Raw genomic sequence first — 71,532 nt, forward strand, 5'->3', positions numbered from 1 at the left:
CTAAAGCACATTTTCATCATGAAGTATTAATAACAATTTCTATGCATTTCCTTCACAGTGGTTGTTACATAAAAATATTTACAATACATATGAAAGACAAAATGAGAGTTTTAAAATTTTTGATTTTATTACTGTTTAGATATAAGGCGATAGTCTTATGTTTTTACCTGTTTTCCATTGGAACACATTTTCATCATACATTTTAACAAACACAATTCTATGAATTTCTTTCACAGTGGTTTTGCATAAAATATTTCAGATATGTCCAAAAAGCTTTTGAATTCTAATTTAGACTTTCAGGTATAAGACAATAGTCTGATATTTCTTGTTTTTGCACACACATTTTTTATCAAATTATTTCTATTCATTTATTTCACCATGGTTTTATGTTAACACAATGCTCTCTCCATCTGAATAAAAAAAGAAATTTACAATTTTATTTTTCAAAGCAGACCAAAACACATGAAAAAAAAGCAAACTAACATTCTCTATTCTTAAAATACAGCTGACTAAATTGTGTTTGTGGCCTTTCTAAAATCCCAGGAAAATCCTTTTCATTAAAAGGTGATTTTTTTGGTCACAATTTTCCAGTTCAACTATTTCACAAAAAAACAAACAAAAGAAAAACTCATAACATTTTTACCAATCCAAGTCAATAGAGCAGTGGTCTCCAACCCTGGTCCTGGAGAGCTACAGGATATGCTGGTTTTTGTTTTCACCCTAAAATCAGCACCCAGTTAAGACCCAACACACCAGGTGAGTTGAGTTAACTGTGTAATCAGCTGCTCTAAATGATTCATGAAGTGCAGAGGCACTATAAAAACCAGCAGACCCTGTAGCTTTCCAGGACCAGGGTTGGAGACCACTGCAATAGAGAGAATAGAGCAGGGGTGGCCAACCCTGGTCCTGGGGAGCCGCAGGGTCTGCTGGTTTTTGTTTTCACCATAAATACACCAACCGCTTAGACTGAAGAAACCAGGTGAGGTGAGTTAACTGTGTAATTAACTGCTTTATTGATCAATTAAGTGCCGAGTAAAAACAAAAACCAGCAGACCCTGTGACTCCCCAGGACCTGGGTTGGCCACCCCTGGAATAGGGCTTTATATGCAATGGTCCTCAATATGGCTTTGAAACCAAAGTGTGCCTGTGCAAGCTGGAAATCACAGGAAATATTCACATGTTCAGGACAATTTGTAATGAAGAAAAAGTGCAGAATAAATAAATAAAGGAAGCAGCAGCAGCAGCAGCAGCAGCAGTCGTCAGAGCTCATCGTGCCTCGGCAGCTGAACGCTGGTCTTGATGAACACGCCCTCCATGGCTTTCCAGTAGCTGTTGTGATTGGCGGTGTGCATGCCGTGGACCTCGCGCTGGCCTCTGATTGGATGACCGTACTGTTCTCCAGTGATGCTGAGGAACACATTGGTTCCCGGGTGTTTGAAGCACACCGCCTCGCCCCGCCCCCAGTGAGTCCCGCTGCACTGCACCGTCCACACGTCCAGGTCGTCTCCTTCCCCGTTCTCCCCGAACGCACTCACTTCCTGCGAGGGGGAAACGCAGCCAATCAAAGTCACAGGAGCAAATGAGATTCCTGAGAGGTCGGTTTCATCCCTTGACTGGATTCATCATTCATTTTGAGCTAATAATAATAATAATAATAATAGCCATATTGACAATACATTGTATTTATATTGTGATTTTCAGACTCAAGAGTTTGTCAATGACAAATAGTTGCACCATTTAGTCATTTTTCTTTTTTTGGTGGCAAGACTATAATCTTATGAATTATGTAACCTTAACCCTAACCCTATCCTTGGGCCCAGAACAGGCGGAATGGTGAGTTAGTCCGATAGTGGGTGCAGGGATGTTATGTGTTACCTGGTTGCAACGCGTTACCTGGTTGCCTGACAGGGGAGACACAAAGTGGTGTGTGTGGAGGTTGCGCCCGGTGTTGGCGTGGGTGATCCGGATGGCTTGCCCGCACTGCACGGGCACTCCCCGCTGGCAGATCTCCCCAGACCGTGCCCCGATGCGCCAGTAACTGTTGGCATCATCTGCACTCTCCACTCCAGTGACCGACTGCTGCCCACTCCCTGGGGGGGGTGGGGGTGGGTGACAACTGTCATTTTACCCTGCATCAAACTTTACTTAAAAAGGCTTTTTAACCAAACCAGAGAGCTCTTAAAACAACCTCAAACACTAACAATATTATGAAAATATACTGATATAGGACTATATATATATATATATATAGACTGTCATGCAAAAAAAAAAAAACCATTTATACGTTTTCACTTCATTATATTTCTTTTATGTAAAGTTTACTTTTATGATCTAAAAGTATGCTTTACATAATCTTGCACCCTCTTGCAACAGAAGCACTCCACAAATAGTTCTATTTTTAGGTATTTATTTATTATTAGTTTGTGTAATATTTTGACTAATTCATATGTGTTATTCAACACTATGCGCAGCAAATGTCTCATAACTAAACCAATGTAGTCGGTGCAAAATCACGTGATTTAACCATAACGCAAGTAAATATATAATATTGTTTTTGTCGAGATGCAAAGTTTCTCCAGGGACACTGGCAATAAGAAAGTTTAATGACAATCACAGACATTTAGGTCCATCTCGTCCTTTTATTTTAGCTGCAGTGCAGTCTGTCTTGCACTGTATCAGTCGCTGGGAACGTGTAGGGCATCTGGACAATGCACCAACATAGAACTATCATTTCCAATGAATGCCAAAATTGAAATTAATTTTAATTTCTAGAAATATAGGCTACACTCGATACGAAAGCCTACCTGTCAATGAACCTATCGAGTCCCAATACATCTTAGTATACATAAAGACTAGCCTGCATGACAGGGCAAGATACTTCTGCACTTTCATACTTCTGAGCCGGTCTATGATACAAGCGATATTAGCCTAACCAACACGATGCCTTACGCAACAACAGATGGATGGTATGCTCACGTTTAATTCTCCGATATTTCAAAAAACTCGCGCACCTCTTACTTCTTAACTGCGATGTAGGCTAAATACAAACGTAAACAGAGTTCTCATAATAGGAGAGCACGAAACTTGCCTGAGCCGTATTTGACATCATGGGAGTGGAGTCTAACGTTGTGCCGTGTGTTGAGTAATTTCAATAAGGAACCGCAGGTGACATAGTTGAATTCAGTTTCTCGACAATCGCATTGTAATGCAATACAGATCACCATGAACAATCTTATAAAGATGTGCATGCGGAGCGGGTTTATTAAATGCATTGTTCAGCCACGGAGTTTATTTTATTGGTTCCAGACAGAGCGGATATGTTTCAAATAAAACGGCCACTTTCATGGATGCCGACCAACCACAACTTGACAGGTACAGAGTAACAAGTGTCCACATGGGGTTTCGCGATTGGCCGGTGAGCTGCCGGAATTAAATAAAACGAGGATCTCAATGGTTCCGTTTTGAATCCCTCCTGGTGATTGGCTGCTCGATGTTCCACTGTACGTCAGCCCGGAAAAACCACAAAGATGAGTTAGCTTTACATTGCCTACTTACACATAGTAGTGCATAATCAAGTGCATTTGCAGATTTTAAAATTAATGATCAAGAGATTCGGGGGCTATATGTTTATGATGCTCAATACGTCCCAATCTAATGCCACGCTCGTGTTTTGGACTTTTAGCAAGCGCTAAACATTGAATATTTAACTAAACATTTGAAATACGAATTAATTATGTATTGGAAGCATTTTGGGAAAATGTCTTTACATCTTCAAACGAAAACATTTAGCATAAAAAGTATTATGCATAAAGATTTTGCATAATATATCCCGTATAAGTCAACTGTATTTAAGACTGTAGCTATTGACTGAGGATAGCCAGCTCCCTCGCTAATAAATGTTCCAAAAGTCTCATTTCTTGGCTGTTACACTTGGTCACGTGATGTCGTCCCAATTGTCCCCACTGTCTCGTTCAATTGAGTTTGGGGATCGAGCGGAAGTACAGGAAGTATGTGGCCACCATCTTATTCATGTCTCGGTAGACAGCAGCTACAATTCACGAACACATTTCACTTAAGTGTGACCGAGATGATACATTATTGGAATGTATTTGGTTGCCACTTGCTTTAATAGTCCGTATCGGTATTGACGTAGGTTGTTCAAGAAGGCAGGATGTCAGGACTCCGCTGGAAGACTGCGGTCACGCCTTCCGCACCAAAATATACTTGCACGGTCTTCATTGCTCTTTACGGTAACCCGATTGTGACGCAATCTACCGCGGATAAAGTTACTACTTGCGCTTTCAATAGTCCAACAAAGAAATAAAGAGAACTGAATACATAAATAAAATAAAACAAAATAAATAAATAAAATGGAGTATTAAATACTCGAAAATGGGAATTAGGTTAAATTCATGCCGTTTTAAAAAAAATCCATAAAATAATCTAATCAAATAGTCAACTAGATTTTTAAAGTCCTGCTTCCCAGGTATTCGTGCAAAGGTGTTTGTGTATTTTTACTGTAGGAATCTGGAATTATGGGATGGCAAAATCCTCAAATATTGGTCATTAAATTCTATACATACCATTTTTAAAAATTCAATAAACTTATGAAATCAAACTGTAACTGCGAAGTCCAATATATTCTTGAACAACACCTTCCCAGGTATTCATGCAACAGAATCCACGCATTTATACTGTAAGAATTTGGAATTATGGGATGGCAAAATTCTACAAAATGCCTGCAATTCTATAGATGGTGCTTATTAAAAATTCTATAAAATAATAAAATTAAACTGTTTTCTGCAAACTCCAATATATTCTTGAAGATCACCTTCCCAGATATTCACACCATGGATTCTGTGCATTTTTACTGTAGGAATTTGTAATTATGGTATGGCAAATTCCTCCAAAATGGCTATTAAATTCTATAGATGGTGCTTATTAAAAATTCAATAAAATAATTTAATGAAATTGTTTTCTGCAAAGTCCATTGCATTCTCGAAGACCACCTTCCCAGATATTCATGCCATGGATTTCGTGCTTTTTTACTGTAGCAATTTGGAATTATGGGATGGCAAAATCATCCAAAATGCCCATTAAATTGGATAGATGGTGCTTATTAAAAAATCCATAAAATAATTATCCCAAACTGTTTTCAGCAAACTCCAATATATTCTTGAAGACCACCTTCCCAGGTATCTATGCCATGGATTCTGTGCATTTTCACTCTACCAATTTGGAATTATGGGATGGGCAAAGTCCCCCAAAATGGCCATTCAATCCTATACATGCTGCCCCTAAAAAAATTAATAAAATATTTAAATCAAACTGTTCTCAGCAAAGTCAAATACATCCAGTGGCGAACCACAAGAAGGAAAGCGTTAGCCACAGTGTACGGGTCACATTCCCACATTCCCTATTCCTTCCCTAGGCCATCATAGGGAACTATGACCTTAATCGACTTCCCTGGTAAACTTTTAATAAACACATAAAGCATTTGAGTGAGGTCTCGTTAGATGAAATATTTCTTTTTTCTTTTCACAGGTTAAAGCAACAGATTCAGTAGAGATGACTGAAAACACGGACATGGGTGTGCGGGAGCGTGCTCAATGGCCTTCTCACTCCTCACTCTGGGTGTGCGGGAGCGTGCTCACTGGCTCCTCGCTCTGGGTGTGCGGGAGCGTGCTCAATGGCTCCTCACTCTGGGTGTGCGGGAGCGTGCTCAATGGCCTTCTCACTCCTCACTCTGGGTGTGCAGGAGCGTGCTCACTGGCCTTCTCACTCCTCACTCTGGGTGTGCGGGAGCGTGCTCAATGGCTCCTCACTCTGGGTGTGCGGGAGCATGCTCACTGGCCTCCTCACTCTGGGTGTGCGGGAGCGTGCTCACTGGCTCCTCGCTCTGGGTGTGCGGGAGCGTGCTCACTGGCCTCCTCACTCCTCACTCTGGGTGTGCGGGAGCGTGCTCACTGGCTCCTTGCTCTGGGTGTGCGGGAGCGTGCTCAATGGCTCCTCACTCTGGGTGTGCGGGAGCGTGCTCACTGGCTCCTCGCTCTGGGTGTGCGGGAGCGTGCTCACTGGCTCCTCGCTCTGGGTGTGCGGGAGCGTGCTCACTGGCCTCCTCACTCTGGGTGTGCGGGAGCGTGCTCAATGGCTCCTCACTCTGGGTGTGCGGGAGCGTGCTCACTGGCCTCCTCACTCTGGGTGTGCGGGAGCGTGCTCAATGGCTCCTCACTCTGGGTGTGCGGGAGCGTGCTCACTGGCTCCTCGCTCAAGGTGTGCGGGAGCGTGCTCACTGGCCTCCTCACTCCTCACTCTGGGTGTGTGGGAGCGTGCTCACTGGCCTCCTCACTCCTCACTCTGGGTGTGCAGGAGCGTGCTCACTGGCCATCTCACTCCTCACTCTGGGTGTGCGGGAGCGTGCTCAATGGCTCCTCACTCTGGGTGTGCGGGAGCGTGCTCACTGGCCTCCTCACTCCTCACTCTGGGTGTGCGGGAGCGTGCTCACTGGCTCCTCACTCTGGGTGTGCGGGAGCGTGCTCACTGGCTCCTCACTCTGGGTGTGCGGGAGCATGCTCACTGTCCTTCCTCAATTGGGCATGGTACAACTTACACTGCTTCAGAACACACTATGTCACGTGAAAAGGGACAATATTATTCTCATATCAGACTCATATATCACTGTCTACAGAACTCACAAATGGTAGCAAACATGATTATTCATGTGCAGTAGTTTGCAGTATTTGCAGAAGTTGGAATGCTGTGTATTTGCTTTCAGATAAAATGTTATGCTGCATTTAAGTGCAATAAAGAGGACTTTTAAGTGACTGGGAAAACAGCCTCTTAGCCTGTAGCAAGGTCGAGCGATAATTCACAGGATTTACCAACAGTCATTAAGCCACTGACTGAGCTGCAGAGAATTAAGTTTTTTCAAGAAAACAATTTACTCAAGTGCCTAACCGTAGCTAAAGTCCGCCAATACCGATTAACAAACCCAACATGAATCATTAAGGATGTAGATCTAGTAGGCGCATTATCAGTACGTTTCAAAAATGCCATTTTCATTTCCGACCCTGATCTGTTTGAGGAACAGTACTGTGGCTAAGCGGTAGTCTATGTTTGAGGAACAGTACTGTGGCTAAGCGGTAGTCTATGTTTGAGGAACAGTACTGTGGCTAAGCGGTAGTCTATGTTTGAGGAACAGTACTGTGGCTAAGTGGTAGTCTATGTTTGAGGAACAGTACTGTGGCTAAGCGGTAGTCTATGTTTGAGGAACAGTACTGTGGCTAAGCGGTAGTCTATGTTTGAGGAACAGTACTGTGGCTAAGCGGTAGTCTATGTTTGAGGAACAGTACTGTGGCTAAGCGGTAGTCTATGTTTGAGGAACAGTACTGTGGCTAAGCGGTAGTCTATGTTTGAGGAACAGTACTGTGGCTAAGCGGTAGCCTATGTTTGAGGAACAGTACTGTGGCTAAGCGGTAGTCTATGTTTGAGGAACAGTACTGTGGCTAAGCGGTAGTCTATGTTTGAGGAACAGTACTGTGGCTAAGCGGTAGTCTATGTTTGAGGAACAGTACTGTGGCTAAGCGGTAGTCTATGTTTGAGGAACAGTACTGTGGCTAAGCGGTAGTCTATGTTTGTTTTGACTGTCAGTATCTGCCGTATCGGGCTCTCATTTCCATGTTTCAGAATGAATTATCTGAAGCGCAGGTCAAACCAAAAATTCGCAACTCAGTGCAACTGGCGGCTGTCCCGCTCTGAAACTCCCCACATGGGAATAGACTGAATGGCCTGCTGCCCCTCCTCCCAGTAACATTCTCAAATGGGTTCATTGTGAATATTTGGCCTGAACTGAGCTTTAGAGAATTCAATTCACAAACAATTAATTTCCTTTATATACAGCCGTACACTGCTCAATTTAACGAGCCACTCAAAGTGCTAATTACTTTTAGTGTTACAAACAACCCTGTATTCACTTAGTCAGACTTTTTAACTGGCTGAAGATTTCACGTTGCCCCAAGCAATCAGCAATTGAGTGGGGTACCCCACCCGTGGTAGGTATATGTAATTACAATCTGGATGCACACTCCAGCTGTCCACAGGAAATGCATGCTGGGATAGGGTAAATGTTCACGTGCACACACCTCACTAATTCCACAAAATAGATTCAAAAAAACACTTCACAATGGCTGCAACCAATGACTATATGCAATGATGTGGAAAGCCATTTTAAGCAGTGGTTGGACAATACGGTATAGCTTGTTTGTGGTCAGCAGGTCTGCCTTACCGGTGTTTGAGGTTCACACAGGTGGGGAGGATGAGGATGCTGAAGAGAACCCTTAAACCCCGAGACGCACTCCCGAAAGGCGGGTCGCTCTCTCCCTCTGCCGACCACAGCGTTGAACATTTCCTTCTACACTCAGCGCATGCGTTTAAGCGTTTTAAAAAGTCTTTTAATCTTTCACATTTTCTTTTCTTTAGTCTGGTCCGCACAAGCTGCCTTTGTTGGAGACTGCATGGCCACAAGGCTACATGCGTTTGACTGTACTGTAAGCATCCGAGATGGCATCCCCACCAGAGTCAGAGGCCTCATATTTAATTTACTGCAGGGAAATCAAACCTGGTCCTCAGTGCCCTACTGCACATGCTCACATTTGGTTTCCAGTGAAATTTAAAAAGCTGTTTGTTCATAACTACATATTATGCCAAAATAACTGCCCGCCATATCAAATAATTGCCTCACATCCCATGACTTTTTAATCAGATTAACTTTGGCTTTCATTTTGTTTTGTGCTATGTGGCAAATTATTCTTTTAGACAGGTAACATTTTTAAAACAGGCCCTAATTGCTGAAAGTGTGGACAGCGGGTCAGTAAAACTGAACCATTTGTGGAGAAAGAAAATGAGAGCATATAAAGTTGACTGCAGCACTATTAGCTGCTTTAAATGATCAGTTTAGTGCTGAGTAACGGATGCACTGGGCAGCGACACGGCTCTCAGACACCAGGAGCACAGGCCCTGCACTGACCAACTGACCAATCAATAAGGATCCTCCAATCGCATTGCCCCTCGTTTACGATCCTCCAATCACATTGCCCCTCGTTTACCGATCAGGGATTACGAATAAATGTTCATAAACTGCGAATCTGAGTGGCTTTCACAAGTACTGATGTATATCAATTTTATTCAAAAGTACTCACAAGTACATGTCAATAAAACATTTTAACTAGTGACAGACTGAGAATTATAAAGTGGCGTTTGACTTCCCATTGGACCAAATTACACACAGTATGAGCATCTCTGATGGAATAACCAACTACACAATGTACACAATTCCCCCACAAGACAAAGAGAAACTGAAAACTATGTTTATTATACTGAACTATATATCAAACACTTGCACTAACAAAGAGTCACAAGATGGCGAAACACATTTCAGCGAGTTTAGCTTTTGGACTAAAACTGGTGATGGAAAGTCTCACAGTAACGGCTGTCTCTGCAGCCCCGCACTGAGCTGCTCCAGCGATACCCAGCGCCTCACCAGAGCAAAATGGCCATGTGGGCATGCTGCTTCACTCAAGCAGAGAGAAAGGCACTTGGCTGACACTGCTGCAGAATAAACCTCCACTTCAACACCTCGCTCACTTTCCCCACTACATAAGCAATATAAAATAAAAAAGTATTTTCATAATCAAGTTTTTAGTGTCTAGTTGTTTTTCAGCATAGGGATATTCCTTAAACTGACGTCTAGCACACACTGACACTGTATTACTAATGTGTCCATACAAACAATTACTCTGATTAATTTGTGGCAACTGAAACCTGCTTTAGAGTTTCACGGTTAATTGAGGAGCACCATTTTTGCTTTCATCCAATAATCCTTCAAATTCATTCAAGGCTCTTCCGTGTGCAGTACCCATGAGTAGCTTTAGTTTATTAATCCAGCTGGGCAGCGTGATAACATGGTGGTAAGAGAACAGGACTTCCTCAGGGTCGGTACCTGGCTGGGCTCTGCCTCAGGGTCGGTACCCGGCTGGGCTCTGCCTCAGGGTCGGTACCCGGCTGGGCTCTGCCTCAGGGTCGGTACCCGGCTGGGCACTGCCTCAGGGTCGGTACCCGGCTGGGCACTGCCTCAGGGTCGGTACCCGGCTGGGCACTGCCTCAGGGTCGGTACCCGGCTGGGCACTGCCTCAGGGTCGGTACCCGGCTGGGCTCTGCCTCAGGGTCAGTATCCCAGTACAGGGTGCTTAACTTCAGCTGTATGACTTAATTTCCTATAAAGAATGTAAACTAAGTTGCTCTAGATATTTTCTGCTAAATACCTCAAACGTAAATGTAATTTTTTGCCAACATCAAACCCTGGAATTTAATATTGTGGTGAGCTGAAGTTTTGTACTGTTCTTGTTAAGCAAGCTGGGAGCAGGTTGGGGAGAGAAAAAGAACCATACTTTTATACAATTTATGTCTGCTGTAATGGGTGTCCATGTACACGTCATCCACACCTGAAACCTGCGGGTGCTGTGTAAGCATTAGACACGCTTTTCATACGACTACCCCAACGGATCCAGTGACTTAACTGCAGGTCCGCATCACCATTTTTAACCTTTACAAACGACTAGTTAAAAACTGTTTAAAACACATTATCTCTTAAATGGCCACAGTTATCAGAGGTAATTAATTTGTCACCTTTCACACAAGGGGCTATGCAGGACTTGAGACAAATGGTTGATATATGTGCACATATGTTTTTCAAATGATTAAGTGTGCATATGTACAAGCACAAATAGGTCATGATATTGTGAAAAGCCAACCCTAAACTTCAAATATGGGTGTGATGAAAATGAAAAATTATGAAACTTATTACTGCACAAATTAAAATATGAAGAGTTCTTTTCAGCTGAATATGATGGAGATTTTTTATGCGTGATCTTATCACACAATCAGAACGATACCCTGAATGACAGCAGCTCACGGCTCACTGAGGCACACCATATAAAGGGGCAGCTATGTGATTATTAATTACATTGACTATTTCTCAATGATTTTCTCTGTATTTTTGTAAGATAAATATTTATACATATGTATATCACTAGTATTGTGGATCTTATTCTACCTCAATTATGGTGTATACGCCTTTTTGAAATGTGTGTTTTTTTTTTTTTTGTTTTTTTTTTTTTTTAAACTAAAACAAATATATATATATATATATATTATTGATCAAAAGTTTCCATAGCTACAAGACATTTCTTGATGCTGACGAGCCCAATCTTTTTTTTCAAAGAATAGCCAGACAAAGGCATACCAGAATTAAATTCAATGACATCAGATCAAAGAAAGTACTGGAAATTGCAGTGAAAAAATAATTTCTGCAGTAATCTTTTAAAAATATATCATTATGTTCAGCTACACACTTTTCTCCTTTTTATAATTGTTGATACTTCAATGTTGGTGACTAGGCGGCAAGTTTCTTTTGATTATTCCCAGAGCTGCAAGCGAAGGTTAAAAACTTAAAAGGTCGTCCCGCAGATCTCAGAGCACCGTAAGCAGGAAGTAGAAGCGGAAAAGAACACAGAGCAGTCTGCCAAAGCTCCCGCAGCCTGCTCTGTGCTTTAAGCGCCTGCAATTTACTTTACTTTTTTATTTATTTTTTTACAAATACATGTTTTCTTTAGAAGAGAAATCACATTAAAGACAAAAGAAAAGGGAATGAACAACATTACCTCCTGAAAGGCATAGTATATTGTCTTGAAAACACTCAAAAAACAAAAAGTGTCTGCAATGGAAGTGTACTACACTCGACCAGTGATTTTTCTTTTTTAAACAGAGTGGAATTCACGGTACTTTTTACCATTTTTCCTTTTGATTTGAGCTCTGTATTTTTATATATTGATTTCTTTAATCCTGTTATGTCCTTTTTTTAATTTAAGAAAACAGAAAGTTCATAAGAGCCTCAAGCTAACACCCAGAGGTGAAGAACTTTGCTTTGCAGAGTCCTGCGCTGAGAGAAAGAGACAGGGTGTGTGTGTGTGTGTGAGAGAGAGTGTCAGTGTGAGGACCGGTGGAATGATGGAGGCTACAGGGAGAGACAGGGTGTGTGTGTGTGTGTGTGTGTCAGTGTGAGGACCGGTGGAATGATGGAGGCTACAGGGAGAGACAGGGTGTGTGTGTGTGTGTGTGTGTGTGAGGACCGGTGGAATGATGGAGGCTACAGGGAGAGACAGGGTGTGTGTGTGTGTGTGAGTGTGTGAGGACCGGTGGAATGATGGAGGCTACAGGGAGAGACAGGGTGTGTGTGTGTGTGTGTGTGTGTGTGTGAGGACCGGTGGAATGATGGAGGCTACAGGGAGAGACAGACGGGTATGGGACACGTGAGAGAGAGTGTCAGTGTGAGGACCGGTGGAATGATGGAGGGACAGACAGACGGGTACGGGACACGGGGAGGGCGAGGCTCCATTATCAGTCCGTCGGTCGCCTTTCACCATGTTTCTTTGTAAACTCTTCTGCGTTCTTAAAGAATTTTTTCCGGTCCTTGGAGTACTCCTCGGCCAGGTCAGCCCTCAGAGGGTGCTCTGGCTGCGGGTCGTTCACCAGAGCGATGAGGGCCTGGATTACTGCAGGCCGAAAGAAAACAAACACAAACACATCAAAACTTCATTTCCCATCAACCACTGCACACTGACTAGGAAAAAAAAAATCTAAAATTCTCTTTGTGCACATCTGTGGACTTTGAATGCTATTGTGCGAGCAACCCCCACCCCACCCCACCCCTCCCCTCCCCCTCCCCCTCCCGCTCTGAAAGTAACATTGATTGTAAAGTAAGAAAAGAACACGCTTAACAGCATGAAGCTGTGCGATGCCTCCCTGAACTTTGACCGGCAGGGTTTATGACAGTGTGTGGTTGATCTCTCCTGGATGGACCCAGCTGTGCCTACCTTGCACTGTTTTTGTAGCAGGCTTCCAGTTCTCAGCGTTCAGAATTGGCAGGCAGACCTGGCCTTTCTCATCGATGTTGGGGTGGTAGATCTTGGTTTTAAATATGATCCTGGGGGGCTTGAAGGGGTACTCGGTGGGGAACACGATCTCGATCCGGAACGCTCCTTTGTCGTACGGGGCATTATCCTTCAACAAGACACGCCGTAAAACCTCAGCTTAGTACACTTTACTGCACAGCTCAAGCGATAAACTGCAGCCCAATGCACATCACGACTAATAATAATCACATCGTATCAAAACAACAAACCAACAAATAAAGAGCAAGTGACACACTAAGAAAATAAAAATCAGTAATGATGAAACTGAATGGAAATGATAAAATCCACAATAAACCTACAATTATATTCAACAGGCCACACACTGCCTGTAGTTATTGAACTTTAAGTTAAAAGTTGGTGAGAGACATCTGTACAAACACCGATGCTTTTTTGTTCTTGTTGTTGTTGTTTTTGGTACAAAAGAGCTGTTCCCCCTCCCTGACTAAAGCACTCTGTACTGAGTCCTGGCACAGCTGTGCTTCCCCAGACAGCCAAGCGGGCCATCAGTACCTGTCCTGGCACAGCTGTGCTTCCCCAGACAGCCAAGCGGGCCATCAGTACCTGTTCAGTCCCGTCTTTAGATTTCATGCATAGCTGTTTGTGATCTGCTTACTTGCTTAGCAAAAAGAAAGGGAGTTTGAGTGTGTTGGCCAAGCAATAACAGAATAAATACATATACAATTCCCTATTACCTAGTTGGAAAAATCAAAAGTAAAACTGACTGCAGTCGAAGGAACGTGTCAGAAAGCGCACTTCCATAATTAGAATGCAATTAGCATGTGGCTATCACTGTGAGATCTTACCGGGACAGGAAGTGAGCCTGTTTCTCTTATGTATATACTGGAATGTTATGAGCTCCTCTGAACCCATTCTGCACCTGTGAGAATGTGACATACTTACAGGGACGATGAGCGCTTGCCAACAAAGAAGATTTGTTTCCTCAACTTGGATGTTACGGAAATTTTTCATGTCAGACTTCCGGATATCTTCAAGTTCCTGCAAAACAATTAAACAAGCATGCATCAAGGCAAAAATAAACCACTCAGAAAGTTAAATCTTCTAGGAGCACCATTAAGTCCATTATAACAAAACAGAAAATAAATATGGCACAACCCAGACACCACTGAGATCACACTGTCTTACCAAACTGAGAAACCAGAAGACGACAGGTGACCAGGAACTGTCAGAAGTGACCAAGAGGCCAGCCTCCACAGGGCTGCACTGCTCATTGGCTGAAAGGGGAGGAACTGTCCAGAGATCAACAATCTCTTCAGCACTTCAGATTTTGGGAGAGTGGCTGAACGGCAGCCACTTCTGAAAAAGGCCAACATTAAATCAACATGGAGTTTTCCACAGGCCATGCGGCAGACCTTGAGATCTTCTGGAAGACTCTGTGGTCTGACCAAACTAAAGCTGGGTGCTCTGGCCTGAGAGTAAAGCACTACGTTTAGTGCAAACCAAACACCACGTTTAGTGCAAACCAAACACCATCCCCACGGCCAAGCATGACGATGGCAGAATCACGCAATAACAAAGCACACAGCGAAAACCACGAAGGGACGGCTTACAAACATGACACCCAGAGTTCTGGAGCAGGCCAGCCAAAGCCCAGATTACATTCCTGCTGAGACTCAGCCTTCAAATCGCCATCTAACCACACGCTATAACTGCCCAGAGCCAGAGAAAAGCGCATGCAGCCCACACCCAGCCTCAGAACAGCAGCACACACTCAGCCTCAGAACAGCAGCACACACCCAGCCTCAGAACAGCAGCACACACTCATCCTCAGAACAGCAGCACACACCCAGCCTCAGAACAGCAGACACACACTCAGCCTCAGAACAGCAGCACACACTCAGCCTCAGAACAGCAGACACACACACATCCTCAGAACAGCAGCACACACTCATCCTCAGAACAGCAGCACACACCCAGCCTCAGAACTGCAGACACACACTCAGCCTCAGAACAGCAGCACACACCCAGCCTCAGAACAGCAGTACACACTCAGCCTCAGAACAGCAGCAGACACTGAATACTGATCAGGAATAAGCAGGGACAGATAATGGATGGATGGATTCACAAATGCATCAATTCATTTTCACTTTCATTTTTATTTTCATCTTTACATAGCCTAGTTTCGTGTATCTACCACAAGTTACTCATCTAAGAAAATAACTTCCTGCTCGACTAACAATACCCAGGAGGATAAGGCACATTTCAAATAGGAAAATAAACGTGGTGTTCCTCTAAAGAGACCACTAACAAAACCTGCCAATAACCAATCAGCAGAGAAGCTAACATTCTGGGTTGTAATGAGCTAGCAAGGTCGTCTTTCCAAAGAATTAGCTGAATGGCTTTCATTGACAGAACAGAATAAGTATGACAAACCCCTGAAAGAAAGCAGCCTAAGCCATGTTTGTAGTGCTATTTATAAGTTCTGTCATTGCTGTGAGCACACTGGTTAGATACAGCTGATGGCCTGCTAAGCTAGCTGCCTAGATAGATTTATGTGAGATTGGTATAAGTAGGTCTATTATGGACTAACTACACTCCCTTCCAGTTTCTTCACTTATCATTTTAAAAGCCAAGCTTGGTTTAGCCCCAGAATACACAGCCAATCCACTGACAGGATACATCAGACCAAGATCCCTTCGGCCCTCAACAAAATTGCATTGCATTTTTGCATTCATTGCAACAAATTCTGGGGACAATGCATTTGTGGCTTGGGTTACAATTTCATGGAACAACGTCTGATAGATTTTTACCAGGGCCTCCAACTTTCAGCCCACTTAAACAGCCCTTTTTCAAACATGCTTTCAACCTTATGTGGATCAGGTATTGGCTAGCACACACCCGATCTGAATCTTACTATGCATCTTAATTCTTGCCTGTTGTTAAGCTTGGCTTTGGCCGGAGATACCTTTGATTACCGTGCATACAAGCATTTCAAGGTGCATGTGAACAGCATATTTGGGACATGAACTTGATCAGGATAAGGCCCATTATCCACAATGTTGTCAGTGTGTGTAGCACATGTCTGCATCTCAAACTATGAATTTTGTCTGAGGGAACAGAGCACACACTGCAGATGACCTGTTTCTACAGGCTCAGCACATGCATCATGGCTCAGAAACCTGGGCTTCATCTTCCCGTTAAACGACGAAGACACCACAGGACTGCTGCTCCTGATTCGGGCTCCAGAATGGACCTTGTGACCGCAGTGTTTGTAAGGTGAGGAGACACACTCAGTCACAACTAAGCTCATTTGCTCCAGGGACACCAAAGGTGATGTTTATCATTTCCTGAATGTGCATAAAAGCTACAACTGCTTTCCCAGCACTCAAAACAGAAAGTGAAACACAAAACTACAGCAAACAGAGCACAGTGACTCAGCTTGTACCAGCATTGCATTTGCAGAACTTCTGCAGCCATCTCGCAAGTGAACACCACAAAAAGACTTTCGTACAAAGGGACCATTTTTATATTTAAAACAGGTCAGTGTTCAAGTGATTAACACAATCCTTTTTAACTCAACTTTGACCCCACTGCTACACGCACTGGTAAAGTTATACACAGTTGTAAAAAGGTTTAACTGACCATGAGCTCACTATTTTATTAACTGATAACCAATTTCACCAATGTATGCCAGAAGACAGCTCGTTATTTAATTTTCCACCTTTTAGACTTTAGACTTTATTGTCCCCAAGGGGAAATTCCTTTCCACAACACTGTACCCATCAGACAACAGTACATACAACAGCACACAGTAACAGCATACAATGACAGACAACAGTACACACTCAGGCCTGTTAAAATGCAAGGTATCAACAATACAACTTTCCTCATACTTTGAACATTTTTTAATGAATAATTCCGCAGCAGTAAATCTACGTAACCTGATCAACCTGCCGCCCAGACCGCAGTTTCGTTTTACTGGAAAAAGCAGTTCAGACAAAACCACACCCCAGTAGCTTTCGACATGGAGGACTTTACGGGAATTTCCTGCTATATGACATGTAGCTAGCGAACAAAATCCTCCCGGACACAGCAGTATTTTAGACCTAGCAACAATTAGATCTGTATATATTCATTTCCTTGGTGCTAAGCACAACCAAAGAAAGAAGTACCAACCGTAAGATTCGTTCTGTCACACTCACAGTGCTTTCACGAACACACATACTTAGCTATTGTTGTTTAGCTAGCTAGCTAACTTTATGCATTTAGCTAGCTAGCTAGCTAGCTATGACGGCAGCTCGATACACATCATAGCACTCAACATTTCCCCAAAATTACTTACCTGCCTTCGGTATAGAAAATAAATAGCTAACGCCTTCAAAACATTTAATATAGCCTGGCATTGATAAATCATTTTGATTGTGTATGGGCATAAAGCAGACGGGGGTGAGAATATCTTTATCATAGCTAGCATCTAGACTGAACGTTAGTTTAGCGTCTCTTAAGCTAACGTTAGCTAGCCACACATTTCAAGTAAATAGCCAGTGTTATCTGAAGCCTAACACAACAGAGTTTGATTGAATGAAATTCCATAGCCATTCGTTTAAATGCAATCGAAAACCATTTTAGACATTTCCAAACAAGAGGCACAGGAGAATGTCGGTTTAGTTATACTGTTATCCAGCTGTTAGCTCATCTTCCCCGTTCAAAAGTTTCACTTGATACCGTATTGTGATTGTGAACTGCCGTAATAATGTTGGTGCCAACTAATAGCTCAGGCTCCTCACGCGTTAGCTGATTGTACATTAACGTTATCTGCTGTTTCGACGTTATTATTGTCAGAATGACTACTACTGACCCTCTCTGTCGTAATTGTATTTACTAAGCAGCTAAATGATACGAGTCTGAGCTCTTTGCACTTCCCCATGTAAAAAATAAATCCGAAGCCTACGACTACGGCCTAACATGCCGGTGCTTAGCTGGCTCACTCACTCACTGCCGTTGACTACCCATATTTAGCTAGTCTAGTCTTTCAAAACGCTCAATGTGATTACGTGGGGAGAATTAATTACAGTAACTTAAGCATTTGGTCGTTGGAGACACGCAATCAATCGAGCGTGTTTACGCCTGTATTTTATAGATAAGAAAACTGACTGGTCCACATATTTACCTTGCACAGCCGCTTGCTCCCCATCTTGCATTTGCTTACTGGTCCCAGAATACACGGCGGCAGGACGGATAAAGCTCGCGCAGTACTTCCTACAACAGAACTGTGTGCTTCCTACTGCTTACGGTAACAGGTATCAATGCGGATTTGCGCAGCAGACAACTAAACATGCAACGTTCAATCATCAACGTATATATTTAAAGTTTAAAAATAATAAAAAGTTTGTCTTTATGAGAATATTCAGAAATTCCAAAGAAGATATTCGGCTAATATGCATAGAAATGCTTTACAATTATGTCCAAGCACTAGCCTGAAGTCGCCTTACATAAAATGGGGATTTGTAAAATCCTGAAAATCTGGATAGGTCACCTGTAATATCTCACTCTCCTTACTTTCATGTTAGCATTTTTTATGTTAGCAAATATCTCTGTGTCAGTTACAGAGTAGTTGCACCGAGCTTGATGGTAACCTAACCTAAAAAATAACTAAATAATAGTTGTTATCAGGTTTAGTTGTTTTAGGCAATTTAGTGCCAGCACAACAAGGAAATGGCGAATGATATTCGGCCTTCCGACTTCAGTAGCTCACAAGCGAAACGTCATATAATCAAACAAATCACAAATTCCGAATGCGGGAAACCGCAGTATTTCCAAATTACTTATTTTAATCACAGCGCACAATAAAAACTATTATTTTGAATAGTTATATTATATATTAGTAACCAACGAAAACAAATGCAATTATATCAAGCTGTTTTATTCAGCTGAGATTTAAAACAAGTTTTTTCCTGAAAGCGACACAGTTATTATTCATCTGCATGAGGATCGGGAATTGGTCAATGATGCTTACTGGGCAGCGTGGTGATTGGCAGCTGTGTGTCCTTTCAGTGGGCTATGCATCAGAAATGTACGTGCAGTGCCAGAAAGAACCAACCTGGCAACTTTCAGCTCTCTTATTTAAAAACGCCATTCTTATTTTATTTATTTATTTATTTTAAAGGAGCAAAATGTTATTATTTCCACATTTATGAATTATGAAGTGAATTTTATGAAGTAAATATCATATAATAAGTCATTGCACAATGTCTTTAATTCCCCTAAAAAGTTTCGCTACAGCTCCTGGAAAACCTTGGTGCGTGCATACTGAAAACATGCCGTGACATAAAGCCATTGTGTGTCTAATGTGCTGACATTTAACATTTAGCAGCACTCTCCCTTCTCCTGTCGAAAGGCTGAAGTTTAGCAGGTGTGGGTTTGAGCAAACGGAAATCCCAGTGCCCCAGTACAGGTGTCCGACTCTAGCCCTGGAAGTCCACAGTATCTGCTGCTTTTTGCTTTCGGCACACAAGTAATAAAAGGCACTGATTGGCTCGTTCTTTGCCATTTACAGTACACGTCAGGTCAGCTACTTACTGTAGATTGCCTCAATCCTGTCCTTGCCTTTTGCATATTTTTATATTTGGTATTTTATTTCAGTATTTTTGAGCATTGTCAGCACACTAACTCATTGATCTTTTTTCCAGCTGAAGTATGGATAGTCCTGGTGCTGCAGCTGAACATCCGATAATTTGACTGGCAGGATCATATACGAAAACCAGATCACTAACCTGATGGGCAGACAGTGCGCTCCATATGTCCTCCCATTTACTTACATGCAGGAAGCTAGTAACAGATGTTTCTAAAATGAGCTTCTGAGCATCTATTTAAACTGCACTGTATGCAGATAATTACTTTCTAGAAGATGAATCAAACTGGAATGTTTTCCCTGAAAAAATATGTATTTATTGCCCATTTTTCAATGGCCATAGGTACACTTGCTAATACAGAAAATATTTGGGTCATTCAAAATTCATTAACAAACCTGTGTACTAACCGTTCTTCAAGCTGCTGAACACAGCCGTGAACTTGCCTTTACCCTCAGACTTACCGTTTTCCTAACCCTAACCCTATCCATAACCCTAGTTTGGGCCCTTAACCCTAATTGAAGCCCTAGGTACCTATGAAAACTTCAGAAAATCCATTTAAAATTGAGTTTTAAAAAAGGGACCAGTGTGTAATATCTGTGGTACTAATATAGACAGCAGTGAAAGACTGTTGCTAGACTCTGGTTAGTCTGTAATATCTGTGGTACTCATATAGACAGTAGTGAAAGACTGTTGCCAGGCTCTGGTTAATCTGTAATATTTGTGGTACTCATATAGACAGCAGTGGAAAAACTGTTGCTAGACTCTTGTAATATCTGTGGTACTAATATAGACAGTAGTGAAAGACTGTTGCTAGACTCTTGTAATATCTGTGGTACTAATATAGACAGCAGTGAAAGACTGTTGCTAGACTCTGGTTAGTCTGTAATATCTGTGGTACTCATATAGACAGCAGTGAAAGACTGTTGCTAGACTCTGGTCAGTCTGTAATATCTGTGGTACTAATATAGACAGCAGTGAAAGACTGTTGCTAGACTCAATGGGTAATGACTGTTCAAGTCCTAAAACTCAGTGAGCAGTATTTACTCCATTTGTGTGTTGCTGTGAGTTTTTTTTTTTTTTTTGAATCTTTACTTTTCAGTAAGTTCAAATCAAATCTAATGAATAGATCAAACAGGTAAATTTATGCTGGGAATGTTGGTATAAGTTTAATTATACCAACATTAAATTGGCATCATTAAATCATGTACATATGACTTGATACTCAAGTTAATACAACTGAAAGTTGTTTAAGTCATTTTTAAGTAATTTTTAAGACAATATACTGTAGGTTAAACCAGTTAAGTGGAATTAACTTTTTTTTTAAAGGAACAGTCAAGACAACAAGACTTGTGCTGAGATATTTAGCCTTATTGCTATAAAATTAAACATTTTGAGTTGCTTTATTCAATTTGTTAAAGGCACTGGGTTTCCTCAATTTGAGTATGCTGAACCTTTACAGTGTTGGCATTGGTTCCTTATGTTCAGTATTGGTTCAATATGCATTTGTTTTTGCAAAAGCTGTCATGTCAAAAAATATTTATATGCAAATATAGGAATGCGGACATTGAAGGGTTCTTCATTGAACATGCTGTTCTGACTTCATTTTTTGAATTTCTCAAGAACATACCAAGAATAACCTTGATGGTATAACAGGAAACATAATGTAATAAATGTAATAATGTGTATAAATGTAATAATAAATGTAATAAAATAAATGTAATAATGTGTTCTGCAGCCAGGCGGTATGCTGAAAAACGTAAATCTGGGAGGATGCAAATGTAATGACACAATGAACTCTTTGATATTTATCAGTAAAAATCTTTACTTGTATATGTCAAGTTCTGAAATTAATTTTCAATTTTCATTAGATTATTTCTTTAACAAGAGGCCCCTACATAATCCCAACCTATTTTCTTAGGCAAGTATCTTGTTTTATTTACTCTGTCCCAGTATCGCTCTGCGCAGTGTATTCTGGTCTCTTTCTACATGCAGATCCACACACTACACACAGAGTAGCCCAAAGGACCAACATGACAATCAGTCAGAAAAATGAAATGTTGGAGTAACATGAGCCAACTATGCCAACACTTTCCACTACTGGACTAAGCAGCACCAACATTGCATTACACTGAAAAAAGTGAATCTGAAATCAATCACAAAAATGCTGTTGCTAATTAGAAAATGTGAGTAAACGTAACTTTAAAAATGACAGTTCTACATTATAAAACAAAAATAAGTAGATCACACTTCAAGTACTGATTGTGGAGATTACAAAATTAAGTTGGTTTGACTTCAAAACAGACTTTTGAAATTCACACACTCAAAATAACGACTATGAAACTTCTAAAATTAAGTTGGCTGTACTTTAAATAAAAAGTAGAGCCAGCAGCTTTTTTAAGTTAATGCAGTATTTCTGAGCACAATGCACTACAGTTTGTTGAGTTCATGACTAATGATTAGATTTAGTGTGTAAACTGACATGACCAAAGAAATGAGTGTATTCTGTTGTACCCCTAGGGGGCACCCTAACATCACCATGCCATAGCATGCCTGAAAAGAACGGACACAGTCTTCACCATGGTCACTTACAAGATTCAGCAATTAACTTATTTGGAATAATGTCATGTATATTACTAATATACTGTTGTGCATGTCTTGTGTCTAGATTCACTGCTTAATTTTTGGTTTAATTCTTTTTTAAAGTGCATTAGTGCATTGTATTATATGTAAAACTTACAGCTTTAACCATAATGCTACCTGGTAGCCATGATACAAAATGGAATTAAGCAGGCATTTACCTGACAAGTTGTCACACTGACTGATATATAGATAGGCTTTTAACATATTTGATTTAGGCGGAAAGAAGATATTTTTCACTGATACACAATCTTTTTGCTGACATGACAGCTCGATGACTTCATTAATGATCTTCTCCCATGTAATGTAATGTAATGTAATGTAATGTCCCATTCAGCATTTTATTGCGTGAATAAAAAAATAAAAAAAATTAGAATCAAGCAAACAATAGTTGAGTGCTAACTATCTACTAGCCAGCTGTAAATGTGTCAGTGAGACACCTGATTTCAAAATATCAGTTTATCCCCAGTAGAAATGATGTACTGCATTCTGTAAGCATTACATTGCATTACATTACATTTAGGAGACTCTCCTATCCATCACCAATAGAATTCAGGAGAAACAGAAGAACATTTACCTGATTTACACCTGATTAACATGCACAATACTGCCTGACTTGATAAACAACATTCCCAGGCTGGCAGGTAAAGATAAAACTCCACTAAAGCACCAGTGCCAGTAACTCTGTTAAACAAGATCCAAAGTACACATTCTAAGTAAGAATACCCTAATACATGGTTCAAGTCCTTTTAAATAAAAGTGCGGATGCTGCTCTCGGTTTGTATCTAATTTCTTGTCTCCCCGTTACCAGTTGGAGCTTGCCTAAGGCTCTCTGGTTATGGTTTCTTTACTGTCCTTCTGCTGACAGGCACAGGGGGCCCACTGACCGAACACCAGCATTTAGCATATCAACGCTACTGCAGGCTGTAAATTAAAAGAATGATAGTTAGATCATAGACCAAAGATAGTTTGTGAATAAACCTGCTTCTAGTGGTCCACCAGCGCGCCAACTGCTGCTGCTGTCCCATAGGCGCTCGCTGGATCTGTCTGTATGTGCACACATGAGACATGAACACATCTGTGCACACATGAGTCATGAACACACATATGTGCACACATGAGACATGAACACATATCTGTGCACACATGAGACATGAACACACACATGTGCACACATGAGACATGAACACATATCTGTGCACACATGAGACATGAACACACATGTGCACACATGAGACATGAACACACATCTGTGCACACATAAGACATGAACACATATCTGTGCACACGAGACATGAACACACATCTGCGCACACATAAGACATGAACACACATCTGCGCACACATAAGACATGAACACACATCTGCGCACACATAAGACATGAACACACATCTGCGCACACATAAGACATGAACACACATCTGTGCACACATAAGACATGAACACACATCTGTGCACACATAAGACATGAACACACATCTGTGCACACAAGACATGAACACACATCTGCGCACACATAAGACATGAACACACATCTGTGCACACATAAGACATGAACACACATCTGTGCACACATAAGACATGAACACACATCTGTGCACACATAAGACATGAACACACATCTGTGCACACATAAGACATGAACACACATCTGCGCACACATAAGACATGAACACACATCTGTGCACACATAAGACATGAACACACATATGTGCACACATAAGACATGAACACACATCTGTGCACACTCTCTAGATGGCACTCCTGGGCACCAGTCTGGGCATATTCTTCTAGTGAAGCAGAACAAATCCATATATGCCTTTTCTGCATTGTAAAGAAAGAAGCATTTTAAAGAATTGCAGTCCTTTAATTAGTGCATATTTTGCCCAAGAAAATGCATTGGAATACAGGCCTGATGTGCACTTAATAGTTAATGATCTGAATGGAACATTACTGTGAAGCTGCTAAGCACACAGTTATCCATGTCAGCTTGTGCATGTTAGAGTACATTTTACAAATTGCCTGTTCACCGAGCTGAATATTTTATGAAGCAATTTAAAAAATGTGTAATTGTTTCATATAAGAAATAGCATATTAGCAGTACTCTCTAAAACATTATATATATAAAATATATCAAGAAGGCAGTATAAACATCCATGGTGCCTGTTCATTTTCTGAAATACCTGATTATTCCCAGATTTTATTCCAAGAGACATTTCAGTAAATATTTCAGTCTGTATATGTTTGTTGATTCAGGCTCTTCTGATTTATTTGGCAGCAGCATCTGTACCCCTAACCCTCAGTGTTCTGCACTCCACTGTTGTCTGTTAGCCTTATAGCTTATAGTTAGCCTCATAGCTGTCCGCCCGGAAGCAGGTTTCTGTTGACTCTGAACTCTTTATCCCATGTTCCAAATGTAGGCCACCTGCACAGAAACCTACACCTCCACCATTTGGATTTTAGTTCCTAGATTGGACTTCATTGATTTACAGTAAGACATTTTGAGAGATATTTTGTATTTTTTGTAAGTATATGCATTTCAGTAAATGAAGAAGATGCCCTATGTTTAATCAATGTCTCCAATCTGTGGATCTAAATGAGCTGATCTGTGGATCTAAATGAGCTGATTTGTGGATCTAAATGAGCTGATTTGTGGATCTAAAAGAGATGATCTGTGGATCTAAATAAGCTGATTTGTGGATCTAAATGGGCTGCTTTGTGGATCTAAATGAGCTGATTTGTGGATCTAAAAGAGATGATCTGTGGATCTAAATTAGCTGATTTGTGGATCTAAATGGGCTGCTTTGTGGATCTAAATGAGCTGATTTGTGAATCTAAAAGAGCTGATCAGTGGATCTAAATGAGCTGATCTGTGGATCTAAATGAGCTGATTAGTGGATCTAAATGAGCTGATTAGTGGATCTAAATGAGCTGATTTGTGGATCTAAAAGAGATGATCTGTGGATCTAAATTAGCTGATTTGTGGATCTAAATGGGCTGCTTTGTGGATCTAAATGAGCTTATTTGTGGATCTAAATGAGACGATTTGTGGATCTAAATGAGATGATTTGTGGACTTCAGAAAACATGAACTTGTTTGTTTGCCTGTGATTGTCACTCCAGTTGCTTTGCAGTCTCAAGATTAGAGTCAGTTTGTTTACAGGCAAATGCAAAGCTGAAATAAGCATTCTAAATAAGTCATGTTTAAGCATGCTTCTCCATTTTATTTAGCAGGTATGTTTTAGTCAAAAGCAGTTTAATGGCACTCTATGTGGAAAATAAATACTTTGTAAAATTTTCTATGTAAAATCAACTCTTACAGAGTACTTATGGTCCCTGTTGGATCCATATAAACTCTCTTAGAGTTAAATTAACACAGGAATTTTACTGTGATACCAGTTCAAATAAATGGGGTAAATACTGACACTGAAGAAAATCAGTATTAAGCCAATCAAGCTAATCCAGAACACAAAGGAAATAAGTCATGAATACGTAAGCATGAAACAACTAGACTTTCCCATTGACAGTAGTAACAGTCAAAGCTTTAGCATCAAACAATGAAAATAAGACTGATACATGTTATAAGAATATAAATTCATATAGACCAAGGTGATGTTTCAATTCAGTGCAGTAAAAGTATAAACAAACTATTTACAATTCCATGAAAGGTAGATAGACTGTAATGAATCTTTCAGGATCTTTTTGTTATAATGTGTTTGTATAATATAATAGGCAGCGGTGCTGTACTCAACTCCAAAACACTACTCTGCATTTTTATGCGTATGTTGCATTAAGCTACTGGAATTGTTAAAGAGATTTGTATATTTTAAGTGACTTATTTCCTGTATTTAAAACATCTAAAAAAAAATCTCTTTAGCAATTCCAGTAGCAGCGCTTGTGTTCAAGTCAAAATGGACAGCAGTGTTTAGTAGTTGAGTACAACTTCACTGCCTATTCCATTAACATGCACAAGAGTCTAAAACATTCATTACCATCAAATCTATCTACCGTTCACAGAACTGTAAATATGGAATATGTGAGGCAGTTATTTATTATGCTATATACACTTTTAAATTCTGTTGCAGAATATAAAATTGCAAAAACTATATTTGAAAATTATATTGCAGAATATAATGAATTTTCCTTGTTTGCTAAAAAAAAAAAAAAGCTCAATGTAACAAAGCCATTCTTACTCTATTGTTTTGGCCAAATCTTTGTAACGACCCCCCCCCCCCCCAAAAAAAAAGAACAACAACAAATAAGTAAAACCAAATATATTGCAAAATTTTAAAAAATTAAAAAAACATCAGTACAGATTGGCTCATGGAAACAATTCCGCACAATGCCTACAGGTACAGCCTGAGACTGCATCTATAATGGATGCCCAACATGCAGTTACTGACAGGTAATGGACACCTTAAGATTCCTATGATACTGGCCCATTGAGCTGCAACCCAATTATCAGCCAATCAGCTGCTAACCTACAATGTCTTAATATTTACATTGAACTACTGTTCTCAGCCCCGGTCCTGGAGAGCCACAGGATGTGGTTTATTTTAATTCCAAAATCTACAGCCAATTCAGACCCAGGAAACCAGGTGAGATCGGTATCTGTGCGGTAAACCACCTTAACCGAGTGCTGAACAACAAGGAAAACCCTTCGTCTCTCCGGGGCCAGGGCCGGGGACCCCAGCAGACCCTGCGGCTCTCCGGAGCCAGGGCTGGGGACCCCAGCAGACCCTGTGGCTCTCCGGGGCCAGGGCCGGGGACCCCAGCATACCCTGCGGCTCTCCGGGGCCAGGGCCGGGGACCCCAGCAGACCCTGCGGCTCTCCGGGGCCAGGGCCGGGGACCCCAGCAGACCCTGGGACGTCCAGTTTTTGGAAATATTTACCTGTTTTTGCCAGTGATGATTATGTCTTATTCTCACCACATATTTACCTGAAAAATGCCTGGTACCTACGGGACTGTACAGGCAAGTGTTGCTGATAACTGTAGTTGATTGCAAGGAAACCAGCAGGCTTTTACAATATGGATACATCTTTAGTTTGATATCGAGTTGTTTGCTTGCAAAATAACAAAACTTTGTCTGGCTGTGCTTAGTGCATAAGGCAGCTCCATCCAGGCAGAATGCAAGCTGCTTCATAAATCATGACTCAGTTTCAACAGGCATCAGTTACAGCATCGCATCCCATGTTACACTAATGGGGACACGTACACATTTGTTTCAGATGTCTAAACCAATAAGCTGGTTCCTCTTTCACAGCCAAATTAACCATTTCACTGCCCTGACTGTAAAACAGGGAGCTTCTGAAAGACACTGTGTGTTTTGGGAAAAAGAAATAACGTGTTTTGGGGGTACCAGGTATGCTCTGTATTCCAGTGTTATTACCAGGTCTACCCGTCAGCTCTGTATTCCAGTGTTATTACCAGGTCTACCCGTCAGCTCTGTATTCCAGTGTTATTACCAGGTCTACCCGTCAGCTCTGTATTCCAGTGTTATTACCAGGTCTACCCGTCAGCTCTGTATTCCAGTGTTATTCCACTGACTTTTGGTATGCATTTATTGTACGTTGCTTCGGATAAAAGTGGCTGCCACATAAATGTAATGTATGTACTGTATATATGTAATGTACGTATTGTATATCTGTAATGTATTCAGAAGCCACTTCTTTGAATTCACACTTCTGAGGAGAAAATGATTAACTGGCACTGAGACACGGTTCTGTCAAGGTGTATAAAAAAGTCAAAGAAGATCTGGACAGTAGAGATTTCAGCCATCAGGAAAATGTCGCCAATAAAAGGCTTGAAAACAGCAAAGTGTTTTGGCTGAACGCCATCACTGGGGAAAGGCTGAGCTTTCTCTGAGGTCTTCCACCCAAAATGTGCATTCTAAAACAGACACTGTCAGGTGTAGCTTTTTTATCCAACATTCGGGGTTTGTTGAAAATGTATTGGTGTTTTTGGCCTGATACATTTCTTCTGTTTTCACATTCATTAATCTTGATTTCTCACATCTCCTCCAGATAGAATATTCTTTTCTGTGTTTTCCCATTTCAGTTCTCCTTAAAGAGCTCCTTTCAGTTACTCCTCATTCAGTAACTGAAACAGCAATAGCAAAGAATCCAATGGAGCATTTAAGTATGCTGTTCCTTGGCTTTTAAAAGAGGCATGTCATTCAAGATTACCCTGATAGAAGTTTACAGCAAAGACAAAATTTTGATTTCTCTCCAAGAGTGTCTGAGATTTATCTAACATGTTTCAGAGCATCTCCTGAGATGGTTCAAGCACAACATTATGCTTAAATATGGAGTGCATTAATGGGCATGTTCATGAGTGACGTGTTACGCCCCCATCACTAAACCACGCCTCCCTGCCTCAGCGTTTCCTTAAACGCGCAGCTCGTGCGATCAGCATTTCACCATGATGCTGCTGACGCGCTACCTATTCTATGTGCTATACAAACAGCAAAAAACATGAGTTAGTTTATAAACAGCAACATAAAAATTACAACATAAGAGTGGATCCATGAAGTAACTATAATGTCAGAATGATGCTGCGCCCTGCCGATATTAACACTGGTTTGTTGCAATTTAAATTAAATTATTAGGTCCTCATAAAAGATGATTGCCTTTCCACACTTGGATTAAAACCTAAATTCAGGATCGACTTATTACTGGAACTACATGCTGGATGAAAATGTAGCTTTGATTCAACAATCTCAGCTTTTATTCGCCTGTATTTGTACAGAATAAGTAAGAGGCTGTCATGTTAAATGTCTATAAACATTTTAATTTTTATTCAGGTTTCGTCTCTTGCCAGTTTCACAATGTTCCTGTGATTTATGCTTGTAGTCTACGTCATAAACCTTTGGAGACTGAAGAGATGGTACATAACATGTATTTATTTATTTATTTATTTATTTATTTATTTACAAAGAATACGTGGTCGGTGGGACGCAATATATCTGAATGTTGTCCATGCTTGATAGACCACAACCCAAATAACCGCAACCATAATTCATCATTCCAAGATTTGAGGTTTGATTAATAAAATTAATAAAAACAAACACTGGAATTGGACGAGTCATGGGATTTCTGAATAAATTAGGGAAATTCTTGCATGGCTTTTACCTGTTTTCTGAGCTGGCTTTGCGCGGCCGGAATTAAAATAACAATCTTAAGGAAAATGCATAATTATTTATCGTATTGTGATTTTGACTCAGGCTATTAAATTTAGGTTTTCGTCTTCCTTAATGCCACCGTGATATATCACACAGGGATGGAGATAAGGGAGGCTATTATTCAGCAATTCTGAGGCATCATCTGACTTCTTTGTTTTATTCATATTGAATAAATTGGCATTAAATCCATACATGATTATAGTATGCCTTACTGTGCTAATAAAGGGCATTTGCTTGGTTAGAGCAGAGAGAAGGAGCTGCGCGTAGCTCTCCGCATAAACCGTTCTGCGTTGGCACAGGCTGCGGGTTTTTTCCCTCTCCCACCCCCTTCGATCGGCTTCCATTCAAATTTGGGTCAGGGGTGAGAGATCCCAACGTCACAAGCTTGCAAGATGGCGCTCGGAAGGCTGTGAGATGAGAAAGCAGGGTGGTAAACTGAGAACGCTCCTACCGATGTATTAAGGTATAGAAATATCGTTTCTGCTATTTTTAAGGCAAAGAAAATGATGCTGCCAGGGGCTGGGTGCGATCTTGGGGCGGATTGTTTTTGCGCCGCGCGTACAAACGCAAGATTTACCCAATTTTAGTTGCTATCGCGTGCCAGTAAACAGGGGTTTCTCTTGTCTAATGCCTACTCCTAGAGAGCCAGTTTTACCAGCTTGGCAAGATGTGGTCGCTTCGGGTTGTCTTGCTAAACCCGCGATGCAATCGCTAGTAGTACAGGCTCCGCGAACACCGCGCTGCATTCTGAGTGAGTAATAGGATATTTGCATGTTGTTAAGCAAATATTTGGTTTTGTTTATATATGTTTTAAAGCTCTCACATTTAGGAAGCCCACGTTTGTAAATGTATAGCTTGGTGAACTGGCAAATTCAATTAAGCACAAGCAAATACCCGTTTCATCTCGCGCTTAGGAATTATGGGGATCCCCATACTCTGTTTTTCCATGCGTTTATCTTTAAGCAGTAACTGCGCTTAAAATGTTAAATACCGAGTGCAAGGCTGGCATCGAAATCGCATCAATGTGCAAGATATGATGGGAAATGTAATTTAACTGCATTCGGACAATCGAGACCGTCGGTTTACATTCAGCGACTACATTTGAATATGCTATGGGCGCTATCCAATGAACCAGGTATGGTATAGTTTTTTTACATGATGAAGTCCAGTGATCGCTGTCTCTGTATGTGCATTATGATGTTTATGTCCTCTCGAAGGCGTTGGGACGGAAGTATACCCGAAACATTGTTCTCTGTGGCACTGGCTATTGTCGATCATTCAAGGCTTTGATGTCAAGGCTGGTAACATGGGAGTTCTCTCTTCCATGGACACGATTTCATAGGCTACAAGCTGTTACAAATGTCTTCGATGATTGCGCTTTTTATGTAGTTGCTGTTATTGTCGGAAGTTTACGTAAAGAATGGATGTGACGTGTTTGCTTGATTTCAGATGCATAGGCTGCTGTGTCTTTAAGGTGCATGTGATGGTGGTGTAACATCTGAAGCGCGACTATTTGGAGAAAGGTTTTTTTGTATCTGTACATAATCACGTTGTTATTAAAGTGGTGGTCTGGAGCTTGTTCATTCAGAAAAGGGAATGCTTGTATGATTGACAGGTTCTTTGGGGCGTTCGTGTTTTGTATCGGGTTGCATTGACTGGAAGGACATCCAGCATTCTGGCCTATCTGGGCAGTTTTTCTTGACAAAAGAACGGCATAAGACGACTTGCATTATCCGCTGTGTATATTTGCCTGTGTATTGAATCACCCGCAATATCGGGAGTCTTTTTTTTTTTTTTTTGCAACAGTTGACATTTACTTGCGATTTTTACTTTTGCAAATTAGGGCTTTGCCCCCACTATTGCCCACCATACTGCTGGCTGATGTTATATTGACAGTAAAACGACGGTAACAAGTTGTATGCAACTACGGCTAATGAGCAGAAATGCGCCGCTCAGTTGCGAACGCCTGAGTACTCCAGGGTTTCGTTTGGAAAAAAAATAAAGTATGGGCGGGGGAGAACTAGGTAAGGTCATTAGTGCTTCCGGTACCAGAGGAGGGTAAGGAAGCACCTCGCCTTCATTATCTGGGATTACAGTTTGGGTGCGATGGCGGAAGTGGCACGGCTGTGCCGTGAAGCAGTCCGTAAAAAATTAGGCAACAAAAAGAGTTGACTTGGCTAATCGGCCCATTTGCTTAATTGCCACATTACCCTCAAGTGATGCGACTTTCCCCCTTATTTGTTTCTAATATTTGTTCTTCACCCTAATCATCAACTAAAGGCAAAGGATGTAAAAAAGCGCGCACACACACCAAGAGCTTTTACACTCCTTGTTTGACAGCTGACTACAGGTGAGAATGTGTAGCAGTCGCCCCAAATACGCGTGACCATTACTGTCCAACAATTCAGGATTCTGAGATTAATGGGGAAAAATGCCGTCCATTCCCGCAGAATGAAACGTGTGAGCTTGGGCCGATCTGCCCGGGCGGGCAGAGAGCGAGGCTGTTGTTTACTCGGGAATAGGGGACTCTTGTGCTTACTATAAGTATATTAGTGACTTAATGGATATAATTGGTCACAAGGACGGGGCACACAAGCGGCAGGGTTAATGGGCTCCAGCACACTGCTGCCCACTGCACAGACTGCTGGGTAAACACCAGCGTTCCTAAACGGACGCAGACTGAGCTGTGCGCGAGCGAGTGAGAGAGCGAGCGATTATGGCTGTGCAGTTAGTTGGCAGTACGGATGTTAAAGGGCATGATCATTCTTAGAGCGATCCCTTGTACCACTGATGCCAGGATTATGCCAGATTATTTGTTCCTAATATTTCAAGATTACAGGTTAAATTGTTCTGTGTTTATTACTGCTTTTTTTTTTATTTAATTTTTTTTTCAGTTATGCATCTTGAAATTTCAATTTTGAAATTCAAATTTGGGGGAAGTTACTGTTGAAATAACTGTCATTTGCAAATTGACTACATTTGTTTTAGGGGAGGCAAAAGGTGTGCATGTAATTTTGCATATTAAGGAAAGTGGGGGATAATTTACTGGACAAGCATGTACTTTCTTTTAAACATTTTATTAACAGAAATTAAAAGTAGGTTGAAATGTCAGGGGTCTGGTAACATACAGTGTTATGTACATGTGGTTGTTCTTCATGCTAAATGACCACCCTGCTCTCCTTGCTATGTACAAACTCAGTATAGGCTTTACACAGTGCCATTGCGGCTGGCTACATAGCTGGCATTCACTGTGGCAATTCAATAAGTGCAGTTTCTTCTGTTTCTTTTAACACACTAACCTCTTCTGTAGACACCATTTAATCACATTCAGCTCTAGTCTGGAATATTGTGGGTAGATCCACATTGGCTATTGTTGATTTCAGTATTTAAATTGCTGTTTAAAAACAACTTGTATCTGCTGTTCACATAATGAATACATTCATTTATCAAGGTTTTTTTCTGATCTGCCAATCTGTTCAGAATGGCAGCATTGCTCTAAACCTAAATCTTACTCAAGCAGCATCTTCAGGAAGACGGAAATGATAATCAACCAATTATTTGGAAGAACTCTTTCTTTACTGAAGAGCTGTTTGCATAGATATAGAATTACTGCATGGCATTCAGGCTGAGCTCTCTGTGGTGTATCCGATAGAGCAACTCTATAGCGTGGGCCGGAGTTAGGTTTCGTTTTCTCAGTCTCAACCCTAATGCAGTGTGGTGGGCGGTGACCGGTTCAGTGCATGGGCTCACGGGAGAAAACTCGATTGTTGAGGTAGACAAAAAAAAAAAACTTTGAAAAATTCATGAATATGCATTTAATGTGAACTAGGCTTTATGCTAGAACTCTTAGAATTAAATTTTTTTTTGCCATGGAGTCTGAAGAAAAATGTTTCTCGTCAGTTAAACCATAGAGAAGAGTCTTGTTTTGGCATGTGCAATAAATATTACTAATTAAAAAGGTAATTCTTACGTCAGTGGTCTAAATAGGGTCACATATGTGGTCCAGCAGTGTGGTGAGCCTAAAGAGGCGGTTATGGACGGTTCTCTGCAGTAAAGCTGGGGTAAATACTGTGGTTTCCATCCCTGGTCCTGGAGAGCCACAGGATATGCTGGTTCTTTGTCATTACGCTTCACTTATTTGGCCAATTAAAGCTGCTGAATACAGTTCCCACTTTCAGAAGAAAGCGTTCCAAAAGGTTCCTCTTTCTCCGCAGAGGAACCCTGTCTAGTCTGGAAAAATGGTTAAACTGGGAGCTTTCACGCTTTTCACACCTGCTATAGAGGGTTCCATACAGAACTCAGTATGGTTCCCCAATGAAGACAAGCCAAAGAACCCGTTTTTCTGAGAGTGTGGGAGTAGGGTTATTGGCTTGTCTCCGTAGGGAAACCCTTTCTAGTTCTTTATGGAGGGTTCTCTGGATTGTCTCAGATTAATGCTCACTCCACCATTTGAAAAAGGTGGTTTGTTTGGCATCATTAAGGAGACGTACAGGGTGTCGATTGCAGCAGACTTTAGTAAAAGAACAAAAGAAAAAAAACTGGCACGATGAATTCTGAGAAGTGCGTGAGATCGTGCGAGGGAAGCCGGGTAGGACAGGGCAGGGTTTGGAATCGCTGAGTGACGGAAGCGTTTGTGAAAAAAGGCGTTCCAGGCGCTGAGAGTATCGTGTATCTGGCTGCAGGAATCCACGTGCTTTCCTGTTTACGGTGAAGCCGATCTGCACGCCGCACTGCGAGGTGATAAATATTGGCAGCGATGATGAAGGTTAAAACGCGCGCGCCCTGTAATGAGGTCATTTGCGGGGGGGGAGAGCTCCTGTGTTACTCCATTTCTCAGCGGTACTGAGCGTGTGGACTGGCCTTGTGTACACAGCGCAAGCTTCCTGCATCAGTTGCGCTTGCAAGCCTGCTCCCGCACGTCCAGGCAGGAGACTGCCATGCAGCACCACAGTCTGCATACAAGCGCTAAAGATGCCTGCACCACATACCCTTCAGCCAGCCGAGCTTCACTCTGGAGAACGCTTCGGCTCTCAGCCGGTCGAGCTTCACTCTGGAGAACGCTTCAGCTCTCAGCCGAGCTTCGCTCTGGAGAACGCTTCAGCTCTGGAGAACGCTTCAGCTCTCAGTCGGCAGAGCTTCACTCTGGAGAACGCTTCAGCTCTCAGTCGGCAGAGCTTCACTCTGGAGAACGCTTCAGCTCTGGAGAACGCTTCAGCTCTCAGTCGGCAGAGCTTCACTCTGGAGAACGCTTCAGCTCTGGAGAACGCTTCAGCTCTCAGTCGGCAGAGCTTCACTCTGGAGAACGCTTCAGCTCTGGAGAACGCTTCAGCTCTCAGCCGAGCTTCGCTCTGGAGAACGCTTCAGCTCTGGAGAACGCTTCAGCTCTCAGTCGGCAGAGCTTCACTCTGGAGAACGCTTCGGCTCTCAGTCGGCAGAGCTTCACTCTGGAGAACGCTTCGGCTCTCAGCCGGTCGAGCTTCACTCTGGAGAACGCTTCAGCTCTCAGCCGGTCGAGCTTCACTCTGGAGAACGCTTCAGCTCTCGGCCGAGCTTCACTCTGGAGAACGCTTCGGCTCTGGAGAACGCTTCAGGTCTCAGCCTGTCAAGTGAGCACCTGCGAGTTACAGGTGCTCATCAGGGTTTTTGTTTCCATGTTTGACAGCTCTGCACTCATGTTGGCAGAGCATCCGGAAGGTAAAACATGGGCAACCTGGTGGGCAAATGAGAATCAACTGGATTCCTCTCATGCAGAAGACTGGAAATCCTGGATTATTTTGTAATCCTTTTGAAATTCTGTGGTCAGCACCTCTGCTACTGTATTATTTGGAGGTTGGGGGGGGGGGTGTAATCATAGAGGAGAGTGGGTTGGTTTATCACGATAGGAATTTTATATGGAATGCATGCAGTTAGTCTCCCATTGGTGTTCGTCAGTTGTAGCGTACAGGCCAAATTGTATGATATTGGTTTTCTCTACAATATCAAACATCAGGCTAATTATATGTCAGAGCCACACTTCAAATGCCATAGTCATGTGAATACTGAAATGTCCACAACAATAGCAGGTGGGCATGCTCACCCAGCCCCCACCCAGCCCAACCCCCCACCACCTGCACCCCCCACCCAGCCCGACCAACCATCACCTGCACCCCCCACCCAGCCCAACCCCCCACCACCTGCACCCCACCCAGCCCGACCAACCACCACCTGCACCCCCCACCCAGCCCGACCCCCCACCACCTGCACTCCCACCCAGCCCGACCAACCACCACCTGCACCCCACCCAGCCCGACCCCCCACCACCTGCACCCCCCACCCAGCCTAACCAACCACCACCTGCACCCCCCACCCAGCCCAACTCCCCACCAACCCTCCCCATTACAGCTGTACCCCTCCTCCCCATTACAGCTATACCCCTCCTCCCCATTACAGCTGTGCCCCTCCTCCCCATTACAGCTGTACCCCCCTCCCCCATTACAGCTGTACCCCTCCTCCCCATTACAGCTGTGCCCCTCCTCCCCATTACAGCTGTACCCCTCCTCCCCATTACAGCTGTGCCCCCCTCCCCCATTACAGCTGTGCCCCCCTCCCCCATTACAGCTGTGCCCCTCCTCCCCATTACAGCTGTGCCCCCCTCCCCCCATTACAGCTGTGCCCCCTCCTCCCCATTACAGCTGTGCCTCCTCCTCCCCATTACAGCTGTACCCCTCCTCCCCATTACAGCTGTGCCCCCTCCTCCCCATTACAGCTGTGCCCCTCCTCCCCATTACAGCTGTACCCCTCTCCCCATTACAGCTGTGCCCCCTCCTCCCCATTACAGCTGTGCCCCTCCTCCCCATTACAGCTGTGCCTCCTCCTCCCCATTACAGCTGTGCCCCCTCCTCCCCATTACAGCTGTGCCCTCCTCCCCATTACAGCTGTGCCCCTCCTCCCCATTACAGCGGTACCCCACGCCCCCCTGCATTACAGCTGTACCCCCTCCTCCCCATTACAGCTGTACCCCACGCCCCCCCTGCATTACAGCTGTATGCAAAGCAGCTTGAATTTCTCTGCTCAGCACCCCTGGGTCTAATGAACAGCAAAGCAAACCTGCCTGAGTTTTTAGCTACTTGCATGGTGCCCCCTGATTTTTATTAAAACAAAAGCACATCCACCCACAGGCTCTGGTGCATTGAGGGGTAAACCTCCTTTATTTGTTTGGCCTTTTTCATGTCCTTAATGAAATTATATCCTCCTGTTTTCTCAAGCTTTATGTTTATAATGAAGGAACATGCTGCTGCTTTCTTTGACCTCAAATGACTCTTTAACCACACAGTCAGAAGGTAAAAGAAAAGCCCCATTGTGTGTGCCAGTATCTGGCTGGAGCGTGCTCCCTGCAGTATTTTAGAAGCTGGTGTGTTGTGTGTGTGCAGGGATCTTTGTTTGGCGCCTGTCACCGGGTCAGTTCCAGTTTGCACAGGAAGTCAGGTGGCCTGTGGTTTCAGGGCAGAGAGGGGGGCTGTGCTAAAGACGAATCCTAGTTGTTCTAATTCTGCATTACGAGGATAAGTTTGAACTGGTAAAACCCTAACACCGCACCTCCCTCATCCTAACCCTAACCCTAACCCCACACCTCCCTCGTCCAAACCATAACCCCGCACCTCCCTCGTCCTGACCCTAACCCCGCACCTCCCTCGTCCAAACCATAACCCTGCACCTCCCTCATCCTAACCCTAACCCTAACCCCGCACGTCCCTCGTCCAAACCCTAACCCCGCACCTCCCTCGTCCAAACCCTAACCCCGCACCTCCCTCGTCCAAACCCTAACCCGGACGTCCCTCGTCCAAACCCTAACCCCGAACCTCCCTCGTCCAAACCCTAACCCCGCACCTCCCTCGTCCAAACCATAACCCTGCACCTCCCTCATCCTAACCCTAACCCCGCACCTCCCTCGTCCAAACCCTAACCCGGACGTCCCTCGTCCTAACCCTAACCCCGCACCTCCCTCGTCCAAACCCTAACCCGGACGTCCCTCGTCCTAACCCTAACCCGGACGTCCCTCGTCCTAACCCTAACCCCGCACCTCCCTCGTCCTAACCCTAACCCCGCACCTCCCTCGTCCTAACCCTAACCCGGACGTCCCTCATCCTAACCCTAACCCGGACGTCCCTCGTCCTAACCCTAACCCCGCACCTCCCTCGTCCTAACCCTAACCCCACACCTCCCTCGTCCAAACCCTAACCCGGACGTCCCTCGTCCTAACCCTAACCCCGCACCTCCCTCGTCCAAACCCTAACCCCGCACCTCCCTCGTCCAAACCCTAACCCCGCACCTCCCTCGTCCAAACCCTAACCCGGACGTCCCTCGTCCTAACCCTAACCCCGCACCTCCCTCGTCCAAACCCTAACCCTAACCCCACACGTCCCTCGTCCAAACCCTAACCCTAACCCCGCACCTCCCTCGTCCAAACCCTAACCCCGCACCTCCCTCGTCCAAACCCTAACCCCGCACCTCCCTCGTCCTAACCCTAACCCCGCACCTCCCTCGTCTTAACCCTAACCCCGCACCTCCCTCGTCCTAACCCTAACCCCACACGTCCCTCGTCTTAACCCTAACCCCACACGTCCCTCGTCTTAACCCTAACCCCACACGTCCCTCGTCCTAACCCTAAACTCGCACGTCCCTCGTCCAAACCCTAAACCCGCACGTCCCTCGTCCAAACCCTAACCCCACACGTCCCTCGTCCTAACCCTAACCCCACACGTCCCTCGTCCTAACCCTAACCCCACACGTCCCTTGTCCAAACCCTAACCCTAACCCAGACGTCCCTTGTCCAAACCCTAACCCTAACCCCGCACGTCCCTTGTCCAAACCCTAACCCTCCCTCTCTGCTTCGTACGGTCGGCTCTAAAACCTTCGGCACGGTTCGCAGTTCAGCAGAGTGGCAGCTGGCCAGCAGTGTGCAGGCGATGTGGGCGTGGCCAAACGGGACGCAGTTCAGCAGAGTGGCAGCTGGCCAGCAGTGTGCAGGCGATGTGGGCGTGGCCAAATGGTTCGCCGTTCAGCAGAGTGGCAGCTGGCCAGCAGTGTGCAGGCGATGTGGGCGTGGCCAAACGGTTCGCAGTTCAGCAGTGTGGCAGCTGGCCAGCAGTGTGCAGGCGATGTGGGCGTGGCCAAACGGTTCGCCGTTCAGCAGAGTGGCAGCTGGCCAGCAGTGTGCAGGCGATGTGGGCGTGGCCAAACGGTTCGCAGTTCAGCAGAGTGGCAGCTGGCCAGCAGTGTGCAGGCGATGTGGGCGTGGCCAAACGGGACGCAGTTCAGCAGTGGCAGCTGGCCAGCAGTGTGCAGGCGATGTGGGCGTGGCCAAACGGGACGCAGTTCAGCAGAGTGGCAGCTGGCCAGCAGTGTGCAGGCGATGTGGGCGTGGCCAAACGGGACGCAGTTCAGCAGAGTGGGAGCTGGCCAGCAGTGTGCAGGCGATGTGGGCGTGGCCAAACAGGACGCAGCGGGGCGGGGCAGGACCCTTATCACCTGCGCTGAACCTGCAGCCAGCAATGTGATTATCACATTGTATTTGGATATTATGAAATGGTAATACTTGTATGTGGAAATTATGAAATGGTAATATTTGTATTTGGATATTATGAAATGGTACCTAAATGCAAGTCTGCTGCAGGGATTTGGTTTTCATACATTCGTGTTCCCATGCGTGATCAAAAAATGATGCATTTGCTCTTTTTCAGAAGTCATAACACATTTTATTTTTGATTTAAATGTAGGTCTGCAAGACCATTTATCAGAGATGATTTTTTAAAAGTGTCATTTAAGAGTAGGTGTGATTCAAAAGCATCTTTCATGAAGATGGTTTGAGCCGGTCCCTGTGAAATCGTAGGGGTTTGAAATTGTGTTGGTTTCTGATTTTGTTATCCGTTCCGTTTCCAGTTGGAGGATGTAGATCGCTTTCCTCTCTGAGGTACTCACGGCTAGAAGAGGCGACCACCAACTGCCATCATGACTTAACCATTCGTTGCTACTTTCTATCTTGCTGATACAACTGCTCAGCAAAAGCTACAGGAGTAATAGAATCTGCACGTCCCTGAGTGAAACGGATTGCTCTGCAGCACTTCCTGTCTGTGAGAGCGACCGAGGGGGGGAAAGGAAGCGAACGGAGCGAGAGCTGGGAAAATGGTGGCATGCGGGAGGGAGAAGAGCCGGTGATAGGGAGGTGAATGAAGAGGTTTGAGGGCACAGCCCCACTGGCATGCAGCCCCACTGGCACACCTGCCACATCAAGGCTTTCACAGCATCTTGCAAATTCTTTAAAATTTTCATATTCAGTACAAAGTGGTCCAGCAGGCTTTCTACTGTAATCAATCATCCAGCTGGCTCTGAAATCCTTCATCATCTGGCTGTTCTCACATACAGGAACTTGCATAATTAATTAAATAAAAAAATTAAAAAAAGAAAGTTTTTTAAGTAGTTGAAAGATCTGTGAGGACAGACGTGGTTGTACGGGACGGGCAGTTCTTGGGTCGACCTGCTTCCGTGTGAAACCCAGGCGACGACACGGAGCTCCTCCTGCTGGGTGACGAGCTCAGACCTGAACGGGGGGGGGGCGGTAATGCAAATTCTGGGTACAGGCCAGGGCCTGCCAAGGAGAGGAGGCCCAATCGGGAAGGCTGCCACACCCACCCCTACGTTTGGAGTTTTCCCAGATCAGGTTGCAGGCTCCCGCCACCCACAGCCATCCACAGTTCCACCCCCACCCTACACCCCCCCCCCTTCCGCCTGAACACAAAGTGACTAATCTGGGGTTACCTGTCAGTAATTATGGGTGGCAGGAGTATTCCTGTATCGCGCTGAAAACTGATACTGGTGCTGGAGGAGTAGTTTGGGGGGGGGGGGGGGGGGGGGCGCGCTGCTGCTTGATTTCTCCGACCCCCCTCCCTCCCTTTGTAACCGGAATGCTACATTACATTTGTACACCGCTGAGAACATGACACTGTATGTGGGCGTTGCGTGTGCGAGGTGGGGGAGGGGGAGTCGGGGGGCAGCCTGGGACCGCCTCGGGGCGCTGGATACCGCCTCAGTCTGGGGGGGGGGGCGGCCTGGGACCGCCTCGGGGCGCTGGATACCGCCTCAGTCTGTGGCCCTCCTCCAAATCCGGCCGCTTAAAGGAAGCACGACAGCCACTTCCGTTTTATTGGGTGGGGGGTGTGGAGTGGGGTGCGGGGGGTGGGGGTTTGGTGCGTGGTTGATCACCATGTCACACACTAAAGCAGGTCCATGTTTGTCTGTCTGTTTATTTATTGTTCCGTGGTTTTTTGAACACTGAAACAGTGTTGTGAACATGTCCTACACACCCATCTATGAACGTACCCGTCTAGGCCAACCAGTCTATGAGAGTACCCTTCTGTGAGCGTACCTGTGAGCGTACCCTTCTGTGAGCATACCTATTAGCGTACCCTTCTGTGAGCGTACCTGTTAGCGTACCCTTCTGTGAGCGTACCTGTTAGCGTACCCTTCTGTGAGCGTACCTGTTAGCGTACCCTTCTGTGAGCATACCTGTTAGCGTACCCTTCTGTGAGCGCACGTTAGTGTACCCTTCTCTGAGCGTACCCGTTAGCGTACCCTTCTGTGAGCGTACCTGTTAGCATACCCTTCTCTGAGCATACCTGTCTATGAGAGTACTCTTCTGTGAGCGTACCTGTTAGCGTACTCTTCTGTGAGCGTACCTGTTAGCGTACCCTTCTGTGAGTGTACCTGTTAGCGTACCCTTCTGTGAGCGTACCTGTTAGCGTACCCTTCTGTGAGCGTACCCGTTAGCGTACCCTTCTGTGAGCGTACCTGTTAGCGTACCCTTCTGTGAGCGTACCTGTTAGCGTACCCTTCTGTGAGCGTACCTGTTAGCGTACCCTTCTGTGAGCGTACCTGTTAGCGTACCCTTCTCTCAGCGTACCTGTTAGCGTACCCTTCTCTGAGCATACCTGTTAGCGTACCCTTCTGTTAGCCTACCCGTGAGCGTACCCGTCTGAGCGTACCCGTGAGCGTACCCGTCTGAGCATACCCGTCTGAGCGTACCCAGATGGGTTTCTGCTCTCTCATTGAGAGAGAGGCAGCGCCGGATGTTTGCAGGTGTGGTTCAGCACATGACCGTTTATCCCTGTTTGCCGAGGCCTGTGGGTGGAACACGTCCCACAGGCCCGAGGGCAGGGGTGTAAGTGCGTGAGTGCGATTTAGAAAGCTCCCTGTTTTGAAAAACTGCAGTTATCCCAAACCAGCTTAACTGGACCCCAGAGGACAAATCCAGCTGCTAATGTTTTTTTTAAATTTAGTTCTCTCAGCTGACCAGCATTGATCAGATGCAGTTAAACAACACGCATAATATCCAGAGTATGGTTTCGATAGTGAACATAATAACGCCACATGAGAACAAGTGCCTCATGTTGTCTGAATATTTTCTGACCCATTTCTCTGCTGGTTGGGTGGGCTCTAGTGAGTCTTTCTGGATAAGAAGGCCAGCTAAATGCCTGTATGTACGTGTGAGTCTTACCTGTCTCCTTTGTTCTCCCAGGCTGTACAGGTGTCGGAAGAGAAGGTGGAAATGGAATTGCCAAATCATGCCAAACAATTGCTGCTGCAGCTGAACCAGCAAAGAGCCAAAGGTTTCCTGTGTGACGTGATCATCGTGGTGGAGAACGCCCTCTTCCGGGCGCACAAGAACATCCTGGCGGCCAGCAGCATCTACTTCAAGTCCCTCATGCTCCACGACAACCTGATCAACCTGGACACGGAGATGGTGAACCCGTCCGTGTTCCGGCAGATCCTGGACTTCATCTACACGGGCAAGCTGCTGTCCTCGGAGCCGAGCAGCGAGCAGAACTTCACCGCCCTCCTGACGGCGGCCAGCTACCTCCAGCTGCACGACCTGGCGGCGCTCTGCAGGAAGAAACTCAAGCGCAGCGGCAAACCCCTACCCGCCAAGCCCTGCACCCCCACCGGGGGGCGCCCTCTCCGCACCCAGAGGCTGTCCTCCATGCCGCTGGTCCTCGCCCGCTTCTCGGGGGCGAAGGAGAGCGAGAAGAAGGAGCGGCGTGCCGAGCCGGCGAGCGACAGGCTGTCGGATGAGGAGCACGGTGAGGGCGCGGGCCAGGCGGCCGGGGGGGGCAGCAACGGGAGCGGTGGGGGGAACCAGCAGCTAGGCTTGGACCTGTCCAAAAAGAGCCCCTCCGTCGGCACGGCGACCGACGAGGTGAGCCCCAACAGCAGCACCCCTCTGGAGTCCCCGCCCCGCTCCACATCCACAGCCAACAGTGCCTCGTTCGAAGACCCCCAGCAGGGCGGCGACGCCGAGCCCATGGACCTGGGGGAGGCGGGGGCGCAGGAGGAGCGCCAGGCCCTGCCAGGGCTGCGCAAGAGCTCCCGCCAGATCGCCCGCAAGAAGGAGGGGGGCGAGGGGGGGGAGGACGCCGGCAAGGAGCCGGGCCGTCCCGTCCTGACCAACGGCCTCGGCCGGGGGGCCAAGAAGCCGCCGACGGGCGAGCAGCGGTCCAGCGGTGGCAGCTTCAGCTCGGACCGCTCCTTCCTGTGCAAGGAGGAAGAGGAGGAGGAGGACGAGGAAGGGGCAGAGAACGGGCGGGAGCACAGCGAGGACAGCGGGCAGAGTGAGGCGGAGGGCCGGGGGGGCGGCGGCAGGGCCGGCGGGGGCCGACGCCGGGCCGGCGCTAACTACGTGTTCCGGCAGGAGGGCTTTGAGCCGGCGCTGGGCGACAACCTGTACGTGTGCATCCCCTGCGGCAAAGGCTTCCCCAGCTCGGAGCAGCTCAACGCCCACGTGGAGACGCACACCGAGGAGGAGCTCTACATCAAGGAGGAGGACTCCTACGCCAAGGAGGCCACGGAGGCGGAGGACCTGTCCTCGCAGGCGGCCCCCCCCGCGGCAGCCTTCGGCGCCGGCTCCGAGCCCCGCCCCTTCAAGTGCACGGTGTGCAGCAAGAGCTACAAGGACCCGGCGACCCTGCGGCAGCACGAGAAGAGCCACTGGCTGACCCGGCCCTTCCCCTGCAACATCTGCGGCAAGATGTTCACGCAGCGCGGCACCATGACCCGCCACATGCGCAGCCATCTGGGCCTCAAGCCCTTCGCCTGCGAGGAGTGCGGCATGCGCTTCACCCGCCAGTACCGCCTGACCGAGCACATGCGCGTGCACTCGGGCGAGAAGCCCTACGAGTGCCAGCTCTGCGGCGGGAAGTTCACACAGCAGCGCAACCTGATCAGCCACCTGCGCATGCACACGTCCCCGTCCTAAAGCCAAAGACTCGCCATATCCCCTCTTTTCCCTTTTTCTTTTCTCTTTTCTCCAAAGCATACGCGCTCAGTCGCGCGCCCTCTCTCCTTTTCCGCGATGGAGACCCGGCGGCACACGCAGAAATTCCTCAAACACCTCTCTGCCCGTGTGACACCCGTGCCGGTAGGTCACATGACCCAAGAAGCTTAGGGGGAGACGGGCGTGGTCTCCCTTCTCTGCTGAAACTCCAGGGATGAGCGGAGAAACCTGCAGTTTTATTTTTACTACATGCTGTGAATGTTGACTGGGGTACTCAAACTGTGTCACGACCACTTGAGATGACCAAAAACCCTAAACCCTTCCACCCCTTTCTCCAAAAAAAAGAAAAAAAGTCTAACCTTTTTCAAAAACGAGCCACAGTGAAATAGGTAGACCAGTTTACTACCAACAGGTGTGGCTTCAAGTAGTGTGAGTAGTAGAAGGAAACATAAATGAAACTCTTCAGCAGACACCCGTGTGTTTGTTGGCGGTCGAACCGAAGCCAGACCTCTTGAACCGTATGGCAGTTTTCCAGCATGCAAGTAGGCAGTAGAATCTTGTAGCCGTTTATCCTGAAGGTAAGAATGCACAAAGGACTGAACCTGTGTATAAAGGAGAGAAACTGGGTATGCCTATGTAGCCTGGCCCATTAAACTCAGTGGTCTGAAGGTTAGTTTATTACCCCAACATACACAGCTACCCTGCTTGTGGTCCTTTTAATAGGATTCTAGAGAAGGGGGTCTGAAACCGATATTAGGATTATTTTCATTTATAGTTCTTACGGTTATTCCAGCAAAGGAAAAAAATACAAAACATAGTGGTACTTGTTTTATTGAAAGAACTTGTAATGTATGTGAATGTTTAAACTGGAAGTTATAGGAATATTTCTTGTAGGGGTGGGGTGAAGGTATTGTTTTGGGGGTGTTTTTTGATATAGTCTGGAGTAGGTACCATTTTTTTGGGTTTGTATAGCTTTTCCCCCTCACTTAAAAAAAGAAAAAAGACAAGTCTACATGAATAGGCTTGTAACCTTGCTACCTCTTATCTTTAAGAACAATATGCGGATTCGTCTGAGAATGTCGGAGGTGTCCTGATTGTAATTACATGTATAAAGTCTGTAGAGTTGCATTTAACATGAGGCTTTAAAACCTGCCCATCTCTCAACAAAGGTTTTCATGCTATATTTCTCGGGGGTTTACTGGTGATCATGGTTTTCTTGTCAAAGGAAAGGATAGCTTTTTGGGCGCTGAGTATTCGGGAGTCCCTCCTCAGAAACGTACTGTAACGTCCTTGCCTGGAGCCCACAGCTGAAAGCAGGTTAGTTTATTTCTGAACTTCGTTCCAAAGAGATGATGAATGTCAAGGAGCTGATTAACAAATACTAGAGAAGTCCATAACCAAAGTTTAAAAAAATATGAGAGTAAATATACAGTGTAGCTGACTAAATTATTTTCTTCTCCTGTAATTTTTATGTTTTAAAATTCTATCCTAGACCAAGAACTCTGTAGTGGGGGGCTTTGAATGTTAACTAATTGCTGTATTTTTCTGACCAATGAAAGTCTGCGGATTGCAAGTAAAACTTCTGCTGATTGGTGGGCTGGTAAAATTGTAAACTTTGCAGCTTCAGAAGTTTACAGTGTTCCCTCGGCAACAGTTTGTCTCATTTCCCTTGTACTCTCACCTGTTCTCAACAGGGTGTTTTATTTCAGTGCAGACCAAAAAAAAAAAAAAACAAAAACAAAAAAACTAAAGAAAAAAAGGTAAAATTTAAATGTAATAATGTGGATTTAGGCTTGTAGATTTGCTTGTTTTTTGTTGTTTTTTTGATCAGAATTGTGAAGCTTGTATTGAATGAGCGGTACACTGGACCAGAGAGGACAGATTCTTTTGGGCTGTATTAGCTACCCATTTGAAAATTGCTATGGACTCAAACTGTCAAATTAAAAACAAACATTAAATTAATAATTTTGATATATAATTCTATATTTAGTCATGATCTTAAAACGGTGGGCCCTCTCATTGGTTGGTGTAATGTTACTGGATGAGGGTAACTGCTATTAAAAATGGATTATAAAAATGGTGAAATTCCCCAAAAGAACCATTCACACAGAATCCAGTGTGTCATGTTCCCAGCAGGACTCTGCAGAAGGACCTTCAATACAAGCCTTGTAGACATTCCTCTATGCTTGCTCATAGTCCTGTTTTATGTGAAATGTGTATCGGCATCGCGATGCGGCCACAGTCCTGATTCTGTTGAGTGCAGACGGAGGCTGCTGCATTCTGGGCTCCTGTCAGTCGCCATCTTGACTTTCCTGAAAGACTCTGTTCCTCTCCCCTTGTTTTGAGAGGAAAACTTTTGAGACATTTGCTTTTCATTTGATTTTACATTTATATAAAAAAAACAACACGGCCTTAGTTAGTTCTGCTTCCACACACTTGGTTCCCTCTGCCTGCCTTCTCATTTTGAAGTCAGAACTTTTGAGTCATTGATTCCATTATTTTATTTTTACAATTATGGAGAGAAAAAAATCAATCTGCCCTTCATTCATTCCAGTACCAAACTCCCTGTTGCCTCCCCTTCAGTGTCAAGGGCACATGTGGCCTGGAACAGGGGCTGTGCCCCCCCAGCCTGGTTTACAGGAAGCCCCCTCAGTCTGCTGCATGTGGCGCTTTCCCCCCCCCCCCCCCCCCCCCCCCCCCCCCCCCCCTTTTTGTTTTTAAGTATTTAACGTTTGCGCTTCTCTAATCAGTGCAGGGTCTGTTTTCCTCCAAACGCCCCCCTTCCAGGACATTCAGGAGCCCAGGATGCTTTCCCTCTGTACACCTGTGTGCACGTCAGCACTTAATCAGTTCAGTGTAATGTCTGTGAAGCAAAGGTGTATTGTACAGTGAGATCTACTGATCTCTGCAAAGATGTTGGCACTGCAGTTAAACTAAAGAAAGCAAGAATGACAAAAGGAAAGCAAAAAAAAAAACAAAACAGGAAAAACACAAACTGTGACAGTACTACTACTCAAACTTCAGGGACGGTTTTGTGTCTTAGAACACAGGACTTTCAACTACATTTGTACAACATTTTATTGTATTGATTTTCTGTATTTTATCAAAAGAAAAAGCAAAACACTAGTTTCATATTTAAAACTTTAAAAATGTTCCTTTTTCACGGATCACTAAGCCTTCAGAAAAGGCTGGGCAGCTCAGACTAACAGATTAACTTCTATTCTCAGTTCCAGAGTTAAGGAAAAAATAAAATTGTAGTGTACGTAAAAGTGGTGAAAAAATAGCTCATACCCAAATCCACAAACTTTTTTAAACCAAAGCACATTTGAATGATCGACACCTTGTGTGGCTCAACAAAAAAAAAAGATAACGTATGTATTTATCTCATTGTTTACAAAAAAGAAAAACTTTTACAGTTCCAGACCTCAAACCAGGTGAGACCAGTCCGAGATGCTTTGCTTTTCTTTAAGTTGCCTGTAGAAAAGCACTGATGTTTCTGTGCGTTGGTGAATTGGTGAGAATTCGCTGCGCAGTTTGAAATGGGGGGGCGGGTTGCTATTGGCTGGTCTTGGCCAATGGGCTGTGCCTCCCAGTCCACTTCACTCAGGCTTCCGTGAGGCTGAGATGAGTCTAGCTTTGGTGTCAGTCTGTTGGCGGCACTTCCATAATACCTTAACGCAATTTCAGTCTGTCAGATATAGATATATAGATAACCCGAGCCTTCTCTCTCTCTCTCTCTTTAAAGTGTGTTTACATTAATAAGAACACGAAACTAAAGTGGTACCTCATTATTAATCCTTTTAGGATTTTTACCTTTAAAGAATATCAGCGGTTATATTAGGTATTGCATGTGAATATTTTATTGTGGGGGTCTGTGATTGTCCCTTTAAAAAGGGGTAGGGGTAGGGGTAGAGTTAGGGTTAAGCTGTCTGCTGATAAGAAAAGCAAACCCAGCTCCGACTGGCCTCACTCCTAACCAAGCTGGTGCAAACACTCGTTCACAGTGTTCTTTTTTATCAGATGTCTATTATTGTCAGTGATGAATGTATTTATTTCTCTGATCCTGTTTTCACTTTTTCTAAAGAATTCCTTTGGTGTGTGAGATGAGGTGTTCACAGGGTCCTTATTTTATTCTTAAATGTTTTTTTTAAACTAAATTTCAAGCTGAGAGAAATAACACAACAGCCATAAACCACAACCAGTGAGGTTCTTTGTACAGTTCTAATGTACAGTTATCTCAGCTAAAATGTCCTAGCAGTCTATGTAGGTTTTCACTGTGCACTGGATAAAGTAGTGTTCGCCCTTGTCAGGAACACTAAGACTCTCTTGCAGATGCAGAACAGCGTCTCCTACAGGGGGAGCATGGGTGTTGCCGAGCCACAGTTTTAAGGCTTGAAAAAGTGTTTGAAAGCGTTTTTTTTTTTTTTTCGTTTTTTTCTTAAAGGCAATTGGTTCATCTTTGCAAACCCTTAGTCCTAAAAGCCAAAGCATTTTTCACACCCTCTGTCCTGGCTTTAATTTCATCAGACGCAACAGTTACCCGTGCAGGTGTTGATTGATAGCTTTATAAAATGCACTTTTTTATGTTAAATCTCTTTAGGGTCCCTTGACACCGTACATATCTGTTCACACTGCTGCAGTCCCACACCATTACCTCCCCACAGCTTGTTCTGCTGTATCACCATTACCTCCCCACAGCTTGTTCTGCTGTATCACCATTACCTCCCCACAGCTTGTTCTGCTGTATCCTTATGCAGTGTTACAAAGCTTTAAGCAGCTGGGCTGACATCTTGGACTGCCTCACAAGGCGAGTCTGTGCCGCCGGTTTACTCGGCGATGCAGAGTAGCATTGCCTTCTCGCTTCTGAGGGGGGTCCTTACTAATAAATCTCTGCAATATCTTCACCCTGATTCTCCTCCGACACCTTCGGCTACAAGCCGGTTTCTCAGTCTCCCTGCCAGTCTAAACCAAAGCCAGGTCCAGAATCCACCCGTCTGTCAGAAGCTTTACTCTGGTGCCGCTGGCAGACTCCTCTGCCACACCATTCTTTCCCCTGTTCCCCTCCCGTTCCCCCCCTGTTCCCCTCCCTGTTCCCCTCCCGTTCCCCCCCTGTTCCCCCCCTGTTCCCCTCCCATTCCCCTCCTTGTTCCCCTCCCATTCTCCCCCCGTTCCCACCGTTCCCCTCCCGTTCTCCCCCTGTACCCCTCCCGTTCTCCCCCGTTCCCCTCCCTGTTTCCCCCATTCCCCTCCCTGTTCTCCCCGTTCCCCTCCCGTTCCCCTCCCGTTCCCCTCCTGTTCCCCTCCCGTTCTCCAGTTCTCGCCATCCCTCGTTTCCGCGTTGTCATGACGATGCTTCCACACCTGATACCTCAGCGCTGACGCGGCGCAATCGCGTCAACGCCAAATCTGCCAAACGACTGGCTGCTAAACCCTCAGTACAAACGACCGTTTACAAGTTACTGTCCGGTTACCTCAGAAAGCCTGTTTCGGATTGCATCTCTAACCCTCAGATCCGTCACCTCCAGTCCACATTTCATCAGACCGCACATTCCAGTCCCTGGAGGGCCGCAGTGCCTGCTGGGATTCTCTGCATTTCGGTGATTCCGGTCTGTTGATTGGCTGAAGAGCCCAGACGCCTTGTTCTCAAGGCCTGGATGCTGATTGACAGGAAGGCAGAACTGCCCACAGACACTGCAGCCTTCCAGGTTATTTTGACACCATTGCATCAGTACAATGGCTGTTGCGTTTTTTCCACATTACTGATGTCCCACGGTTTACCTCCCACCTCCCCCCGACGGGGCTCATGAAATCTGCTCGCACACAAGAAAACAGAACCATGGCTGCTAATCTTTTACATGTACTTGAAAAAAAATGTGTAAAAAAGAAACTGAATTTGTTGCTGAGCAGTTAAGGATCAGGTTCTCCATTAATGCAGGTTTCAGGGCTGTGAGAACATCTCTTGAGCTTGAATGTTTGTTGGAGGCAATATGCATGCGTACACACACACACACACACACACACACACTGTCTTTAAGCCTTGAACATGTCTTGGTTGTGGCAACACTCGAGCAGAATGTTTCATCTCCTCCGAGAGCATGTATTCAGGTCCGAGCTACATGTGCAGCTCAAACTCAACGTGTCAAAATGTAATACAGTAAGGAGAGCTGATGTCAGCAATCACAATCTCACAGTCTTAATGTACAGCAATGAGAAAAAAACTGTTATTTTATGATCTTTTCAATTAAAAGCTTGATTGAAAAAAAGTCCTGTTTCTGCGTTTGTGTTTACAACACTGCAGCATCCAGTCTGACATTGGAACGGAGGTGGGGTAGAGAGAGTAAGAGGAGTGTGGGGTAGGGAGAGTAAGAGGAGTGTGGGGTAGAGAGAGTAAGAGGAGTGTGGGGTAGGGAAAGTAAGAGGAGTGTGGGGTAGAGAGAGTAAGAGGAGTGTGGGGTAGGGAGAGTAAGAGGAGTGTGGGGTAGGGAGAGTAAGAGGAGTGTGGGGTAGGGAAAGTAAGAGGAGTGTGGGGTAGAGAGAGTAAGAGGAGTGTGGGGTGGAGAGAGTAAGAGGAGTGTGGGGTAGAGAGTAAGAGGAGTGTGTGGTAGAGAGAGTAAGAGGAGTGTGGGGTGGAGAGAGTATGAGGAGTGTGGGGTAGAGAGAGTAAGAGGAGTGTGGGGTAGAGAGAGTAAGAGTGTGAGGTGGAGAGAGTAAGAGGAGTGTGGGGTGGAGAGAGTAAGGGGAGTGTGGGGTAGGGAGAGTAAGAGGAGTGTGGGGTAGGGAGAGTAAGAGGAGTGTGGGGTAGGGAAAGTAAGAGGAGTGTGGGGTAGAGAGAGTAAGAGGAGTGTGGGGTATAGAGAGAGTAAGAGGAGTGTGGGGTATAGAGAGAGTAAGAGGAGTGTGGAGTAGAGAGAGTAAGAGGAGTGTGGGGTAGAGAGAGTAAGAGTGTGAGGTGGAGAGAGTAAGAGGAGTGTGGGGAAGAGAGTAAGAGGAGTGTGGGGTGGAGAGAGTAAGAGGAGTGTGGGGTAGAGAGAGAGGAGTGTGGGGTAGAGAGAGAGGAGTGTGGGGTAGAGAGTAAGAGGAGTGTGGGGTGGAGAGAGTAAAATGAGTGTGGGGTGGAGAGAGTAAGGGGAGTGTAGGGTAGAGAGTAAGAGGAGTGTGGGGTGGAGAGAGTGAGAAGAGTGTGGGGTAGAAAGAGTAATGACCACACACACTCCCCACTCTGACGTGCAAGAGAAGGTTCAGCAGTAGAGCCAAACGCTTGTGCTGCAGCCTGCTACTCAACCCTCTGTTTAACCCTTTAAGCAGTAAGATCACAAACCTGATAAGAATTTTCTTAACTGAACATTCTAATGCTGATGTCACAATCACTACTGGCAAGAAACTGTAAATCCAAATACTCCTGCCCCGCCCCCCACCCCACCCCACCCCACCCCGGAAGACATTTCAGTGTTTTTCGTGTGGCATCTCCTCTTGCTGGGGAGATGGCGTATAATGCGGGCCCCTTTGGCCTTGCCCCGGCTGATGTCACATGCCCACTGACCCTGAATGAGGTCAGCTTGCAGAACAATGGTTTGGGTGTGGATATGGCCCCGCCTTCCCTTCAGCTAACTGCGCACACATTCAAGAGAAGGAAAATAAAATGAAGAAGAAAAAAAACCTCCATCGGTTTTGCGAAGAGCAGCAGGAGGGCAGTGTGACTCCTGATGGCCGAAGCGTACGCCACGCTCATGCGTGACTTCTCTCCTGCGGTCAGCTGCGTCAGCACAAGGTTTCTGAAACCGCAAGCATCACTATGGGCCCCAGAGCATGATGGGATGTGCTAGGTTATGAGGTTTCATGTTTGAATTTTTGCAGAGGTCCTAGTGAATTACGCCAGCTGTGCATAATGCAACAGTTCATTAAGCCAGTGGGAGTGTCCTCATTTAGCACTGTCGAGACGTGTCACAACTTGATAAGGATGCCTCAAAGAGAAAGTCTCTCTCCACCCTTCCATCCCTACATGGATCCTGCTGTGGGGCTCCAGGTATGCCCCATCTTAGGAGGGCCGCACGGTACTCTGGGTAATTCCTCCACCTTCAAGCTTTTTATTGATTCTTCTTTATTTTGGCCAGCAGCCCCAGGTTCCACACCAGGGATGAAGGCACATTAAAGCAAGTTAGTGTTTTTATAGGAGTGAGAGCATTAATAACACATGGGCATCGCCAGAGCCCTGATTGGGCCAGACTTCATTAAAACTCAGTCAGATTTCTTCTCCCGCCTCCGCTGGGGAACGGGAGGCTTTCCAAGGTCTTGTGTTCGGGACGCTGAACTCTATACCAGGGGGGTCAGGGGTGACTCCAGAGACAGGCTTGGACGTGTCCTTAGCCTTGAACACACTGCCTGTCGTAAACACAGCCTGTTCATCGGGCTTCAAGTATAGAGTCTGGGGCCTGTATCACAGAGCAGGGTTACTGAGTTAGCTGGGTAACTGCGCTGAGTAAAACCCTGTATCACAGAGCAGGGTTACTGAGTTAGCTGGGTAACTGCGCTGAGTAAAACCCTGTATCGCAGAGCAGGGTTACTGAGTTAGCTGGGTAACTGCGCTGAGTAAAACCCTGTATGACAGAGTAGGTATACAGAGTTGAGTAAAACCTGGAAACTTTCCAAATCAGGAACATTGACTCAAGTAAAAAGAGCCATTCTGGGCTTTAGACAGTGCCAAACCTTGAACATGGTTTGTGGTTCCTGCTATTCTACAGTTGTCCACCCTACCAAAGTTACTGCCAAATTTTCTGCCCAACATGAAACTAACTTTAGAGCAGGGCTGTCAGTCCTAGAGGGCCACAACATCTGCTGGAAGGCAATTAAATGCTTAATTTAACCCTCTGAAGGGCTTTTTGGAATGCGTTTTTCATAATTCTAAGTCAATCACATATTTGTGCTCTCACACCTTAAAGGGTTAAGTCCCTGGTCTGTTAAAGGGTCCACACACACACACCTCACTAACCTACACACACACACACACACCTCACTAACCCACACACACACACACCCCCGCGCGCACACACACACACACGCACAAACGCCCCCGCACGCACACGCACGCACACACACCCACACCCCCGCACACACACACGCACACACACACACCCCCGCACACGCACACACCTGCACCCCCGAACACACACACACACACACACACACACACACACACACACACCCACGAACACACATGCACACACACACCTCACTAACATACACACACACATACCCCCACACACACCCACACCCACACCCCCGCACACACACACACACCCCCGAACACGTACACGCACACACACCCCCACACACGCACACACACACCCCCGCACACACCCACACCCACACCCCCGAACACACCCACACCCACACCCACACCCACACACACACACACACACACACACACACACCCTGTTTCTGAGGCCTAACCTGGCTTCTGATGGAAAGGAAACCAGAAGACCTTGTGCAGACACTGCAGCCCTCAGGCCCAGAGTGCACTTGTGTTGCGTTTGAGCAACAGCAGGTTTGTGCTCCAGGTAAAAATGCAGCCTGTGAGTTCTGGCTCCTGTGTGGGGTCTGCCCGGGTGCCCCACCACTGATGAGGGGTGAAATTATGTTGTGTTCCTGTGTTATGCTCCTGCGGGGGAGAGGGGGGGTTATAGCCCCTGTCCCCTGTTTGCACTGACAAGAGGGAGGGAGGAATAGAAGGAACAGAGGGAGGGAGGGAGAGAGAGAGGGAGGGAGGGAGGGAGGGAGGGGGTTTGTGTGAAAGAAAAGGCCGGGGGCCCCCTGGGGAGGGCGAGGACAATGCGGAGGGCCAGGTGCTTGCTGTATCTGATCAGCAGCCACCTTTTCAAATGCCAGATTAACAGAGAAAACAATACCTGTGTTTCCCTCCTTCAGCAGTGAATCTTTCTCCTTTTCACTGAAAGGACCTCGCTTAATACAATGGGTGCTACAATGGGATTTGAGCCAGCAACCCTCCACAGTAGGGTACAGGTCCCGGTTGCACTGGGATTTAAGCCAGCAACCCTCCACAGTAGGGTACAGGTCCTGGTTGCGCTGGGATTTGAGCCAGCAACCCTCCACAGTAGGGTACAGGTCCTGGTTGCGCTGGGATTTGAGCCAGCAACCCTCCACAGTAGAGTACAGGTCCCGGATTCGGACCATAATTGCACTGCGCTGTAATTTTGTCACGCCCGCTGTAGGTTTTTTTATTGAAAAATCGTTCTGCGCAAAGTGTGGCGAGACACACGTTTGCTTTTAATTAATTTTCACTCCAAAAGTAATTTAGTGTTTATCAGCCCCACTATACCTCACACCTCATTACAGGCCGAGGCAGCCCGTTGCCATGGTGAAATTCCCTTTCTGCTACGCGCGTTCATTTACCATGCAAATATTCTCAGAGAGACGAATTGTTTTTTTTTTTTTTGTTTGTTTGTATGTGTTATGTATTTTTTTCCTAGTGAGATCATGGGAAATCTGATAACTCACTCAGGCTCAACCAATGCAACATGTTTAGTACAGAATCCGTCTCTCAAATACTGGTAGAAATATGGATTGGGTTGCAAGATGTGTGCTGTCTGAAGGACAGTGGTGTAGCTGAATTGTTAAGGAACTGGTCTTGTAACTGAAAGGTTGCAGGTTCGATTCCCTGTGGTACCCATAAGTGAGGTACTTAACCCGCATTGCCTCAGTATATCTGCAGCTATATGAATGAATAATGAATACTATGTAGAAATGCGGAAAAGCTGCGTAAGTCGCTCTGGATAAGAGCGTCTGCTAAATACCAGTAATGTTGTTATACAGGCTACCGCAGATGGACCCACTGGCACATTTAATTTATTCTTTATAAAACAATTACAGGATAACTTAACCTTTATCTTACCTGGAATTAACGCAACTACGATCTCCACTCTGATGACCTGCTGACTGGTTGTTTTTAATTGTCTGTTTCAACCATAAAATCTGATGTGTGTTCTTGTCGTGATGGGTAAGATACCGTTGAACTGCAAGTTTCATGTTTCTTTTCATTGCAATGTGTTCTGTTGTACTGATTCACCTGGATAAATAATGGATGAAAGCGTGTTTGAACAGAAAAAGTAGGCTAAGCAGCCAAAGAAGATGGGGCTTGATTTCTGGCCAAAACAAAGACAAAATCTGAGAGGGAGAAGTTCTGAGACTGCCAGAGTTCATTCTTTTACAGAAAGGCAAGACACAATGAAGCGAGCCTAACTGGCGAAGGCGGGTGAGAGATTAAGGGCTTGAGGTGTGAAGGGGAAGGAGGCCATGATCTGAGAGCGGCCGTGCTGCTGCATCAGGGCGCGACGAGGCCTCCTGTCAAACACTGCAGTCGACCGAAGCATCTGCTCAGTGCAGAATCATCAGCATCCAAGCGCCATGCAACCCATGCAAGGTGAAACAAATACACCATCTGCTTATTGTTTATTCTTTGTGAAAAGCACTCTACACAGGCAGACAATAAAATAATCTATATTGGCCATAACTACCCACACTCAATAAAATATGATACAGTGCAGTACAATATTACAACTAGGGACCAGCATCTCATAGAACAGGGTGGCTTAATGCAATGTCTCTAGTTAACTGCAGAAAGAGATCTACATCTTATATCAGGTGAGTGGTATGTAATGCACTTGCATATTAGCATCTTCTCATCGTGCAGATCCTCAGAAATGTTTGTTTTCTCGTGTTTAATAGACCCACCCCACGTTTCAAACCCAAAGTTTACCTGGATCTGTTGTATTCATTCACAACAGTGACTTTAAGCAGGAATATGGAAGTGTGGAGTGCTTCAGCACTCCAAGGGCTCCCAAACCTTCAAGCCTGAAGTTTATTAAAGAATTTCATTTTGAAATATAATCCTGAAAATGATTTCACTGATAAATATTCCCCCCACTGTGTTAAACACCTACATTGGCCCAGGTGTCTTCCACTTTCTGGAGAGATCTAATTAAATGTCTTAAGGAGGTGCACCTGTGTTCATCTCAAACCCACCTGTACTGAACTGCATGACTGCAGAACACGCGCAGTATTCTGGAACTCTCACATCTGAAACAGTGGATCAGACCAGTCAGACTGGCATGGGTGCCAGGGAACCGCCCATGAGCTGCTATAAGCCAAATGCCCGAGGTGGGTATAAAAACACCGGCAAAGCTCTGAACCTTCTAGAAACACCGGTAAATCCAACAAAATGGAAAAACAAGGCACAACCCAGATGCTACCAAGATCAGACCATCCTACCAAAATGAGCACCCAGACAAGAGGGCAGTTTTCAGAGAAGTGACCAAAAGGACAGCTACCCTACTGACCGAGTCACAGGGCTCATTCCCTACTGACTGAGTCCCATGGCTCATTCCCTACTGACCGAGTCACAGAGCTCATTCCCTACTGACCGAGTCACAGAGCTCATTCCCTACTGACCGAGTCACAGAGCTCATTCCCTACTGACTGAGTCACAGAGCTCATTCCCTACTGACTGAGTCACAGAGCTCATTCCCTACTGACTGAGTCACAGAGCTCATTCCCTACTGACTGAGTCACAGAGCTCATTCCCTACTGACTGAGTCACAGAGCTCATTCCCTACTGACTGAGTCACAGAGCTCATTCCCTACTGACCGAGTCACAGAGCTCATTCCCTACTGACTGAGTCACAGAGCTCATTCCCTACTGACCGAGTCACAGAGCTCATTCCCTACTGACCGAGTCACAGAGCTCATTCCCTACTGACTGAGTCACAGAGCTCATTCCCTACTGACTGAGTCACAGAGCTCATTCCCTACTGACTGAGTCACAGAGCTCATTCCCTACTGACTGAGTCACAGAGCTCATTCCCTACTGACTGAGTCACAGAGCTCATTCCCTACTGACTGAGTCACAGAGCTCATTCCCTACTGACCGAGTCACAGAGCTCATTCCCTACTGACTGAGTCACAGAGCTCATTCCCTACTGACCGAGTCACAGAGCTCATTCCCTACTGACTGAGTCACAGAGCTCATTCCCTACTGACTGAGTCACAGAGCTCATTTCCTACTGACCGAGTCACAGAGTTCATTGTTCATCTCTGGATAATTCATCTAATTTCAGCCATTCATCCCATCTCTTCAGCACTTCACAAATTTGGCCGTTTTGGCAGAGAGGCCTGATGGAAGCCCCTTCTGAGAAAAGCCCATATTAAGTCAGGCCTAGAATTTCCCAGAAGCCATGTGAAAGACTCTGGGACCTTCTGGAGGATGATTTTAATGAGACTAAAGGGGACTTCTTTGGCCAGGAAGTGAAACACTGTGCACTATGGCACAAACAATTACCCAAGTAACACCACACCTACAACCCAGCACGATGGTGACATCATCATGCCATGGGGTTGCTGTTCAGTAGAAGGGACTAGGAAGCTTGATGGACGTTTTAAAGATGGATGGAACCAAACAGCCAAATTTTTGAGGAGAACCTATTTCAGACAGCAAGGATCTGCATTTAGGGCGAGGATTCATGTTCCAAAAGGATAGTGAGCCTAAGCACAGCAAAGGAATGGCTTAAAAACAAGAAGGCAAGTATTCTGGAATGCCCAGGAATGCCCAGGCACAGTCCAGACTCAAATCCCACTGAAAATCTGTGGGATCACCTGAAACTTGTTGTCCAGCGATCCTCAATGTGTAACCTGGCATCATCAATGCTCACTGTGTTTTTTGCATGAAAAGTGTTGAATGTATAGGTGAAAGGGAAAAATATTTAATTTCATATATGGCTTGAGTTGAGAGTTACCACGCTCACCAAACGGAAACCATTTGAATGAACGATGAGAAGACTAATGGTGGCCCAACACATGGCATAGCCACTCTCTACTTTCCAAGGGGAGGAAACCTCAAAAACAAATAAGGGACTTTCATTAATCAGTTACAGAGGTCACGTGGTGGAGAGGAGGGTAAAATACAGATTGCAATTAGTGCTGACTGTGCTCAGATTGTATTAAGTCCTGACTGTGTTCAGACTGTAATTAGTCCAGACTGTGTTCAGATTGTAATTAGTCCTGACTGTGCTCAGATTGTAATTAGTCCTGACTGTGTTCAGATTGTAATTAGCACTGACTGTGCTCAGATTGTAATTAGCACTGACTGTGCTCAGATTGTAATTAGTGCTGACTGTGCTCAGATTGTAATTAGTCCTGACTGTGCTCAGATTGTAATTAGTGCTGACTGTGTTTACTCAAAGCTTCTGCAGAATTGCTCATTATTGAATTTAATTGAGACAGAATACTGCGATTTGGGCACAGATGGACAGTAGAGGCAGGGGTTTGAGGGGTGGGGGGGATTTTGGGGGGGCAGCATGCTCTGCTATTGAGAGCGAGGTCATGCCCTGGTTTTAGTCTGAATACCTTCTATTCCAGCGTCGCACCATCATGGTGGGATGGGCAGGGTGGAGAAGGGAGACGGGTCCGATCAGGCAGGGTCTGAACAGGCCGGTGGGCGGGTCCGAACAGGCCGGTGGGCGGGTCCAAACGGGCAGGCAGGCTCTTCGTGTACATCTCTCCACTCCCCTTGATGATAAATGGACTTCCTGCTGGGAAGATTGAGAAAAGTGGTTAACACTTCTGTAAAAGCCACCAGATCAGTCAATAAAAAATCTAAATAAAAAAAAATCTAGGGTATTGCATTTAGTTTCTAAAACACATTTTCATTTTGTCAGTTCTACAAAAAAACGTGTGGGGGTGTGGAGCTGTGGAGGTGTGTGTGTGTGGGGCTGTAGGGTGTAGGGTGTGGGGCTGTGGGGTGTAGGGTGTGGGGCTGTAGGGTGTAGGGTGTAGGGTGTGAGGTTGTGAGGTGCGGGTTGTGGGGTGTAGGGTGTAGGATGTGAGGTGCAAGGTGAAGGGTGTGGGGGTGTGGGGTTGTGAGGTGCAGGGTGTGGGGTGTGGGGGTGTGGGGTGTAGGGTGTGGGGTTGTGAGGTGCAGGGTGTGGGGTTGTGGGGTGTAGGGTGTGGGGCTGTGAGGTGTAGGGTGTGGGGTGTGGGGTGTGGGGTTGTGGGGTGCAGGGTGTAGGGTGTGGGGCTGTAGGAAGTAGGGTGTGGGGTGTAGGGTGTGAGATGCGGGGTGTAGGGTGTGAGGGTGTAGGGTGTGGGGTTGTGAGGTGCAGGGTGTAGGGTGTGGGGCTGTGGGGTGTAGGGTGTGGGGCTGTAGGGTGTACGGTGTGGGGTGTGGGGCTGTAGAGTGTGGGGTGTGAGGTGTAGGGTGTGGGGCTGTGGGGTGTGGGGTGTGGGGGTGCAGGGTGTAGGGTGTGAGGTGTGGGGTTGTGAGGTGCAGGGTGTGGTGTGTGGGGTGTAGGGTGTGGGGTGTGGGGATGTGGGGTGTAGGGTGTGGGGCTGTGGGGTGTAGGGTGTAGGGTGTGGGGCTGTGCGTGTGGGGTGTGGGGCTGTAGGAAGTAGGGTGTGGGGCTGTGGGGTTGTGAGGTGTAGGGTGTGAGGTGCGGGGTGTAGGGTGTGGGGCTGTGGGGTGTAGGGTGTGGGGCTGTAGGAAGTAGGGTGTGGGGTGTAGGGTGTGGGGCTGTGCGTGTGGGGTGTGGGGCTGTAGGAAGTAGGGTGTGGGGTATAGGGTGTAGCAGGGCTGCAGGTGCAGCTTTAATGACAGGGCTGCTGGCTCTCTGAATAGAAAGGGGAGTTCATGTAATTGCATTGTTGCCGAGGAACCTTGAATTCATCAAGTTCCAACAGCAGCAAAGCCTCCAGAGCTTCCTCCTCCCAATACACCCCCCCTCCACCCCCAGCCCACCGTCTGTTAGAAAGACGGGTAATAATGCAGAAGAATTGCCTGCAGCACACACACACACACACACACGCGCACACACACATATGCGCGCGCACGCACACACACACACGCACGCACACATATGCGCACGCGCACACATGCACACACGCACGCGCACACACGCATTCACGCGCGCACACACGCATTCATGCATGCACACACACACACACATTGGACAGTCTGTTCAGCCAGTGGTGAAGTCTGTTCCTCAGACTCATCTCTACACAGCTTGTGCACTCTGCTGCCTGACCCTGATGGAAGTCTAAGGCTGGTCCTTTGGATTTAAAGAGGATGGTAAAAGTCCTGGTTTCAGTGAGGACACTGACATTGATCATCAGTGCGTGAGATATCTTTGTGTTTATATTCCAACCTCACATGGCTACCCTGCCATGCTAACAGTGATTTTGCCCTGCCTTACACATTCCAGAAAAAATTCCCAAGGAATTGAAGCCATTTTTTCCTGTTCAAACACATACAGATAAGGTTGTGGTTATGACATAGCCCAGGACTCACTGGAGTGAACTAAAATGTGGTGGTCAGGTCTAGAAAAAAGGCATTGAAAACCAGCACAAAAGTGGAAAGGTATCTTGTGATTGCAGTGGCATAAAGCAGAACTACCATAGCCCATCCAACAGAGCTGCTCCTCGTAGCTGTGCTGTCTGGCTGACAGTCTGAGAGACCTCGTCTTCTCTGCAGCCCTGCATTCGCTAAATAAGAGCCCCAAAACAAGCGACACACAGCACATCAAAAAACCCATTTAAATTGGTGCGTGTACCTTACCCTCAGAATAACAGGTGTGATCTGCATTTCATGAGCCGAAACACAACCCTTCACCCATAGCTGTGAAAGACCATTTTCAGTGACATCGTCTCCAGGATGTATACTGTCCTTGGGAATGCTGAGCCACAGTATTCCAGGCCAACCCTAACCCTGATCTGTGGAGGAATGATCCTGAAACACAAACCCTAACCCCTGATCTCCAGAGGAATGATCCTGAAACACAGTGAGTAAATCATCCCAGGCTAACAGGATGCACTGAACGGATCAGTCCCTGGCAGGTTCGGGCGACATTTCAAACATGTCTTTGATTTATGAATTTCCATGTCTTTCATGCATAACATGAGTTGGTTTTTTTTACATATTGTACACAGCACATAGAATATTTCTGTGCGGTGTTTAGTAATAATAATTTTTTGCAGTGAGTGATTTGCACACTGGCACACTGACATTAACATTCCGGCTTTTACCGGATGCTCGTATCCATGGTGACATATGCAGCGCACCTCTTTATCTGCGAGGCTGCAACCCATTCAAACAGCTGGATATTTAAGTTCAGATTGAGCACTTTTAGCTCAAGGGCACAGCGGCAGTGTCCCTGCTGGGAATCAAACCCGCAACCCTTTACGGCCCTCAAGTCCGGTTCCCTAACTGCCATGCTACACAGTCCTGCTACACCGCCACGCTACACTGCCATGCTACACCGTCATGCTACACCATCACGCTACACTGCCATGCTACTCTGACCTGCTACACCGCCACGCTACACTGCCATGCTACTCTGACCAGCTACACCGCCATGCTACACCATCACGCTACACCGCCACGCTACACTGCCATGCTACTCTGACCTGCTACACCGCCATGCTACACCATCATGCTACACCATCATGCTACACCGCCACGCTACACTGCCACGCTACACCGCCATGCTACACCATCACGCTACACTGCCACGCTACACTGCCATGCTACACCACCATGCTACACTGCCATGCTACACCACCATGCTACACCACCATGCTACACCACCATGCTACACCGCCATGCTACTCTGACCTGCTACACCGCCACGCTACACTGCCATGCTACACCACCATGCTACACCGCCACGTTACACTGCCATGCTACACCATCATGCTACACCGCCATGCTACACTGCCATGCTACACCATCATGCTACACCGCAATGCTACACCGCCATGTTACACCACCATGCTACACTGCCATGCGACACCACCATGCTACACTGCCATGCTACACCATCGTGCTACACTGCCATGCTACACCACCATGCTACACTGCCATGCTACACCATCACGCTACACTACCATGCTACTCTGACCTGCTACACTGCCATGCTACACCATCATGCTACACCGCCATGCGACAGATGTTCTTCCAGCACTTAACGGGTTCACGACTCCCAGCGGATTCTGGGGAATGTTGCGCAGGGAAAGACCTTCTTTTTGGATGAGAGCCACTGGGAAATCGAAAAGCCTGGCTAGACAAAAACAAGTAAGCATCCACAGGACACTGTGGAACAGGAGCCAGGTGCTCTAGAGACAACCTGCGCAGACACGCACATCGTCTGATTCTCTCCAGCGTGCTGAAGTGCTGAGGCGCAGGGTCAGCGTGAGGGACCTGTTCCGGCGGCCATTTTGGCCCTCTCCTCCCCGCCGCCTCAGTGGGCTACCCCAGTGCTCCACAGGCACAGTGATCATGGAGTCTGGCCATAAAGGTGCTCACTCAATATCACCCGCACGCTGATATATCACCCAGAGACAGGCCGACAGAAGTGAAGTAGGTTGATTAATTTCAATGCATTAATATCTCTAGCAGTGAAGAATTAATCATGGTTTTTTGCTTTAATCTCTATATTAACTTCCATCCATTTTATAGGTATGTGAATTTAAGACACGTAAAGCATGTAATGATGCATGTTGTCTGGAACAACACGCTGACTCGGATGACACCTACGGACGCAACACAGATTTTAATTTTATTTATTCCCCTTAATAGAGGGCCCCACTCAGGAACGGTGCTAAAGGGGACTGCCCTTCTGGCCCACGCGTAGAGCCAGTCCTGTTGGTGGACGCAGGTCACCCCAGTGAGATCAGGCTTCAGTCCCAGTCCCCAAGCGTCTGTTATCATTTCAGCAATTCTCCAAATGAGCATGCATAGCTTACCTCCAAGACCATTTCATATGTAACAGAGATTAATATATAATTAATTAAATTAATGGTTACCTGTACACATCCAGGTGACCAGACCCATTTAGCCTACATATCTCACTAGTGCCTTCGCTGCCAGCAAAGATTCTCTAAGTTCGGTGAGATCAGCTTTCTTGCCATCATAGGGCAAAACAGCATTCCAATCCCTACACTGTATGTGCCGAGTGAACTTTTTATCTGCTGTCACAAGAAGGTCATAATATTTCCACAAGCTCTTCAAGAAACATTTTAAAAAGTTCTCCCTTTGCAAATTTTTGCTTCATTTCATCCCCTGCAAAGTTTAGAGGCTCACACTAGAGAGAACTAGAGAGGAAATGTGCATGTGCAAAATGAGTTAAAAGAAGTCTATTTCTTCAAATAAAAGCACATTCAAAACATAAAATAATTATTCATGTTCTCTTACTAAAAAACCCAAATCCAGCCCGAGCCTGCAGCCAGATGTTAAAAACGAGCCGAACCCGGCCCAGAAGCAGACACTGTGGGGTCCCGTAGTGGAACTGTAGGTTCATTTTTGGGGAAACTGCCTCTTTAAAGTGTTTCTGTACATAATTATACATGGAATCTTGGTCCTGCAATTACCCAGAAAGCCCATGGCCTCAAAGTAGGGGAACCAGTTCCTGCTGAAGGCCAGTGTGTATTCTGATCTGCATTCAAACCCAATTGTTCTGGCTTACATTTCTCAACTTTGCTGTCAATCAAGTGCTGTCCCTGCATCACCTCCTCACATCATATTTTAACAAATCCTTACATATATGCACGAAAATGTTAAATACATATATTGTATATGCAGGTTTATCAGGTAAACATGTCTGCATAAGGACATGAACTTCTGTATGGTTCTGATGTGGCATTTTCAGTCTGGTACATTAAAAGCTTATCACACGATCGTAGTCTGTCTGTTCTTTCTCCAGGGCTCGAACCCGCGTGCCTGAGTGTGGGGAAGGGCCTTCCAGGGGCTTAAAGTCAGCGGACTCCATCCGCAAGGATCTAAGGCCTGGAGCGGGAGGGTCACCCCCAGCCCACCACGAGCAGGAGGGTCACCCCCAGCCCCCAGCCCGAGTGGGAGGGTCACCCCCAGCCCACCTCGAGCAGGAGGGTCACCCCCAGCCCCCAGCCCGAGCGAGAGGGTCACCCCCAGCCCACTTCGAGCGGGAGGGTCATCCCCAGCCCCCAGCCCACCTCAAGCGGGAGGGTCACCCCCAGCCCACCTCGAGCGAGAGGGATTTAGCCAGGTCAGCATGCAGTGTAATCAGCCTTAGCGTAAGCGGCTCTGCGGTCTCCTCCAGCTCCAGAGCCCACCCGTGAATGGGAGCGTCAGCATCCTATTACAGCTCACCGGCTCCACCGAGCAGAGAGCCTTTCCTGCTTAAGGAAGCCGACCCTCATAGAGCAGTAGCTTCGAGTGGAGGTGGGGGGTGGGGGGTGGGGGCAGGGGGGGCGGGGTGCTGGGGGGTGGGGGTGGGGTAAACAGCCAGTGAGGCGAAGCAAACGTGCACGCATACGCATCTTTGTGAGCGAGCCGCGTAAACAGAGAGGCCGAGCAGGACAGTATTAAAATCCCTCCCCTCGCCGTCCCGGTTCTCCAGCTGGGGCGCCAACGCCGTTCGCACAGTCACGTACACAGAGAACCCTCACCCAGTATATTCAGTCACATACAGAGAGAACCCTTACCCAGTATATTCAGTCACATACAGAGAGAACACTCACCCAGTATATTCAGTCACATACAGAGAGAACCCTCACCCAGTATATTCAGTCACATACAGAGAGAACACTCACCCAGTATATTCAGTCACATACAGAGAGAACCCTCACCCAGTATATTCAGTCACGTACACAGAGAACCCTCACCCAGTATATTCAGTCACATACAGATAGAACCCTCACCCAGTATATTCAGTCACATACAGAGAGAACCCTCACCCAGTATATTCAGTCACATAAAGAACCCTTACCCAGTATATTCAGTCACATACAGAGAGAACCCTCACCCAGTATATTCAGTCACGTACACAGAGAACCCTCACCCAGTATATTCAGTCACATACAGAGAGAACCCTCACCCAGTATATTCAGTCACATACAGAGAGAACCCTCACCCAGTATATTCAGTCACATAAAGAACCCTTACCCAGTATATTTAGTCACATACAGAGAGAAACCTCACCCAGTATATTCAGTCACATACAGAGAGAACCCTCACCCAGTATATTCAGTCACATACAGAGAGAACCCTCACCCAGTATATTCAGTCAGGTACACAGAGAACCCTCACCCAGTATATTCAGTCACATACAGAGAGAACCCTCACCCAGTATATTCAGTCAGGTACACAGAGAACCCTCACCCAGTATATTCAGTCACATACAGAGAGAACCCTCACCCAGTATATTCAGTCACGTACACAGAGAACCCTCACCCAGTATATTCAGTCACATACAGAGAGAACCCTCACCCAGTATATTCAGTCACATACAGAGAGAACCCTCACCCAGTATATTCAGTCACATAAAGAACCCTTACCCAGTATATTCAGTCACATACAGAGAGAACCCTCACCCAGTATATTCAGTCACAAAGAACCCTTACCCAGTATATTCAGTCACATACAGAGAGAACCCTCACCCAGTATATTCAGTCACAAAGAACCCTTACCCAGTATATTCAGTCACATACAGAGAGAACCCTCACCCAGTATATTCAGTCGCATAAAGAACCCTTACCCAGTATATTCAGTCACATAGAGAGAACCCTCACCCAGTATATTCAGTCACATAAAGAACCCTTACCCAGTATATTCAGTCGCATACAGAGAGAACCCTTACCCAGTATATTCAGTCACATAAAGAACCCTTACCCAGTATATTCAGTCACATAGAGAACCCTTACCCAGTATATTCAGTCACATAGAGAACCCTTACCCAGTATATTCAGTCACATAAAGAACCCTTACCCAGTATATTCAGTCACATAAAGAACCCTCACCCAGTATATTCAGTCACATAAAGAACCCTTACCCAGTATATTCAGTCGCATACAGAGAGAACCCTTACCCAGTATATTCAGTCACATAAAGAACCCTTACCCAGTATATTCAGTCACATAGAGAACCCTTACCCAGTATATTCAGTCACATAGAGAACCCTTACCCAGTATATTCAGTCACATAAAGAACCCTTACCCAGTATATTCAGTCACATAAAGAACCCTCACCCAGTATATTCAGTCACATACAGAGAGAACCCTCACCCAGTATATTCAGTCACATACAGAGAGAACCCTCACCCAGTATATTCAGTCACATACACAGAGAACCCTCACCCAGTATATTCAGCCACAAAGAACCCTTACGCAGTATATTCAGTCACATAAAGAACCCTTACCCAGTATATTCAGTCACATAAAGAACCCTCACCCAGTATATTCAGTCACATACAGAGAGAACCCTCACCCAGTATATTCAGTCACATACAGAGAGAACCCTCACCCAGTATATTCAGTCACATACACAGAGAACCCTCACCCAGTATATTCAGCCACAAAGAACCCTTACGCAGTATATTCAGTCACATAAAGAACCCATTACATTACATTACAGGCATGTAGCAGACGCTCTGATCCATAGCGACTTACACACCTTTTTACACAGCATTTACACTGCATCCATTTACACAGCTGGATATATACTGAACCAATGCAGGTTAGGTACCTTGCTGAAGGGTGCAACGGCATTGTCCTTCCTACCTAGGAATCAAACCTGCGACCTTTAGGTTACAAGACCAGCTCCCCGTATGCCATCGCTGTGTGTGTGTGTGTGTGTCCCTGTATGCCATCGCTGTGTGTGTGTGTGTGTGTCCCTGTATGGCATCGCTGTGTGTGTGTGTGTCCGTATGCCATCGCTGTGTGTGTGTGTGTGTGTGTCCCCGTATGCCATCGCTGCGTGTGTGTGTGTGTGTGTGTGTCTCCGTATGCCATCGCTGTGTGTGTGTGTGTGTGTGTGTCCGTATGCCATCGCTGTGTGTGTGTGTGTGTCCCCGTATGCCATCGCTGTGTGTGTGTGTGTGTCCCCGTATGCCATCGCTGTGTGTGTGTGTGTGTGTGTGTGTGTGTCCGTATGCCATCGCTGTGTGTGTGTGTGTGTGTGTGTCCGTATGCCATCGCTGTGTGTGTGTGTGTCCGTATGCCATCGCTGTGTGTGTGTGTGTCTCCGTATGCCATCGCTGTGTGTGTGTGTGTGTGTGTGTCCGTATGCCATCGCTGTGTGTGTGTGTGTCCGTATGCCATCGCTGTGTGTGTGTGTGTGTGTGTCCGTATGCCATCGCTGTGTGTGTGTGTGTGTCCCCGTATGCCATCGCTGTGTGTGTGTGTGTGTGTCCCCGTATGCCATCGCTGTGTGTGTGTGTGTGTGTGTGTCCGTATGCCATCGCTGTGTGTGTGTGTGTCCGTATGCCATCGCTGTGTGTGTGTGTGTGTGTGTCCGTATGCCATCGCTGTGTGTGTGTGTGTCCGTATGCCATCGCTGTGTGTGTGTGTGTCCGTATGCCATCGCTGTGTGTGTGTGTGTCCGTATGCCATCGCTGTGTGTGTGTGTGTGTGTGTGTGTGTGTGTGTGTCCGTATGCCATCGCTGTGTGTGTGTGTGTGTGTGTCCGTATGCCATCGCTGTGTGTGTGTGTGTGTCCCCGTATGCCATCGCTGTGTGTGTGTGTGTGTCCCCGTATGCCATCGCTGCGTGTGTGTGTGTGTGTGTGTGTGTGTGTGTGTCCCCGTATGCCATCGCTGCGTGTGTGTGTGTGTGTGTGTGTGTGTGTGTGTCCCCGTATGCCATCGCTGCGTGTGTGTGTGTGTGTGTGTGTGTGTGTGTGTCCCCGTATGCCATCGCTGTGTGTGTGTGTGTGTCTGTATGCCATCGCTGCGTGAAAGGTTGGAAATAAAGTTGACATTCAGTAATCAGACTAAAACAGGTAAATTGTTTTGTTTGACCTACTTCTAATTCAGGGAATTTTAGGAGATCAGAGGGTCTGGAATGCAGACAAACAAAATTCCTGAGGTGCCAGAGCCGAATCACACACACACACGCATGCACACATGCACATACACAATCACTCAAACATATACACAAACACACGCACGCGCACACAAACACACATACACACAAACATATACACAAACACATGCACACACACACACACATTCACACAAACATATACACAAACACACACACACACACTCAAACATACGTACATACATACGTACGCACTCATGCACTCACACACTCTCCCTGCCAGACAAAGGTATCACAGAAAAGCAGGGAATGCTTATGTTTGTTTTTTCTCCTGAGTTGTAGTCAGTAGTTGAGTTCTGTTGAGACTTTTTGACCAATCAAATGCTAGATAAAGCCAGATTTTAGGAAATCCCCTTGATGTCTCAGAAAACAGTCAAGGAGAGACTGTTTGCCTAATTCATCCCCTGCGTCTCAGATGTGTCTCAGATGGTGTAACCTGTAGGTGACTCTCTTTTGTAGATATCCTCCTTTTCAATGGGACTCAAATTTGCAAATATAAAAGATTTGCGCAAGTAACTGCAAGAGGAATTAGTAAAAATCATGTTAGCATGTAATATTGTTCAGTAATACTTTCTATGAATGGTCCTTGGTTAGAGCTTCTACCTCCTTCATAAAGACTACATAGCACCTTCATAAGCACTACATAGCACCTTCATAAACATTTTACATTTTAACATTGATCATCGTTCATTTCAGACCAACTGGGAACATCACACTGTGTGTAAGTAAGCTCCAGTGGAGATGACGAGCAGTTCCCCTCTATGAAATATTCATTAAGGCTCGTCAGCTGTGTTTGATTAACATTAATGGGTCCCGCCTCCCTTTCCTAAATGTATGCAGATTAACAGGGTTCAGCAGCGGATCAGCTGCAGGAGATTCATCACCTCTAAACTCATCAGCGCACCCAGGCCCATTTATCACTGTCAGATCCTGCATGCACGAGTGTGTGTGTGTGTGTGTGTGTGTGTGTGTGTGTGTGTGAGTGTGTGTGTGTGTGTGTGCATGAGTGTGTGTGTGAGATGTGCGTGTATGTGTGTGAGAGAGTGTGCGTGTGTGTGTGTGCATGATTGTGTGTGTGAGATGTAGGCTATGTGCATGTATGTGTGTGAGAGAGTGTGTGTGTGTGAGAGTGTGCGTGCATGTATGTGTGTGTGTGTGTGTGTGTGTGTGTGTGTGTGTGAGTGAGTGTGTGCGTGCATGTATGTGTGTGTGTGAGAGTGTGCGTGCATGTATGTGTGTGTGTGTGAGAGTGTGCGTGCATGTATGTGTGTGTGTGTGAGAGAGTGTGCATGCATGTATGTGTGTGCGTGCGTGTGTGTGTTTGAAGCACAGTCCCTCTCCCATTAAAGGTGGATGATTCCCTGCGGGATCGAGCAGGAGGGAAAACCTCGACCCCGGCAACCTTCAGCACTCCCAAGGAGGTTGGGCGTCCATTATGGCTCTCCTAATGCACAGAAACGCACTTCCGCCTAATGCACACAAATGCACTTCCTCCCGGACGACCAGGGAGGAGTCAAACCCAAAGCAGGGATGGTGTGTGGGTCATCATAAGCACAGGAAGGGAAAAGCAGGAAAGCAGAGGGGCACATGCACTACAGGGGCGCTAGCTGACATTCAGCCCTAAATAAAGTGTCTGTGAACAGACAGAAAGCACAGCGTCACAACGGCGCTGCAGCGGTCTGTGGCGCACTGTTCCAGCGCTTAGACGGACCCCACAGTCAGGACGCTGATCAATGTTTTCTGCACTTCTATAGATCTGACAATTTACAGCAAAACATACGACTAATAATTAATGACATCATGCAATCTTAGTCTTCAGTAATTACACTACATTTACAAAAATATGTGGACATCCCTTCTAATTAGTGGGTCCAACCACGTCAGCCACATTGCTAACAGGTGTATAAAATCAAGCACACAGGCATACAATCTCTATTGACAGACATTGCAGTAGAATGGGTTGTACTGAAGAGCTCAATGACTTTCAATGCGGCACTGTCATAGGATGCCACCTTTCCAACAAGTCAGTTTATCAAATGAAAAAATAAATAATACCAGAGATTGCCAGTGAAGTGACTGTTTTACTTATTTCAGGATTAGGCGAAGGGTCCCGCCCCAACAGACCTGCTCTCAGGGTAATCAGCAGAACACGAGGGGTGCCCCAGTGCCCCACGCAGGGGTCAGACTGCAGAGGAACAGCAGTATGCCTCCGAAACGCAGGCCAGCCCCCGTCAGTCACACAGTCCCCCCGCCCAGTCACTGTGCGCCTGCTGCATGAGACATGCATGAACCTGGCAGATAGCAGGGCTGCTGCATCTTTCTGAAGGCTTTGAAGTTGTGAAGGGTGTGGCGGTAGACCGGTGGGGGTGTGGTGCGTTTCAGCGGGGGGGGCGGGGGATGGGGCTGCGTTTCAGCGGGGGGGGGGGGGGGGGAGCGGTGCGTTTCAGCAGGGGGGTGGGGGAGCGGTGCGTTTCAGTGGGGGGGGGGGTTCTGGGGGGAATGTCAGACACTCGGGGAATGCGAGATGGCCCTGAGGGCGAGGCCTGGCCTGACCAACCCAACCCAATCCAGGCCAGGGGAAGGCAAAATGGCTGCCGGCGTTCAGGTACGGCTTAGCGAATACTTCTGCGTTATTTAGACAAAATGGAGGTGTTCCAGGACAGTGAACCCTTCCCCGGTTTTAGGGTGATTTTTGGGGGTATGGCCCTTATATTCAGGAGACGCCAGGTACTTCTGGAACACTTGGGTCATCTGTGGTACCAACAAAGCTGCCAAAAACATTAGTCCAGTAAACAAATGAAATAAACAGCTCGTAGTTATATGCCTGTGAGCTGTGCAGGGAAGCACATATCGGCAGACCTGTTATGCGTGCGGTGGGACGTGATTGGCTGCCTGCTCACACGATATCCTGGGGTTTCCAGCACTGTCCATACTGAATGTTTGCTGGCTTTATTTCACCAGACTTCTACACGCACATGTTCATGGCACAATACTGTCCCCGCGACCACGTCTCAGGGTGTGTGCGTGGGTGTGGGTGTGTGCGCGCGTGCATGCGTGAGTGTGCGTGTGTGTGTAAATGGTAAATGGACTGCATTTATATGGCGCATTTTCCAGCAACTGCACAAAGTGCTTTACAATGAATGCCTCTCATTCACCCGTTTTCTCACACACACACACACACACACACACACACACACACACACACACACACACACAGCCATGCAAGGCGCAGACCAGCTCATTGGGAGAAGTGGGGGGTGTTAGGCGTCCCGCTCAAGGACACTTCGACACATTCAGCAGCACGGGAATCAAACCTTCCAATCAAACTGGCCATACGACCACTGTACCTCTTCAGCTAATGCGACCTCCTCAGTTCTGTACTGTGGTGTGTGTGGGTGTGTGTGTGCGCTGCGTGTGCGTGCGTGCATGTGAGTGTGTGTGTGTGTGCGTCTCGCTGTGAGGCTAAATCCATCAGGCTGTCAGTCTGTGTGCTAAACTGAAATAAGTGGTCTGTAGGTTTGGCTGAGCGGTGTCTGTGGCTTTGGCTGGCGGTGGTCTGTAGGTTTGGCTGACGGTGGTCTGTAGGTTTGGCTGAGGGAGGTCTGTAGGTTTGGCTGATGGTGTCTGTAGGTTTGGCTGGCGGTGGTCTGTAGGTATGGCTGAGGGGGGTCTGTAGGTTTGACTGTGGGGGGTCTGTAGGTTTGGCTGACGGTGGTCTGTAGGTTTGGCTGACGGTGGTCTGTAGGTTCGGCTGGCGGTGGTCTGTAGGTTTGGCTGGCGGTGGTCTGTAGGTTTGGCTGGCGGTGGTCTGTAGGTTTGACTGGCAGTGGTCTGTAGGTTTGACTGGCGGTAGTCTGTAGGTTTGGCTGGTGGTGGTCTGTAG

The 71,532-nt window shown here is 46.1% G+C and overlaps 3 protein-coding genes across 7 annotated transcripts; 1 reads left to right on the forward strand and 2 right to left on the reverse strand.

The window, feature by feature from the left end:
* Positions 1 to 899: 899 nt before the first annotated feature.
* LOC118212390 (stromal cell-derived factor 2-like) lies at positions 900 to 4,294 on the reverse strand. Of its 2 annotated transcripts, none has more exons than XM_035390209.1 (3): positions 3,089 to 4,294; positions 1,876 to 2,090; positions 900 to 1,538 (listed from the first exon to the last, which is right to left on the reverse strand). In XM_035390209.1, the coding sequence occupies exons 1-3, from the start codon at positions 3,270 to 3,272 to the stop codon at positions 1,260 to 1,262; spliced, it is 678 nt and encodes a 225-aa protein (XP_035246100.1). In that variant the 5' UTR covers positions 3,273 to 4,294; the 3' UTR covers positions 900 to 1,259. The 2 variants fall into 2 exon arrangements, with proteins under 2 accessions (XP_035246100.1, XP_035246102.1); XM_035390211.1 differs by having other exon boundaries at positions 903 to 1,538; positions 1,894 to 2,090; positions 3,089 to 4,278.
* Positions 4,295 to 9,158: 4,864 nt separating this feature from the next.
* LOC118212986 (ubiquitin-conjugating enzyme E2 L3-like) lies at positions 9,159 to 18,308 on the reverse strand. Of its 3 annotated transcripts, XR_004762334.1 has the most exons (5): positions 18,157 to 18,308; positions 13,929 to 14,024; positions 12,930 to 13,116; positions 10,056 to 12,608; positions 9,159 to 9,997 (listed from the first exon to the last, which is right to left on the reverse strand). XR_004762334.1 is itself a non-coding variant. In XM_035391568.1 (4 exons), the coding sequence occupies exons 1-4, from the start codon at positions 18,178 to 18,180 to the stop codon at positions 12,454 to 12,456; spliced, it is 462 nt and encodes a 153-aa protein (XP_035247459.1). In that variant the 5' UTR covers positions 18,181 to 18,308; the 3' UTR covers positions 9,159 to 12,453. The 3 variants fall into 3 exon arrangements, 2 of the variants coding, with proteins under 2 accessions (XP_035247459.1, XP_035247460.1); XM_035391568.1 differs by having other exon boundaries at positions 9,159 to 12,608; XM_035391569.1 differs by lacking the exon at positions 18,157 to 18,308 and adding an exon at positions 14,172 to 14,328 and having other exon boundaries at positions 9,159 to 12,608.
* Positions 18,309 to 29,818: 11,510 nt separating this feature from the next.
* LOC118213407 (hypermethylated in cancer 2 protein-like) lies at positions 29,819 to 47,160 on the forward strand. Of its 2 annotated transcripts, none has more exons than XM_035392323.1 (2): positions 29,819 to 29,900; positions 41,988 to 47,160. In XM_035392323.1, exon 2 carries the CDS (start codon positions 42,018 to 42,020, stop codon positions 43,719 to 43,721), a length of 1,704 nt encoding a protein of 567 aa, XP_035248214.1. In that variant the 5' UTR covers positions 29,819 to 29,900; positions 41,988 to 42,017; the 3' UTR covers positions 43,722 to 47,160. The 2 variants fall into 2 exon arrangements, with proteins under 2 accessions (XP_035248214.1, XP_035248213.1); XM_035392322.1 differs by lacking the exon at positions 29,819 to 29,900 and adding an exon at positions 29,917 to 30,572.
* Positions 47,161 to 71,532: the final 24,372 nt, after the last annotated feature.

This window comes from Anguilla anguilla, chromosome 14, assembly GCF_013347855.1.
Source record: "Anguilla anguilla isolate fAngAng1 chromosome 14, fAngAng1.pri, whole genome shotgun sequence".
NCBI lineage: Eukaryota > Metazoa > Chordata > Actinopteri > Anguilliformes > Anguillidae > Anguilla > Anguilla anguilla.

Excerpts from the sequence above, each read along its gene's own strand:
- LOC118212390 (XM_035390209.1), bottom strand. The coding sequence starts at position 3,272 with ATGCATTTAATAAACCCGCTCCGCATGCACATCTTTATAAGATTGTTC. Across the intron at positions 2,091-3,088 it reads TGATGTCAAATACGGCTCAG|GGAGTGGGCAGCAGTCGGTC; the intron begins GCAAGTTTCGTG and ends CACCCCCCCCAG. Across the intron at positions 1,539-1,875 it reads AGGTAACGCGTTGCAACCAG|GAAGTGAGTGCGTTCGGGGA; the intron begins GTAACACATAAC and ends TCCCCCTCGCAG.
- LOC118212986 (XM_035391568.1), bottom strand. The coding sequence starts at position 18,180 with ATGGGGAGCAAGCGGCTGTGCAAG. Across the intron at positions 14,025-18,156 it reads GGAGCAAGCGGCTGTGCAAG|GAACTTGAAGATATCCGGAA; the intron begins GTAAATATGTGG and ends ATTGTTTTGCAG. Across the intron at positions 13,117-13,928 it reads GGCAAGCGCTCATCGTCCCT|GATAATGCCCCGTACGACAA; the intron begins GTAAGTATGTCA and ends GTCTTGTTGAAG.